General features: G+C 34.8%; 3 protein-coding genes across 4 annotated transcripts in view; 2 read left to right on the top strand and 1 right to left on the bottom strand.

The window, feature by feature from the left end:
- The first annotated feature begins 4135 nt into the window (after positions 1-4135).
- On the top strand, positions 4136-22046 carry LOC143226549 (uncharacterized). 2 transcript variants are annotated; one of them, XM_076457660.1, is made up of 3 exons: positions 4136-4322; positions 12806-13774; positions 21225-22046. In XM_076457660.1, the coding sequence occupies exons 2-3, from the start codon at positions 12833-12835 to the stop codon at positions 21300-21302; spliced, it is 1020 nt and encodes a 339-aa protein (XP_076313775.1). In that variant the 5' UTR covers positions 4136-4322; positions 12806-12832; the 3' UTR covers positions 21303-22046. The 2 variants fall into 2 exon arrangements, with proteins under 2 accessions (XP_076313775.1, XP_076313774.1); XM_076457659.1 differs by having other exon boundaries at positions 12771-13774.
- A 300-nt stretch (positions 22047-22346) lies between these two features.
- Positions 22347-42813, bottom strand: LOC143226550 (protein c-Fos-like). Its single transcript, XM_076457661.1, has 3 exons — positions 41950-42813; positions 28258-28365; positions 22347-23913 (listed from the first exon to the last, which is right to left on the bottom strand). Exons 1-3 carry the CDS (start codon positions 42193-42195, stop codon positions 23461-23463), a joined length of 807 nt encoding a protein of 268 aa, XP_076313776.1. The 5' UTR covers positions 42196-42813; the 3' UTR covers positions 22347-23460.
- A 14657-nt stretch (positions 42814-57470) lies between these two features.
- LOC143226548 (uncharacterized) overlaps positions 57471-60948 on the top strand; it is a 12651-nt gene continuing 9173 nt past the window's right edge. The window contains exon 1 of the mRNA XM_076457658.1: positions 57471-58004. Coding sequence (XP_076313773.1) covers positions 57906-58004 — 99 coding nt within the window. The 5' untranslated portion in view covers positions 57471-57905. The remainder of the gene's footprint in view (positions 58005-60948) is intronic.

Below are 60948 nucleotides of genomic sequence, written 5' to 3'. Positions count from 1 at the left end.
CATTCTTCAATGTGTTCTTATTGTGACGAGCAATTCAATTTAGTAAGTTATTGGAACGATACTACCTGAATACACTATACATAATTGTAAAATCCTGTTTGAGAAAAAGTATATAAACCAACGTTTTCACATAACTTAAGAAGTTAAAATCTGAATCAAACGAATTAACTCAATTTCCTAATAGATTGCTAACTTTTTTCAACCTAATTTAAGTAACATCTACCTTTTGTTGTTTTATAAATTTTCTTCAAACTCAGAAAAACCAGCAGAAAAAAAAGAACTCAAATTCTTTAATTTATTTCAGTTTATTGTTCATATTTTTATTTGTTTGTAGAATATCGAAGGTTCCGAGAAGGCCCGACATAGCCAGGTGGTCAAGGTGGTCTTCGTAATATGAGGATCGCGGGATCGAATTCCCATCACACCGAACATGGTCGCTCTTTCAACCATGGGGGCGTTATTTTGTGATGGTCAATCCCACTATTCGTTGGTAAAAGAGTAGCCCAAGAGTTGACGGTGTGTGGTGATGACTAGCTGCCTTCCTTCTAGTGTTACACTACTAAATTAGGGACGGATAGCGCAGATAGCCCTCGTGTAGTTTTGCGCGAAATTCAAACCAAACCGGAAAACTAAATATTTCAAGAAGAATTGATTAATTTTTGAAATGAAGCACAAAGCTACATAATGGGCTATCTGTGCTCTGGCCACCACGAATATAGAAACCCGGTTTATAGCGGTGTGAGTCTGCAAACATACCGCTGTGTCATTGGGATGGGCGATTTCAAGAAGAAACACATGCCCAGAATTATCATGCATTTTAGTAATACGATTTAACCAATTCAGTCTTAATTTCTACTCACTAGATGACACTATATGTATTCATAATAGTTTCAATAAACATTTATTCCAAAAAGTGTACTGTTTGACTCAATGATGCTTTGATACTTTAAATAGTTAATTAAATTTACAGCATTCATACAATTATAACTATAAAAAATTATTAACCCATTTATAAGGTTGCAATTTTTTATAATTACTACCCTGGTTAGCGATTAGGGTACTCAACTTACAATAATTGAATTGTGGGATCGAAACTATTCACCGAACATTTCACCATTCCGTGTGTATTGGCATAATGATGTTACAGTAAAACCCACTTCTGGTTGGTAAGGAAGTAGCACAAGAGTTGGCGGTGTGTGCTGCCGGCCTATTGCCTTCCCTCTGGACGACAGTTCAAAATTAGGGACGATGGCAAGTAGCCTTACCACAAACAACATAAATTTTTAAAAAATGTTGCCCACTAGTAAATCTAATAGTTTTACAGTATTAGGAAAGGATATAAAACCATGTATACGAATCCAGTGCACAGGACTAAATATACAGTTATTCTCAGTGTAACTTGGCTCAGCGTGGCCAAGCATGTTAAGGCGTTCGACTCGTAATCTGAGGGTAGCGGGTTCGAATCGCGGTCGTACCAAACATGCTCGTTCTTTCAGCCGTGGGGGAGTTATAAGTAACGATGGAGGTCAATCCCACTATTCATGGGTAAAAGAGTAGCCCAAGCGCTGGCGGTGGGTGGTGATGACGAGCTGCCTTCCCTCAAGTTTTACGCTGCTAAATTAGAGACGGCTAACGCAGATAACCCTCGAGTAGCTTTGCACGAAATTCAAAACAAACGAACAAAGCTCAATGTAACTTTTCCAATACGAGGGGCAAACTCGCTGAATACCAAAATTGTCGCGTACCAATAAAGCAAAACAAAATCATTGTGATTAACATATTAATATTCATTATTTTATGTGTGTGTGTAGGGAATCCCACGGACTGGCAAGGTAGTTGTGAAGAACCGACGTTTATCCACAGCAGGGGCGTAGATTTTTTACACCCGATGGGGAGTATGATTTTTGCAACCACCTATGTGGACTGTTCAATTTGCAAATTGGTAATATCTGATTACGTGAATCTGAAAGCTGTAAACATGTAGTCACAGAGTAATCTTGTTGCCACGATACTTGCATGTATACTTAGGCCTAGTGACTGATACTTACGAACTATCGCTTAGATCGAAAAGCTTAAAAGCATGCCCATATTAAAGATGTACATTTCGGCTACTGAAAAAGCCTACATCTAGGCCTAATTATGTAATTCGTTTGGCAAGAACACGAGAATCACAAGAACAAACACACAATTTGTAGGCCTGTTATGCAATAAAACAATTCAACAGACCAAACTGTAGGGGAATGATTGTATCCACCATACCCCTCACCTAAAATGAAGGGGGATGTATACCCCCATCCCCTCAGGATCTACGCCCCTGATCCACAGACTAGTTGTTGATAAACACTGGACTATATAATGTTATGAAACCTAAACAAATAATAAAGTAAAATAAAGTACTTACTTTTAAAACATTTATTTATTCTGATAAATGTGAACGCAAGACCAACACAGGATGGTTGTGTTTTGTGTTTTTCAAGCGGTAGTGACTCTGGATGTAGTTGTTTTATATTTGGTTTGTATACTCTGCCTTTTGGTTTCTGGATCAATATGACGAAACTAAATTTAATCATCAATGTTTGTCAATTGTTTAACCTGTCTACGAGCCGCTCCTGTCTCTCTCCATGTGCTATACAATTTTCTCTATAATGTGCAAACATCTTACACGGTGAATTTTAATTGGTAGAACAGTTTCGGCTTACAAAAATTAAGTTGTATAGGTCTATTCTTCTCTAATACGAGGGTCGCGGGTTTGAATCTCCATCACACCAAATATTCTCGTCCATTCAGCCGTGGGTGCGTTGTAATGTCATGGTCAATCCCACTATTTGTTGGTAAAAGAGTAGCCCAAGAGCTGGCGGTGGGTGGTGATGACTAGCTACCTTCCTTACACTGATAAATTAGGGACAGATAGCGCAGATATTTCTGGTGTAGCTTTGCACGAAATTAAAAGAAACAAACCTGAGGATGCAAACCAAACCAAACTGTTCTTCTTTGATGCCCACTAAAAACTATGCGGCCATGTTTTTCACTTGTTTCTTGTCATCCTATACTCGCAGATTCAAATCTCCGAGGGTAGCGGGTTCGAATCGCGGTCGTACCAAACATTCTTGCCCTTTCGGCCGTGGGAGCGTTATAATATTACAGTCAATCTCACCATTCGTTTGTAAAATAGTAGCCCACGAGTTGGCGGTGGGTGTTTATAACTAGCTGCCTTCCCTCTAGTCTTACACTGCATAATTATGGACGGCTAGCGCAGATAACCCTATTGTAGCTTTGCGCGAAATTCAAAACAAACCAAGGACAGCAGTAAGTATCCGGACTTACAACACTAAATTCAGGGGCTCGATTCCCTTGGTGTACACAGAAGATAGTCCGTTGTGACTTTGTTATAAGAAAAACAACATAGAAACACTTTGATGGTTTTTCTATTTTTTAATTTCATTGAGAGTGTTGTTGCATGAAACATTTTCAACCACTTACATGTAAAGAACTTAACAGTAGTTCTTTACTTTTTTCTTCACTTTATCGATTCACTGTATAGGGTTTTCTTGTAATGACTACAAGGCACACTTACACCAACAATATGTGATACTTTTCTAGTGATATAGGTCCAGTTCATCTTTTTGGTTAACTTGTGTTCAGGGATACTGATGAAGATTAAAATTATTCGATATTAGTATGACCCAATCTCACATGTTGATTAAAGTGTAGACTGATTTGTACCTCCATTGAATTTGGACTTCGATATTAAATAGTTTTTGGAATGCTGTGTTTATTTATTTATTCCCCCACTCCAATGGCACAGCGGTATATCTGCAGACTCATACCGCGAGAAATCGCGTTTCGAAACCCGTGGTGGGCAGAGCACAGGTAGCCCACTATGTAGTTTTGTGCTTATTTGCAAATAATCAGTCAGTCAAATGCGTTAATTATGTTTTGGCAATAACACGTAAATAAAATAATAGTGAAAGTAATTCGAGTAAAATATTAACAAGACGCAAACTCTTAGTATACTTTGCAAATCAAATATTCATCACGAATTGAATAAGAAGACAATGATTGGTGTACAGAAATAAATTAAATGACTATTTTTTCAGTGAATTATTATATCGCATTTGAAGAGTTTGGCGTATTAAACGCAGAATGGCGCTTCAAAAAAGCGGAAACTTTCAAACGTTGTTGCTCTGACGATGCATATTTGTTCTAAAATATGTTTTAAAGAATAGTGATTCTGTGTACATTTAATGCGATACTAAAAGTAATTATTCATATACAGTATACCAGGAAATAAGAACTTGTTAGTCCAACAATTTATAGTGTGGGTAAGAATATGAAATATACAATATCTAATTTCGTTTTTTAAGATAAGTGTAGAATCCTATTCCCGTTAAGCCTAACTTCGAGAAATTAAGATCAGTGTGTAATTGTATTGAGTATTCGTTTTCCATTTTCAGAACATTCTGTGCATGATTACATATTGATAAGGAGTTGTCATGATTTGCAAAACACAGTAACTTTAGAAACGTCTAATTTCTTGAACAAAAGTAAGCAACTAAATTAAATGACTGAAGGTCGTTTTTTATTGGATTTGTTGGAAGTTGGAGGTGTAATACTGATACTACTACTAATAAGTATTATTACTTACTGAAAGTGAGAAGTAGTACTGCTATTCCTACTGTTAGAGCGTTCAACGTCTGACGACAAGCTTTTTTTTATCTTTTCGGTTAATGGCAAGACATAGCATTCTGAAATGTAATTTTTCCCGTGGGTGGGGATGACAAGGATAAAACGTGTTGATGCTGAAAGGCACATTACATTATTTTAGTGGTAATGCTGCTGATATTTTAAGTTTTGGGTATTACACTTTACAGTGCTTTAACAGTAGTATTACCAACCAATATTTGAACAGAAACATTGACATTTTTTGTGCCTAACTATACTTTTTAAATTCATTTTCCATTCTGAAGAATAATCTTAAGAATTTCAGATGCTAGATCTCTTATCATTATGAGTGTTAAGCTAAGAAGATGAGTGTACTATTATTACTTTTTCAATCATGAACATGTAAAGAAAAGAACAAAATATATTTTGAAATGCTGAAAATGCATAACCATATTGTAATCTTGTCTCTTTCAAGTAGTGTTACATTTATGCAAATGCTTATTAGATTGCAGGCCTCTTTGCAGTTATGACAGAAGTTGCATAGGTACAACTGACAACCTTGCATTTAAAATACAGTTTATGATTATATTCAGAAATACAACACCTATTTTTACATAATAATAGTCATTGTTAAGTGACATGGCCAAGGTAAGCTCAGCTTTTAGTTTATTCTAATGTAGTTGTGAATTTTCATAGTTATTGTAACATGCTGCTTACTTTGGGAATGTTCCAACATGTTTTAGATCTTCATTACAGTGAACACTACTATCTTTTATCAAAATAAATACAGTAGTTTATCCACATCGCTTCAAATGTGGTATGATCAGTCAAAAGTTGTATGCGTTAATAAAACAGAATCTCTTTCCAAAAAAAAATATTAATAAAGTTCAAGGCCAAACTTTTAAAAAGAAACTGTCTTAAGTAAATTTGAACAGGCTATTGAATGGAGAAGTCTAAAGTGGAAAACCTCAAGGGACAAATAGCTATTCATACAAAGCTATCATGTTCATTAGAGCTATGCAATTAACTTGCTTAATTGAGTACTTATAAGCATCAGTTGCATTGGTTAGGGTCACAAGATAATTTATTAATCATAATTACAATTAACTCAATTACTGGCATTAAAATATTCATCTAGTGTTACCAGTTATTACTGGTTTTTGTTAGAAAAATTATTATTGTATTGATTGATGTCATGAAAATAACCAACTAATCAAAATTAATGTTTTCAATTAATACAACTACTTGGTGCTGGAAATAATATCATTATCAACTTTTACTTACATTTCAGCTTAATTAGCTAACATGACAACTCACGAAAATAACTAATACATACCTTGAATTTACAGTTATTGCTGTATTTGATTTGTCCATTTATCCAACTAATGCAAATAATGTTTTATTTGTTTGTTAAGCACAAAGCTACACAATAAGCTGTGCATTTCCCACCACTGGCCTCTAAAACCCAAATATGTATATATATATAATGTAAGGACAGTGAGGAATCTTTTGGTTCATCTAGGTCATCCTGTGCAATAAATTAAACTTAGCAATAAAGTCAAATTATTCAAATATTTATCAATCCATTCCAAAGCTCAACACCCTGTTAGAAAATAAAACCCTTAGCTGAAGGTGACATATTTATATTTATTCCTTAGTCTTGTCATCCTCACCATTAAATAAACAAAATATAAAAAAACAAAGTATCAATATTATCAATTCCTTTAAAAATCTTGAACATCTCACTCAGATACCTTTTAACTCTTCTTTTTGAAAGAAAAGCCCTCAGTGTGGATTCCTGTACATGGTGAGGGGACCTCCCAGGGAAGGTTCTGTTCTTTCAGTTTACCTTCTCTGGGATCTAAACATCCACCCACATGTTTGCTGTGCATGGCAACCCGCGAAGGGGAGGAGGGGATACAGTTTAAGGTTAAGGGGTCCAACCCTAACACTCTACTTTGTCCTTGAATTCCAGTAGACGGGTGGCCATGGGGTGGTCCCCGTGGGTCAATTGGCTTTTCCGCTCAGGCTAGGGTCAACCAAGTACCAGTGTTGGATGTGCTCAACAGGTGTTGTAAACATTGTATCTGATGCTGGTGTTTGGGTATAGTGCTCACGAAACCCTTACGTTGCTGCAGTGTCCTCGTTTGGCATTGTAGTGGGATTTCAAGAACATCCCAGAGTCAGAGATTCTTGCTGATTTCTCCACCCAAAGAGTTTCTGCAGTGAGGTGTATATCCACTCGCAAAGATGGAATTGTGATGTCGACCAATTCTCACATTTATGTCACCACGTCCACCTGCCACCGTCAAAGCAGGTTATCTGAATTGCAGAGTACAGCTATACGTTTCAAATCCTCTCCGATGTTTCCAGTGCCAGCGGTTCAGTTACTCAAAAACATCATGTCATGGATCCTTGACGTGTGCTTGTTGTGGTGGCAAGGACCGTGATGCCTATGAGTGTGAAACATTCCCTCACTGCGTCAATTGCAATGGTTCTCGCCCATTATACTTTCATTCTTGCTCTAAATGGTTGGAAGAAAAAGAGGTGCAGCATTTGAAAACAATTCATAACATTACTTGTTCTGAGGCTTGAAAGTTGCTGTTCACCACTTTATCTTGGACATGTGCTGCTGCACTTCATTCCACAACTACAATGTGAATGCAGACTGATCTCTCTGTGCCTCCAAAAGAATCATTCTCTAAACAAATGAAAAGTATTTTGACCTCCATGGTTACAAAAGTTGATGAATCAACTTCAACACCCATCTTTGTCCCTTACTACATTCCAACAAACCCCAAATTCAACATCCTTTTGTTCCAGGTACAAGCATCTCCTTGGATACATCCTCTTTTCCCACCTCAAGATGCAAAACAATCATTTGTTCACGTCCTCAGTCAAAGATCTGCCCAATCAATCCAGGGCAGGATCCATGGAGGTCGATAGACCTCCCTTAAATAAGGACAGTAAGGAAAAAAGACATGGTCCTACACAGAAGGGTTCTCCACCCAATTCATCTACATGTAAATAAAAATGGGTTCCCTGATACAGAGGAACTGTCAAATTTTATGTTATAATCTGGGTGATATCAAAACACTGATTGCTTCCTACCATCCTGTATGTCTTTCCTTACAGGAAACATTTCTGAAACCTGGCAATACAGTCACATTTTGGCAGTTTTCTTTGTACAGAAATGACAGGCTGTGCGATGGACAAGTGCAAGGAATGGCACTGTTGGTTGATCAGCATGTGCCCACCCTGTCTTTGCTGCTCAACACACCCTTGGGGGCCATAATCATCTGTCTCTCCTTGGGTCATTTCATCACTGTTTGTTCTCTTTACCTGTTGCCTGGAGAGACATATGATCAATCAGACCTTGATGTTCTCATTGAACAGTTGCTGTCTCCCTTTTTCATCCTGGGGAACTTTAATGGACATCATCCCCTCTGGGGAAGTGCTGACATTGATAGGAGGGGTTGATTTGTAGAGCATACGCTCTCTGATCACAACCTTTCTCTTTTTAGTAGTGGTTTTTCTACTTATTTCCGTATGCCTAGTCAATCCTTTACTGCTATTGAACTCTCAATTTGCTACCCTTCATTATTCTCCCATTTTTCATGGAGGGTTGACAATAATCCACAAGGCTGTGATCATTTTCCTATAATTTTGAAAGAGACTGGCTGTGGTCAATCCCACCCAATCTGCATGCCCCAGTGGAAGCTGGATCAGGCAAACTGACCCTCTTTCACTGCTCTCACAGAACTTGATCCTGCCATCAATAGATGACTGTGTGGCAGCAGCAACTGACTGTATTATACAAGCAGTTGCTCAATGTATTCCTGAAACTTCTAAATGTTTTCCATTATATCCTTGTCCATGATGGAATCCTGCCTGCCACATGGCACAGAAGGCTCAAAAACGGGCCTGGGATACTTTCCGTAGATATCCCACACTCTTGAACTGCATTGCTTTCCAGCAGGCCCGTGCACATGCTCAGTGGGCAAGACGTCAAAGCCAGAAAGAATCTTGGATTAAGTTCATGACCAGCATATCTTCTACCACCAGTTCCAAAGTCATATGAGACAAGATTCAAAAGGTCAGTGGGCAATATCACTCTGTCCCCTCTCAATCTTGCTATCTGATGGCCAGGAAATAGCTGATACCTGGAGTATCACCAATACTCTAGGTGAAAGCTTTTGCCAGGTATCTAGCTCTTCTGCTTCTTCCTCCACTTTCTTAACCACCAAGACTTGGGCAGGGTGATCACTTCTATCCTTTCAAGCTGATTGTCTCTATAACTATAATCGTCCCTTTACACTGGTGGAACTCAAACTGGCCCTTCGTTGCTCTGGCAGTAGATCAGTTGGACCTGTTGATGTACGCTATGAAATGCTGCACCATCTATGTCCTGCTTCTCTTGCTATTCTTCTGATTGTTTTTAACTGGATTGGGCAGGTAAATGTTTTTTCTGATGCCTGGTGCCATGTTATTGTCATACCTTTCTCTAAGCCTCAGTAGGATCCCAAGATTCCTTCAAACTACCATCCAGTTGCTTTGACAAGCTGTCTCTGTAAGACCTTAGAAAGGATTGTTAATGCTCGTCTTATTTAGTTTCTCAGATCAAACAACCTCCTCTCGCCCATCCAGTGTGGGTTCTGATGACAGTTCTCTATCATGGAGCACCTGATTCAACCTGAAACGTCTAAGAAGGCTTGTGATACAACATGCAGGTATGGCATTTTGCGAGACCTCCATATATATGGGTTATATGGTCATTTGCCCATTTTTATTAAAAATGTTTTAATGGACAGGAGATTTCAAGTTCGTGTGGGTTTGACACTTTCCTGTTCTTTTTTATAGGAACTTGGAGTCCCTCAGGGCTGTGTTTTGAGTGTCATACTTTTCAGTATAAAGATTAATGCCATCACTGAACAACTCCCTCTTACTGTTGCAAACAGGCTCTATGTCGATGACTTTCACATCTCATGTCAGTCCTCAAACATGAGGTATATGGAGTGGCAGCTACAGACTGCCCTCAATCATTTACTGAAGTGGACCACAGCAAACAGTTTTATCTTCTCTCTCCCTAAAACCATTTGCATGCATTTTTGCCACTAACAGGGTATTCACACTGATCCTGAACTCTGTATCGATGAAGTTGTGCTGCCTGTAGTCCCTGAGACTTGACCATAAGCTGACCTTTGTACCACACATCAAGCAGTTATGGGTCAAATGTACAAGAGCACCAAACATCCACAGTGTCCTCTCTTCCACCACTTGGGGAGCAGATTGACGTTCTATCCTGAAGATAAATTGTGCTCTTATTCGATAAAAACTCGACTATGGTTCACAGGTCTATGGCTCTGCCAGACCATCAGCCTTAAAGATGCTGGACCCTATTCATTATAAAGTCTCATGAACCTTCTTGATACCTCTGCCATTTGCAACTGTCTTTACTATATGAATCAAAACTTAGTTCCTTACCAAAGCATCCCATCTGGGATTGTATTTTTCTTCCTTGGTGGGCCATACTTTTTCAGAACAGACAGTCTGCCATTGCTCCTTTTGGTCTTCGTATTTAGGTGCAGTTGGGTGAATTGGGTCTGTCCTTGGATAACATTGGTGTATCCATTGGCCAGCCCATCCCACCATGGCTTCTTACAGTCTCCAGTTGTGACCTATCTGTAAGTCATCTGAGAAACATAGACACTCCTGATTGGAAATACTGTCTGCTATTTGCTGAACATCTTTTGAACCATCCTTCCATTCCTATTGATACAGATGGTTCGAAATCAGGCGACTGTGTGGGCTCTGTCATGGTTTGTTGTAGTTCAGCGGTTGTGCACAGAATCCCCTCTACAGCTTCTGTGTTCACTGCTGAACTGTATGCCATTTCTCTTACCCTGGATCACATAGAAGCTAAGCAGGACTGAAACTGTACAATTTATACTGACTCGCTTAGTTCTATACTGGCCCTGGAATTGCTTCATGTTGGTTCACACCCTGTTCTTGCCAATATTCAAAACTGACTAGCCCATTTCTCTTTAACATCTACTTCTATCCAGTTTTTCTGGATACCAGGCTACTTTGGTATTTGTGGGAACGAGCTCGCCGACACTGCAGTTATCTGCCTCAGGCACTATCATCGCTGTGCCTCTCCCATACATGGACTATGGTCCTGTATTTAAGGCTCGGCTCCATGGCAGCTGGCAGTCGACTTGGAGTGAGCAACATGAAAACATGCTTTTCCAAATAAAACCCTATATTGTATATTGGCTGTCTTACTTCTGTAAGGATCGGAAAGAGAAAGTTCTAACTGGACCACACGTTGATCACAATTTTTTAACTCATTTTTTTTTTTGTCAGGGACTGATGCACTAATGTGTTGTCTGTGAGACACTTAGGTCACAATAAGCCACATTTTACTGTCTTGCCGTCTCACTTGGAATACTGTGTACAGTTTGTTTTTTTAACTAAGAGAAGATATTGATATTAGAATGGGTTCAAAGTAGGGCTGCTAAGATGATACCAGGAATGGAAGTCTTATCTCAGGGGGATACGTTAAGTTCTTTTGTGTGTGTGTGTTATGAAAAAATAAATAAGGGTGAGAGGTGATCTTGTTGAATGACCTAGAGAAGTAACATGGTTCTACTTCATGGAACTCTGTAGATTGGATGGTAACTGTGTTATGGAGACACAAGTGTAGCGGACAACATTTCGAAAGGTGGAAGACTTTCAAAACATCGTCCTCTATCAGAGAAAACAGATTCAAAGTTTACAGTTTGGTAAATACAGATTACACTTCAGTGAAGAGTGTCTTATTCTTCTAACAGGGTGATGACTTGTAGGATGAGGTACTAGCTGTAGCAGTGGCCAGCATTTCTCAAGACTTTAAAATAAAAATTGGTTGTTTCCTGAAATATAAAAGGATAGGTAATATCGTACTTTTTCTCCAGGGGTGGTTTGTAAGAACAGCCTCTAAACACCAAGTGACCACTTATTGTCCATTATTTTTATATTATGAAATTGCAGCTAAATTCTTTTTTTAAACAACAAATCTTTTCAATGTTTTTGCCTTATAATAAGGGATACATTTCATATTGAAATACATAGTGCTAATAGCACTACATTAAGTAACCCTATTCTGTGTAATCAGTTTTTACAGCGGTTGCATATCATCAGAATTAAGGTAATTCAATGGAGGAATGAACTTGATAATTTAACTCTTCAGGAGACTTTGCAAACCTTTTGAGACATCCAAAAAAGTGCCACATTCAAAATAACCATGATCTTGTTTTAAAAAAAAAACTACAGCAAATTAGTCAGGAAAGACTTTGTGAAATCATCATTGATTGTTAACAAAAGAAGTTTCAAGATATATCTTTTAAAACTTACTCTCAATAATTTATAACACCTTGTCAAAAAACAGTCCAACCAACAAGTTCAATTTCTTTGATCTTTCTCAACTTCTCATTTCTGTAATTATATGCAGTTACCAACTTTCAGCAATCATACATTTACTCATTGCTCCAAAATTATTAAAGCCTTTCATGTGATTTTTGAATTTTTCTATATATTTTGTGTTCTCTGGACAAACGAACTATTGATACAAGGTTTTGTGGTGGTGTTCTTTGGAAGAGGCTACTCAATCAGAACCTTATGTCATTGTTTACAAATGAAAATGTTTAAAAGTTTTCAACTGATACAGATGAATATTTTTTTAAACATTTTGTGTTTTCATTAATTATGCTGTTTCACTGTTTGCAAGATATTATACTATCTTTTATTTATTGTTACTGGAATTTGGTAGACCTAAATGTAATACTGGAAAATGTTTTTTTTGTTTTTAGTACACTGAATATTCTTCAATCTAAAATATTTATTTTGTTTCATAAATATCAGATATAGTATTTATAACTTAGAACAAATCTTTTTATGAATATACAAAAATATAATTGATGTGATTCTGTGCTTGTGCCAATGTGCTCTTTTTTTCATATATTTTAAAACATCTTTTTTCTTAATTATAAGTATGTAATGATTTCAACAGCCATAGTTTATCTATGTAAGTGCAGCACTATCATTCTGAAGTGTCTTTCTTTTTCTAGATGTTTTAAATGCAAGGAAACTCATTTTGTTATAGGAGTTTTTGGAAGTTGACATTTACAAAATGGTTGCAGTAACCAGAAATATGTGCAGAAGGTCACTGAGAAGGACTGATAACTTAATAACAACAGTGAAAAATTCTTCTATGATTTTCAAAACTCCCAAAAGTAGGGCTTTGAGGAAGAAAACTAAACAGAAAAGGCCAAAAGAAAATACTGTGAATAATTCTAGAAGTGACGGTTTATTATCTAATTTCCACCAAGTCGGATCCAGTGCGCTGTGTTCAACATCTTGTAATAATGAGAGTGATTTAGAGTTGTCTTTGGGAAACAAAGAAAATGAATGTAAGTGGGAGAAAAAAAGGCTTAGAATCACATGTAATTCAAAAGAAAGCAAAATTTCTTCTTCATTTGATAGTGGTATTTTACTTTCACCTCTTAACAGCACAAACCAAAACTCTGGTCTCAAACCTAATAAGACAAAGCTTAGAACCAACTGCAAGACACTTGCAGGTGTTAGATGTGATGAAATCACAGCATTGAGTACTTCATACAATCATTCTGAAAGGCTTTGTACAACCATCCAGTGTTACACCTCTACACCAAATTATCCTAAAAATGTTACCTCTTCACCAGTCAGGCCATTAGGCAGCAGTGAAGAACCTTTTTTACTTAGCACTGAAGACAAGGAGTGTAATTCATTGTCCACAGTTGAGGATTATGGACTTGTCTCTCTGTTTGAAACACCTCCAGATTTGTCTCCTGTGGCATCTCAAAACTACACAGACATAAAGTCTCCTTCCAATTGTAATACTGAACAGATAAATACTTCATCTCCTGTTATACAATTTGGGGAATCAAAGAAGCCAAGAAAAAGCTATAGTCGCTCTTCTCTTAAAGCCATTAAGAAATGTTTGGTTCTAGACTCTGAAACTCATTATCATGAGGAAAACAAAGACAACCAAAAAAAGTCTTCAGGAAAGAGAAAGAACCAAAAAACCCAGAATGTAAGTCAAACTGTTCTTTATTTATCAGTTATATCACAGTTTCATTATCTGTGCTTGAGTGAGCTCAATGTTAATCATGTTGTAATAAACTAATTCCATGAACTTAGTAGAAATTATTTTGTAATAAAAATTTATAACTAGAGAATTCTGCCATTTAATGTGGTATTTAATGTAATCAGTGGAATATTTATGTTTTAAACTGCCTCTTGATATTTTGCCTGAATATCTGTAATATTCATTTTAACTTGTATGCTTCATCACTGCAGTTATCTAATATAAACTAAACCCAGATAATTTCAGATAATCAAAAAATTTATGTAAAAATAATTGAAAAGTAAATAAGCTCTGACTTGAGTCTTCAGATATTCCTTTCACTGATTTTAAGAAACTTTTCCATGCAGACTGATCTCCAGTATCAGAGTTGATCTGAACTAATTTGTCAACACACAAATCTATTTTCTTCAATTACAGCACACTTAAGCAATGTCAAAAGGTTTATAATATGTCATATATAAGGTTATCAATTTAATAGTTTGAATTGTTTTTTTAACAAAAAGCAGGCTGTTTTCCTGACTGGAGCTTGAACAAAGACCATCAGTTACTGCCAGTTTTATAGGATATTTACCTGGATCACTAAAGATTAAATACATATACCTTCTAAAATGATAAACTTGCCTCTTTTCATGTAGTAGCTATTTTTTGTGCAGATCTACAATTTTGAGTGTACTGCTAGCTTTGAGCTTTTTCAACCTAAGAACTGCACTAATGCATGAGGTAAACATCTTGCGACAATAGCCCTCCATCAGTAGGAAGATGACACATCCTCCAAGTACAGTAGTTCCCCATAAAAACGTGTATCCAAGAGTAATTTCATATTTACTCTTTGCATTGTCTTTAACAGACATGTTTCTTTGAGGTCAGACTTAATCAGTTTTATGAGATTTACAATATTAAATTTCTTTGCTTTCCTTTTAGTGTTTTAACATTAGTTTAAAGCTACATCACCAATAAATAACTTTAAGAAAAAAATTTTGATCTGGTGAATTGGTACAACAACCATTAATTCTCAACTTGTGATGACTATTAACTCCTCCCAAGGTTCTAGCAGTGTTGTTTACTTTATGACCATTGAAGGCTCTTTGTTTAAGATGTTACCACGATAGTTCCTTGCATTTTGTGTTCTCATTATGAACCAAACTATAAGGATAAAGTGTGATCAAATCTTACTTCTTAACTTCAGTAACACTATCTAGTAATTATGTTTTTCCTTTTCCACCTTTTTTTTGACCCACTTCCTTTATTACCTATCTTTTTCTTTTTTTTTAACTCCTGTCTGAAGCCCTACATTCTACATCTTTTTCAATACCTTAGCCAGAGATTTGTTTTCTGTCTTGTCTCTGCTTACTGTTACTGGGACTTTTTGGAATATGATGTTCTTCTATCTCTGCCCTTCATCTTACCCATTCTTTTCTCTATGATCTCCATCTTGTTCCTTTTCTTCACACTGAAGTCTTTAAGGATGCTCCTGACTGGTTTCTTGTCTCTCACAAACTCTTGAGTCCACTTCTATTGTCAACCTCATGAACCTTTCACTTTTTTCACATTTCTTTTTGTCCTTCTTCCACTTCTCACCATTCCTCTCCCATTGGGTTGGCCATTGCAAATCCCATCTGTGAATCCTTTCAACTGAATCAGCTCAGGGCCTGTGGGGACCCATCTATTCTTTTTATTGCAGACCTTTGGACCCTTTTATAGCTCATAATACACAGCTTTTCTCTTCAAATCTAATCTTTCTCCTGTGACCTCTTTTCTCTTTTTTTTTCCTTGTGACAAGAGCCATCAAGAGGGTCATTTGCTTCTCTCCAAAGTTATATTCTTGCTTTTTGTTATCCCAAAACAAAGCAGGGACTGACATTGTCATTAACTTTTCTTCTCTCATTATTTGTTGATTTCTTGGTTCAAAATAGATGGGTTTCTTCAACATTGGTCCTTTACCATAGACTATTGTAACAGATTTGCCATTATATGGTTATTTTAATACATATGCTTGTTTCATAATACTTATCTTTTTTGCATGTAATGTATATTGTTGATTATGTATTGTGTAAGTCCCGGGTGTTCTCAAAATTTGTAGAAGATTTTTGAGTGTAAGAATCAACAATGCAGTAGGTGTGTATGTAATACTATTGATTTGCATGATTGGTACATAGAAACTGATGTACTGAGGGACAAATAAGGTTGTTGTTTGCAGTTACACTCTGTTTTGTAGGCTTGGGAAGTCATAATTGTGAGTTATCAGAAAACTACAGAATTGGACCAGGAACATTTATGGATTTTGAACATTAGAAACTGTTCAACTTTAATGAGCTACTTTGAATATTAAAATTCCTGTAAGGACATTAAATATCATTGCCAGTAAAAGTCAGTGGTGTGAAGCCAGTCAAGCTAGCGAGTTCATGCGAGATGTGTGAAAATATCAACTTAGAATTAATTTGCTCATTGTAGTCCTGGATCATTGATAAACTATTTAGATCTAGATTGGATATATGACTCAGTATTGTTTATAAGATTTGTCTATATAAACCATCATTTGCAATAATTATTACTAATAACTGTTGTCATAATTTGTATATTAAAATACATGTGTTTTAAAAGGAAACTGTGTGTATCAATCTTGTTGGCAAATACCATAAATTTGATACACAGTAACAGTTAATTAACTTTTAAATTCTAATTCATATTTCAGATTCTTTAAAATAGTAATACATAAAATATGTAATATAATAGACTCATCTGATGAAAGTTATAATATGTAACATAATACTCTTGATGACTAAAGATGACATCTTGGATGCTTTTTTCCATATTCCAGTTGCCCTTTCCTTACATCATTTGTTTTGTTTGCTGGGACCATGTATACAAGTTTTAAGCGTGTTGCTTTGACTCCTTGTATTTTCACTTTAATTGTGAGGGTATCTGCTTGCCATGTCTGCAGGCTTGGACTTCATTTCCATTATTACATGGATGTCTGGATTATTATTTCAGAAAGCCTATTTCTTGTGGACATCTTTTTTCCAAGAGACTCTGACTTAATATTTGGTCCACATTGAAGTCTTTTTCAATTCTAAACTTAGATTTATCCTTCACCCATTTATGTGTGGAAAAAGGAGGATCTAGTTACCTAAACTCTTGTTTCTCCTGTATTTTCTGTGCAACAGGTTCTGTTTCTTTTGGCAACTGTTGCATCTCTGGGAACATCTTGTTTCTGTAGGCTGGGCTTACATGGGGCTTCTTCAATGTACTTTGAGCAATTAAAGGAAAATATTTTGTGATTTTCTGTCCTTTCTTGTAATGCTACCATCCTTTCTTTTCAAGGAACTATTGTGGTAGCTGTGGTTGGCATCACTCATTCAGATTTTTATCTTTTTGCTGCCTTATATCTCATGAATTGAGGTGAGTTTCTTGATGACACCACATCTTCAGAGATTCAATCTCCTATAGGGTGTATATTCCATGTTAGTGTTCTGAAACTTTTAGCTGATTTTTGGTTATAGTGCAATAATAGGAAAATATTTTGTGATTTTCTGTCCTTTCTTGTAATGCTACCATCCTTTCTTTTCAAGGAACTATTGTGGTAGCTACATCATGTCAACACTGTGGTTGGCATCCTACTTTTGCTCTCATTCAGATTTTTATCTTTTTGCTGCCTTATATCTCATGAATTGAGGTGAGTTTCTTGATGACACCACATCTTCAGAGATTCAATCTCCTATAGGGTGTATATTCCATGTTAGTGTTCTGAAACTTTTAGCTGATTTTTGGTTATAGTGCATTGACAACTCTACAGCTGTTTCCCACATCAGTCATCAGGGTGGGATGTGCTCTAGGGATCTTTGCTGTCACACATTGGATTATTTTGTTTTAGACCTATTCCTTTAAAGTTTGTTTGACAGCTTGTCATATCTCAGAATCTTAGAAATTAGTGGCAGATTGGTTATTTCATCTAAACAAGATTCTCCTAAGTTGTCATTCTGTCATCAGGTATTTTTTGAAATTTTTTCCTAGTTGATTGATGCCTTTCCTATTTCTCTCAATACCAAACTCCTCTTCTTTTAGTTCCTGTGGATGACCAAAATTAGGATTGGCCACATCTTTTTCTCTCTAGTGTACTACTCTCTTTGTCTTCTGCCATGTGTCTTGGTGTTGATTTGCAACACTCCACTTTGAGTCACATTTGTACCATCTTTTTGGCTGGATCTGTCTAATTTTTCTCTTATTCATTGCTAGTATCCAGAGCACCTCTGCCTCTATCTTACTCTTTCTACAACCTCATATGTCTCTTTCACCTGGGTGTGTTGTACCTTTGTCTTCATTTTTGGGATCTGTCCAGTCAGGTTTCTCTGACAATGTAGCCATTCTGTTTTTTTTTTTTTCTTCTCTTCTGCTCTGTCTGTAAACAAAGTGGCATTTTATGTTGCTAGTCCACCTGCTGCAACCAGTTAAAACATCTCAAAAGGTGAACAACAGTTAGATGACCTGGTTGTTTTACCAAGGATTATTGGTTTCCATCATCATGGGCCATTAGGTGGTCTTTTCAACTACTTTTCACCCTTATCACCATGATTCTGCATTTTCCTCTCCTATTCTATTCACTTGACTTCAGAATTTCTTAATTCAGTGTCTCCCACTTCTTTTGCCTGGCTAAAAGCAGACTGTGATTCTGCACATTCTCTTCTAGTCCTCATCTGGATCCTTGGCCACTAGCTTCTTATACCATTTTTTTTCAAGAAACATATTTCATTCTCTTTCTTGCTCTTGGTCATTGCAGATCTGATATTTATGAATTTGATGCCTTCCTTGATCTTATTCTTTGGCTACTTGTTTCTTCTTAAGACTTGAGCAGCTCTAGAGATTATACTTTTTCATTTGTATCTCTTCTGTTGTTCTCTTCCCTTTATGATCAAACTGACCATGCTTGTATTTTGTGCCCAGTTTACGTTGTTGGGTATTACTCATCACATACAATCTACACTTTTTAGATTAATTTGTCTGCTTATCCAGATTGTCTATTCCTTCTACAATGGAGATACTCAGAGGCTATATCACACTCCATCACATCAGCTCTGCCATTTAACTGAGTTTCTGGCCATACAGTTTCAGTGACCTTTGGATGAAATTTTCTAGTCTGGAATGTGTACTTCACCAAAACCTTTATCTCCACTATTTGGCAATTTCATCTCCATCAGGATATCATCATTCTCAAATCTGTTTACTGTCTTTAATGGGTGAATGCCTCTTTTATTTTCTTACCTGATTATAATGTACTCCAATTCACTTTTCAGAACCCACTCAGTGGCTGGTGTTGCCTCACAGAGCATATTTATTTCTCTAAATGTACATTGAACTACTAGTAACAGAAGGTTTTAAACTTGTCCACTCTGGACCCTAAAATGCCCACTTGAGATGGAGTTTTCCATAAGACCGCTACTGTAGTGTATGTGTGTATACATGTATTTCATTGTCGATTCCAGACTGTACCTTTCATGAACTAGCATTAAAAAACCAGTGGAAGTGTCTGCCCACTTCCCTGGCATGCCAAATTTTCTGATTTGGTTTCTTGTTTCTTGGTAACTCATTGCACTTTCTTCAGTAAAAGATTCATCCATACAAATAGCATACCCTGCATGAGATGGATGTAGTATCTTGCAGATGTTACCCCTCTAGTAAGCCCTCACTATGTGGTGTCACACTCTGTAGGCTTTCCTCTTCAAGAGAACTCATGGGTATTTTGCAATTGCACTGGCCCCTCTATCACATATTTGTGGGGTTCTCGCAACTAGATTATTCTTGATTCATCTGAGAATTAAGTTAAGTTTTAGTGTAAACATCTATGGGTATCAACTGTGCGTAAAAGACATCATCCTGCTGCTAGTGAAGAGCTATTGTTCCATGATTATTACATCATTCAATAGTGTAGTTCACATATATTGTGTCTTAGGTGAGAAATATCTCAAGACATGCTTGAAAAGGTAAAAATGCAAAGAAAGCTTCTGTGTACAGAAAGGTGTCTATCAGAAATACATTTTCAGGTAAGAAAGATGTTAATTGTCATAAATATCAGTGATGTCGAGAAAACCCACTTGTAGAGAAAAATATATATGTAAAATGGCTTGTTTGGGTTGAGAAAATTTTTTACGTAGATGAGAGAACAACGTTTCAACCTTCTTCGGTGAACCTGATGATGACAGAAGAAAGTCAAAACGTTCGTTTCCTTTAAGTAAAAAGTTTTCTCAAACCAAATGAGCCATTTTTACATATATATTAATTGTCATACAGCTTGTTTTTTTATTAGTAATAAAAAAAACTAGTGAGAAAGAAAGTATCTTATTTATGTTATTGTATTTGGTATTCTGTAACCAACCTTTATATCTAGAAAATGTCTCAAAGACTTCCTACTGTACAGTTATAATTGAAATGGAAAAATAGGAATATTTTGTTTTAATTAATATTAAGTTTACACCTATTTTTTAAACAAAAATTAATAACTTATAAGAGTTTGTACAAAGTTACATAGAGATATATTGTTAGGACTGTTCCTAATATATCTGTTGAACATTAAAAACATCAAAGGATATTTGAGATATTTTCTAGTGAATTCAGTGCTTTCTTGTCTGAATTAAAATAAAAAAGACAAACAATATTTTCACTGCACAAGTGTAGCAAAAGCCAGTTTCTATATATATATCAATATCTTTCAAAATCTTGATAAAATCCAAGCTTTCAACAAATATTATTCTGTAAGATGTTAATTTAAAAGTCAGATTTGATATAGATGAATAATGCCTTCAAAACAAGTCTGCATCTTTTACTGCTAAATATTCTGACTTCTAATCTTCAAGTTCATATTTTTCAAGTTTTATTAGTTTTTAAATTGTCATCCTTAAACAGTTGTATCCACTGTTGTTGTCTGTATAAATTTTAATGTTTTTATTTTATAGCTCAGGCTTCTTCAACCAGCTGTTTCTCAGATAACCTGGTTGGAACTTCATGTCAGGTTAAGATTCTTTGTAATATCAAACATGGTATAATACCACATGTAAAAAAAACAAATGTATGTTTCATTCAAAGTATTATAAACAGTCGGTTTATATTAAGTAGCATCACAAACAGTTGGTTTATATTAAGTTTATTAAATTCCTTTCAGTTTACTTCTCTATTCATCCAAGATCAAATCAGAGTTTATCTGCTTACTATATTTACACAGTATAACTCACAAAACTCTAGTATTCTAGTAGATGTTAGTGTTGGAAAAGTATATTTAGTACTTTTGATAATTAGTTTGGAATGATTTTAAGAGATTTTTAATTAAAACTAAATATGAATACTGTGGTATAAGGTAACTTTATTATGAAAGTTTGAATTACTATTTTGAGGATTTCTTTATTGTTAGGATGAATATGAGAATTGGGCATCACAAGTCAACCAAGATTTGATGGATGCTGAAAACTTTGAGCTGGTTTGTGAATGAAAAAAAAATAACTGAACATTTGAAATAACTGTTTTCTGAATTGCACTTGGATTCTTTCTGTGTACTCAAGACTTTCATATTTATGAAAATTGTATTTGAACTTTTAAGACATTTGTTCTCAGTTGTAATATTTTATTTCACAATGTGTTTAAAAACCAAAATATGACAGATTTCATTTGCTTGTATATGTTGGTTATTTTTCCTCACATCAGAAGTAGACACAAATTTGTTCAAGATTTGTATCAGAATTCAAGAAAGTGAGCAAACACTTCGAGAAGGTTGAACTTCCTTAGAACATTTGGGTTTCATGAGCTGCAATTTAAACTATCTGATCTTATGTATTCTTAAGTATTACAAATGAAATAGAAATTTTTGCTCTAACAAGGTTTGCTTCACATCAATCCATAGAACTGTATTCAGTTTCACTGTTATGTTCTTGTTTGTTTTACATACCACATTTTATTGGATAACCTTACATTTGTAATAGAAATGAAGTATATAATATGACTGTTCTTACATTGCATATTCTGTAAACAAGGGTTCTTTATAGCTTATTATACATACTTCTATATCCAAGTTACTATGGGAGTTATAGGAGTATAGTAATCTACCAGATCTTATTTTACACAAAGGTACAGATTTGTCAACGTTTTTACTCTTGTCTGTAAGAAAGGTTTAATTTTATTATTCAGTTGATGTCAGTGTTAAAGTAATAATAATAAAGGAATGGTATGAAAAACTGCTCTTGACGTTTTCTCTGTTTTATATATTTCATTTTTATTGCATTTATTGGGACAGTTTTTATGGATATAAAAGCACTATTTTTTTTTATCATATTGTTGTTTATTTTCAAAAGAAACGACTGCAGTATGAGCAATATTTGATCATCTGATTCTTGTTTAGATAATAAACTTTACAATTTTGAGTTTGTAGGTACTGAAATAGACTTCGAAACTTTGTAATAAATGTGATAATAAAAAATGTTTTTTTATTCTGTGGAAAATAATTTGGGCAACTCCCAAAAATTGAGTTAGTAGTTCTAAATTTCTGGAAGTCAAATAATATTTTATTGACATCAAACAATAAAGCTTAGAAGTTAACATATTGTTAATGTCACAAATAAATAAATGTTGCATACACCTCTGACATGAACAGTCTTTTAGCATAAAAATTTGAAAAAGTTTATTCCACTTGACCATGATTGTTTTAAACATTTGAAACTGTAGTCCAAGTGTTGTATGAAAGCAATACATTTAATTAACATCTCCCAATTTTGGATTATAAAATAGAATTTTATAAAATCTATTACACTTTTGTCATTTCATTGTTATCCTGAATTTTGAAAATGTGTGGTGTATTTCCTGCATACATATTTATTATATAAGGTCAAAGGTTAAAACTAGGTGATAGCCAGTTTCATCTACAGTGAAGAGGAAAAATACATAGATTATGGCGTATTAAGTTAAATAGTTTAGTTTTATTTTCTTATAAATTTACAACTCATTTTTTTGTCTTTTTGTATTTCACAAAACTTATAGCTTTGAATGCCAAATATGAAAATAAGATTATCAAATTGAGTTTCATCTCTGCATGTGTCTGATGATTAAAACCACAGGTGTGAAGTATATATTGTTGCACCTCAAATATCTTCGTAAAGGATTCACTGAGAAATGGGTGTAACTGGATATTCCCCAACAGGATGTTAAGAACTTATCACAGAGACCTATTTTTAACGTGAAGAGACAAAAAATGTATCAATAAAAAAAATTTGTGAACGTTATGTATAACTTGTCAGTTACTAAGGGCAGTAGTAAGTACAATAAGGAAACTTCTGGAAGATTTGAATGTATGGAATTGGGATAAAAAGGTCTACAGATAGAAAAGTTATGCAGAGTAAAATTTCAGTTGCAGAAGAATATTTGGGACTGAAAAAAACTTGTAACACAAGTACAGAACTGTTTGTAACACATTCAAAGTCCTAGGTTTGGATAAGCAATATTTAAGAAATATCTGTTGTAGAATTTGTTATGGAGAAAAGTAAAAAAGTCATTGAGGCTATTTTCTTTTAAACTGCTTCAAAGTTTTTGAAAAATAAGAAAGAAATGTGCAATTTAAAGATCAGTTCTTCTCACTAGAATGAAAAACTGTAGGTACTGTGTCACAGAGACACCAGTTTAGGAGGATTCACACTGTCTGGACTGGACAATTCACTACCGGAGTTCCTCTGTTGTCCTGAACATGAAATCATGGCTGTAGCTCCAGAAGATACTGGTGTCAGTCCAGTTCCCCCTTCCATTAGAGAATCCATATTCAACATCCCCATGGTTGAAAAACCTGAAGAGCACAGATATGTGGATGATACTGGAAGAGATGTTGGCCTAGAAACTGGCTCTGATCTGATAGAGATTCCATCTCCATATGAAGGGTTAGACCCATTCCTTAATTCTAGACTGTCTAACCCTTTCTGATTCTCAGCAGCTCTGTGTGTGGTGAGCAGCTTGCATGTGGCTTTGTGGGCTGTCAATAGAAAGTCAAGCTCCTCCTTCTGGGACTTGAGTATTTGAAGCTCATTTTGTAAAGCCAAACGCTTGGTTTCCAGATATTCTGTCTCCTAAAAATACAAAGAAAAATCTGTAAGATACAAATAAGCAGAGTAAAAACTTGTACAAGTTATATTAAAGTGATTCCAGATTAAACTGGAGAGAGTATTAGGTTTTTCACCAGGGTTTTTGAATTCAAAACAGCTTTACTCATTCATGTAGAAATCTAGGTAACATCTAGCAACTATACGTGGTCATTACAAAACAAAACATGTAAAGTTTAACTGTGACATCTCTTTAAATCCCTTAAATTATGTGTTTGTAGTTAAGCACAAAGCTACATAATGGGCTATGTTTTGCCCACCACCGGGCAAAACTATACGTGGTTATTACAAAACAAAACATGTAAAGTTTAACTATGACATCTGTTTAAATCTTTTAAATTATGTGTTTGTAGTTAAGCACAAAGCTACATAATGGACTATGTTTTGCCCACCACCGGTAATGAAATGTGGTTTCAAGTGTGGTAAGTCCATAGATATGCCACTGGGTGAAGGTGAGGGGTTTAAATTGTTACCAAGAAATGTTTCCACTGAGGAGTTTTGAACCTAATTTTGTGTGATATTCCTTGGGCAGATGGTTTTGAATTGAAAAACTATATTTTTAGAATAAACTTTGATAAATGGTTTTCTGACTGAATTATGTTGTGTAAAATATTTTTTAATATAGTTTTCTATGTTTATGTAAAAACATAATGCGAATGTTTATTCCGAATTGAAATGCTGGGTAACTGAGTCGCAATGAGAAAGACAGAAAATCAATTTTGAGAACCAGTCAGTTTAAAAATATATAATAATAATAGTTACGTGAATAACAAGGGTAGAATGCTGCTTTATAGTGGACAGCATTTAAAATAACCTGAAGTACTTAAGAAATAAAACATTAGATGTCTAAATTATTAGAATGATTGATCAGTTTCTGAGTTTCTACAGTTTAATGAAACTATGGCTTGTAACTGTTGAACATATATCTTCGGTTACGTGTGTTAAACAGTTGTGGTGGTTTATTTAAAACGGTATGTAGAGTCAGAACTCAAAAACAGTTCTATAACTGAGTAACTATAGTTTATCAGAGCGCCTAAGATATAAAAAATGTAAGATTCATTTCTCGGAAGAAAACGTTTTTGCAAACTTGCATCAACTACGTAAAAAAAGGCATTTATGTTGAATGAGATGTTTTGTTTTTTAAGGGGAGGAGTGTACTAGGGAGCTAGTAACTATCCTCACAGCACAGGAGGGTTCATACATTCTGTGTTGCTCTTCTGGGTGTATTTATTTAAATGCATTAAAATGTTTATTTGTTTAAGTCAAGAAATGTAGTTTATTTTAAGAAGCTAGCACATAATGAAATTATTTCGTACTAGAGTTATCCCAGGAAGTATATTATGTAACATATTAGAACAGTACTTCAAATTACCCTAAAATAAAGTCTTTCTTTTCTTTTTTTAAATCTTTAGTCCTAACAAAATGACACGTAACTATACCAATGGGCATTAATTTCTGAATAGGCTTGCCAAACGTAGCACAAGAATACAGACCTTGATTTAAACATGTTAAATGAACTTTGTGTAACCCATTGAAATTTTTGTGAACCAGTTACGAAATAGCCTTGGCTGATTAGATTCGCATCAAAGAAAAAATTCTCGCCGTTTATAAGACATTTAATTTAAACTTATGATTTATAGCTGTTAAAGTAAGAAAGATTTGTATTTAGAGCAGGTACGAAGGGTCTGTTCGTGGAGTCTCCTGATGAAACAGCGGTAAGTTTGAGGCCTTACAACGCTTAAATCCGCGGTTCGACTCCTCACAGTGGATACAGTAAATTGCCAATTATGGTTTAACTCTAAGACAACCAGCCAACTAATCGGTCTCAAATCCGCAGGTTTACCGTTTTAGTACTTACATCAACAATGTATTGACAGTGTATTACTCGTGTGTGTGCATTTCACTTCGTATTAATATTATGTATTTATCTGTGATTGAATAAAACAAGCCAATGATGAATAGATATAAAAACTATGGAATATTTGCATAAGTTTAGGAATATGGAGGGGGAGAAAAATCAGATATATATACAGTTGTACTCGGATATTTATTAACTCTGGAATTGTTTGATTTTATTAATACAGCTTCGAAAAACAAATCTCATTCACTGTAAAAGATATAAACTGTAATAGAATATACTTAATAGGTAAGTAAACTCAAAACGAAACGATTTAGTTTAAGTACTTTTTACTTGTGTTATATAAAATTTGAACAAAGTTACTATTATTTAACCTGACTATAGACTACTATAACTTTCGAAGTATATATTACACAGAAATATAACTAATTTCGTGAAATGTGAATGAAAACTGTATGTTGTTATGTTCAGATTATCACATTTTTTAAAAATATATTTAGATGTTTAATACGTGTTTACTGCAACGTTCTTTAAGGATCTGAAGAATAAAAACAACCTCATTTACTAAATATTATTTTTTTGAAAAACGCCATCTTACGTGAAGTGGTCGAACTTGAGCACATTTTTGAACAAGAAATTGTATTTTCGTGTCTAAAGATACTTTCAGTAGCACAATCAACTATAATGTTTATATATTTTCAGTAAGGACAATAATTCAGAATAAAATTAACTATGCTTGTGCACATCCACATATATATGAATAATAACAAGTAAGTCATAATTGATGAAGGAAGGAAATGTAAAGAATTTCATAATTCAAATGTAATTTCGTCCTTTCGGTGACCCCACTGTCTGTTAGAGTAATAAAGAAAGAGAGGAAGAGTACTGAAAATTATGCTGCAATATTGATATATATATATATATATATATGTGTGTGTGTGGTTTGCACACGATAAAAAAGTATTTCAATATCAGGAGAGGAAAGGTTCGGCTCTATTATAGATTTCTCTGGATTTCGCAACTAGTGAACAGGTTTAGAATATATACGACACCATTAAGTATTCCCCAGTACTTTAATTAAACTGTGGGTGTATTATAAGGGGAATGTTCGTTTCTTTAACATGGATTGTAGAGCATAGTTGACTTACTGTCCTCTCTCTCGGGTCAGTAGTTCATTCTCAAATTAGAAAATGCCAAATAGCATTTCCTAAGCCATAATTACAAATAAGAACAAAATATTTGTTATATATTGTTTGTTTTTAATTTCGCGCAAAGCTACACGAGGGCTATCTGCGCTAGCCATCCCTAACTCAGCAGTATAAGACGAGAGAGAAGGCAGCTAGTCATCACCACCCACCGCCAACTCGTGGGCTATTCTTTTACCAAGAAATAGTGGGATTGATTGTGCATTACAACGTCCCCACGGCTGAAAGGGCGAGCATGTTTGGTGTGGCGGAGATAAGAACCCGCGATCCTCGGAATACGAGTTGAGTGTCTTAAGAACCTGGCCATGCCGGGCCTTGTTATATATAGTGTGTAGATTTTATTTCAAAGTTCTCAATTTTGTAATTTTAATTGATTGACTGGAAAATTCCAAAAACTACGGCCAGGTGGGTTAAGGCGTTCGACGAGTAATCTGAGGGTCGCGGGTTCGAATCCCGGTCCACCAAACATGCTCGTTCTTTCAGCCATGGGGACGTTGTAATGCACGATCAATCCCACTATTTCTTGGTAAAAGAATAGCCCACGAGTTGGCGGTGGGTGGTGATGACTAGCTGCCTTCTCTCTCGTCTTATACTGCTGAGTTAGGGACGGCTAGCGCAGATAGCCCTCGTGTGGCTTTGCGCAAAATTTAAAAACTACTATGTTCAGTATGCTTTGCTTTGGATATTAATGACACAAAACGTTGTTTCGTTTTTTCTCAAGGTGGTTATTCCTATATTTTCTTTCGTACTTCTTTACAAATTTAATATGTGGCCTAAAACTATCGTCAAATTATAATGGTAAAATAGGCATGTGTAATATGTAATCTTTCAAATATCATCTGCGATCTAATTCAAACATTAATTAGTAAAATAATATAAAAAGCAACACCAGCGGCATGGCCAAAGGGGATCCGGACTCCCTGAGAAATCTAAGCATATTGATCACATTATTTTTCAGCTTTTATATGTAATAAATTCGTTTTGTTTCGTGTAATAACAAAAATAAAACTTCTATAAAAAGTTGTTTTAGTGACTAATTTATTAAAAATTTAGATCAATTTCAGCTTTTTTAATTTATTACTACCCCCCTTAAATTACTTCAATATTTTCTTTAAATTAAGACATTTATACATGTGTCTCAGAAGCTGCGCGTGTTTTCCAATACTTCAATGGAAGACTTAGGTGCAAATCAATATTGATCAAGACGTAATTATGAATACGAAAACTTTAGATTTTTTTTTTTTTCACCTTCACAAGATTGTTTGTATGATCTAGTCTTCGTTTACGGCACCTGGCAGCAGCTAACTTATTCCTTTCACGGCGAATTTTCCTACGTTCTTCTTCTTCTGGCGACACCTGGTGTAAAGGACAATAAAATAAATTATTTTTAATTTTTTTTTAAAAAAAGGTTGCATTATTCGAAATAAATATAACATATAAGGCGTGGCAGGTATATATTTTGAGGCTAAGTATATGAAAAAAATTACATCACAAAAGAAAGGAAATAAAGCAGACCAACCATTTTAGGCCATATCGGATGCATTACGTAAGTGAGACGATGACGTATTGACGCACTTCCGTCTTAAAATACAGACGGAAGTGTAATCGGAAGAAAGCAAAACCCTATCGCTCAAGCAGTTCAGTGTATATAATACTCTAAACAAACAACCAAAAAAGATGGGTTACGTTTTTTCACTAAATAATACGAAGGAAAATTAATTACCAAACTACAATTATTACATAGAATTTTATAAAAATCATAGCAATAAAACTTTAATAGTTATAGGCTTACATTTTTATTTTTGTTATTGAAGCCTCTTACACATTAATATGCTGATAATTTAAAACTTACCAATATAGTTTACAGTTATAAAAACATTCGTTAACTTCGTGATTTAATTGCGATAATGTAAAAAAAATGTTCTCTATTTATTGTGAGATTTCACACTTTTTTTAAATCGAGTATTAAAATCGTAATTTTCAACAATTTTGTTGTTATTTGTTTGTAGTTAAGCACAAAGCTACAAGATTATCTTTTTGTGCTGGGTCAACCAAAGTTATCAAAGTGAGGTTTTATTATTATAAGCCTTCAAAGTTACCGCTGAGCCAATGGGAAGCAATTTCACCCTGAACACCATTACATGCCAAAGCAGACTAAACGGCCAGGTCGGATTCCCCCTAGTGTTCGGGCCAGGTTCTTTAAAACAAAAACACGAAATTGTCTGCCACTTTTGTAACGCACCCAAAGCTGAGAGTTTGGAAATCGCTGAAACTTCATATCTCGAACCCCAAATCCTTGATACACGACCCGACAAACTAACCACTAAGGCAACGCCAGGCTTACATTTTTACAAGAACAATAATGATACAAATTTATAAAAAAAACAACTTTTTTTTCGTATGCTGTTCTAAAATAAACGTCATTAAGCTGAGATAAGTATCTTTAAGATACCAATTACATCTGAATATTTGGGATTGTTATTACTGTTTCGTATTTTGAGAAAACCTGATATCAGTAATTCACTGTAATGTGATGTATATCTCCTCTGGGAGAATATGTAGGTTAGTTAAGGAACCTCGACTCGTAATCCGAGGGTCGCGGGTTCGAATCACCGTCACACCAAACATTCTCGCCCTTTCAGCCGTGGGGCGTTATAATGTCAATCCCACTATTCGTTGGTAAAAGAGTAGCCCAAGAGTCGGCGGTGGGTGGTGATGACTAGCTGCCTTCCCTCTAGTTTTACACTGCTAAATTAGAGACGGCTAGCGCAGATAACCTTCATGTAGCTTTACGCGAAATTCAAAAACAAAACAATACAACCTATATACAATGAAGTAACTTAATATAATAGTTTATAATAAGCAATTTATTTTTGTAATCTAAATTTGTTTATCTTTTATTATATTATTTTAGTTATTTATATTTTAGGCCTAAGAAATCCCATAAAGATTTAAACTTTCACTTCTAAAGTGCAAGGGAAAGATTTAACTAAATCTGCTGATATTAACAAACGAACTGATTTTGAAGTAGGAAAGATTATCGTTGATAAACTATATATTCTTTGAGCTCTTTGTTCTACAAATCAGTTCCTGTCTTTGAGGGTGCAGGTTTAATTTAAATTAACCAAACTAATATCACACGCTTGAAACTTCAACAATAAATAAATACGTTTAAAACACAAAATATATTTATTGAAAATGTTTATAATAAAAAAATTGTTTAAATACAAATTGTTGATCCATTAATTAAACCTGGAGAAGTATTATGAAAATATTTTATCTATTAATGCATTTATCTTTCAATAGTCTTAGGTTTTTCAACAGACATAAAATCTTAACTTATATTCACCAGTAGAATATTGTTTCGGACGTTTCTGTTTAATAAAAGTAAGTTCCTTGACTTCTTGTTTGTTGGTCTAAAATTAAGCACAAGCCTACACACTGGGCTATCACGGGTATCGAAACCCAATGTTAGCTTGATATTCCTGATTAATGTTAAAACATTAATATTCATTACGCAGAGCACACAACAATACCAATATTATTTCACTGAAATATACTTTATGACATAAAAAGAAAAATATTTAACCGTGAAGATTTCTCATGGAATACCGTTGAATGCTAACTGTGGTTTCTTTACGTTTAACGATTTAGCAAAACGGCAATTTTTCCATTAAACTATAAAAACATAGTTCCTTTTAGTTTGACTTTATGCTCAGAGAAATTGTTTGTACATCATCACCATGGTTGTGATTCAACCAAAATCAGCGAAAGAGAACGGAAAAAATTGCGCAGAGTTATGAGTTTTGTAAAACGTTATACCAAAGGGCTCAGTGGACGAGCTTCATCTGAATAGCCAAGACAGAAGTAGGTTTTACTTTCGAATACAAATCTTTCTTCTTCTTGCGGCCAGCCTTGGTTTTTGTTTTCAAATTCTTTTCCCATAATTCTTTATAATTTTCTTTTGATGAATATGGTTTAGTTTTGAACTTCGCGCAAAGCTACACTAGGGCTATCTGCGCTAGCCGTCAATAATTTAGCAGTATAAAACGAGAGAGAAGGCAGCTAGTCATCAACACCTAATTTAGCAGTGTACGACTAAAGGGAAGGCAACTAGCTAGTCATTACAACCTATCGCTAATCTTGGGCTATTATTTTATCAACGAATAGTGGATTTGACTGAACATTATAACGCCCCCACGGCTGAAAGGGCAAGCATGTTTGGTGTGACGGGAATTCGAACTCGCGACCCTCAGATTAGGAGTTGAGCGCCCTAGCTACCTGGCCATGGGATCATTTACTGACTTTTCCGTGTTCGACGCTCCTTTCTTTTACTTTTAAACAACTAAAACATGGAAAATAACGGGCAATGGACAAAATGTTTTGGGAAATAGATTGTAGGAAAACTTGCAGCAGTTTTACTATCAAACAGTACTGTTCAAAGGAGGATCAGCGACATGGCCATTGACATCACGGATAGAGTTGTGCAGGAGATCAAGTCTGCAGCATTTGGCTTATTTTCAATTCGACTTGGTGAATCAACTGATGTGGCATCGTGTTCTCAGTTGCTGGTATTTGCAAGGTATATTCACTCAGATTCATTTAAAGAGGAGTTTCTTTTTTGTTTTACTCTTGAAACAACTATCAAGACCTCAGATATTTTGAAAAAGGTTTCATCTTTCTCTGAATCAGGAAATCTTTTGTTAGATAATGTCTGTGGGTGTTGTACAGATGGAGCACCAGCTATGTTAGGGACAAAATCTGGATTTCAAGTTTGTGTGAAAATGCGAACTCCAAAAGTAAGAAGCATTCATTGTATGATCCCTCATCAGGCACTGGCCTCAAAAACACTTCCAGCTCTATTGGAAAATGTTTTGGATCAAACAGTTCAAATTGTGAATTTTATCAAACAAGGAGCTCTCAACTCACGACTTTTCAAGCAGTTATGTGCTGACATGGATGCATGCCATCATTTGTTTCTTTTCCACACAAATTTTCGATGACTTTCAAGAGGAAATGCAATTGAACGAGTATTTGAACTTAGAGATGAGCTCAAATTATTATTGTTTAATTCAGGGTAAGATGGAATTTTTTGCTTGGCTGGATGATGAGGAATGGATCATGCACATTGCCTGTTTGTTTGACATTTTTGAGCAGCTGAATAAACTGAACCTTCAGATACAAGGAAGGAATACAAACATCATAAAATCCATGGATTCCTTGAAAGCTTTCATGAGCAAGCTGGGAAATTGAAAGAGAAAGATCAAGATAAAAAATGTTGCAATGTTTGAAGAAACTGTCATCAATTCTTGTTACTGGTAGTAAAGAGCAAGTGCTTCCAGAGTTTGCAAAAATGGAAATTTTGCAGCATTTTACAGCACTGGAAAATGAATTCAGCCAATATTTTCCTGACCTCAGTGATGAGGAGTTGGATTTAGTGCGAAATCCATTTAAATTGTCAGTTGAAAAAGTTCCTGATGATTGTCAAGATGAATTTCTGGAGCTGAAGACTGATTCTGGAGCAAGAGATACGTTGGCCTTTGAGTGCGACTCCTATCCAAAAGTGGCAGAAAGAGCTATCCATGCATTGCTTCCGTTTGTGTCGACGTATCTTTCTGACTCAGGCTTTTCAACTCTATTTCAAATAAAAACAAAGCAACGAAGTAGATTAGAGATTGAAAATAACTTGCGTTGTGTCCTTTCAAGTACTCCTCCACGCATCCAAGAATTGGTGAAGAAAAAACAATCACAGGTTTCTCATTGACTGTGATCTTCATCAGAATAAAATGAATTACAATACCCTGGTATTCTACTGAACCTTTTGTTTACTAAAGTATGTTTCAGTAACTTTAGTCTGTTAAATTATAAGTTACGAATATAAAAAAAAACTACTTGTATTCAAGTTTTAAATCCATCAACATTTTCTATTGCTATTAAATTTGTAACTCTAAATTATAAAAATAATCCAAGTAAATATATATATATATATGCACAAATATGGAAAAAAATAAAAGATTTTCAATATCATAGGCACATTATTTGGAATACACCTATTGAGTCAGACAATCTTGGAAAGGGGGAGTGACATTCTGATAAATGGTGAAAAGGGTGCATGGGGTGAAACAGGTTGAGAACCACTGTTCTACAGTATTTGTTAGCAGATGTTAAAAACTGTTGAACGTTCCACATTCTAGGCTACTTACCAATCTAGATTGGTTAAGTCACGAACTTATAGATGATAAAAATTGTGTCATAAAATTTTCATTATATGTACTTTACCATTTTCACAGTTACTATAAGGTGTTTGTAGTATTTTGTTAGACTACTGAGGAAATAAGGTATTAATTAATACAAAGCCTGATCTGAAACTGAATAACTGGTTCTGGAGTATTTACAGATAAAATATAAATCATACAACTAAATATCAAACTAATCATTTGAACTACTAGTTTTAATTATTAGTTTGATATTTAATATTTCCAAAGCATACAAAGTACTCAATACTAAGAACGGGCTATCAGTGCTACGATCCGTGGTTCGATGCACCATGGTTTACGGAGTGCAAATATAGAACAATTGGGCTTTTTCTTAAAACAAACAGATCTAATGTAATATTAGTTTTACATCTCTCTACAAGAAATGCTGCAGGCCTTATTACTCCCAGGCTAATTTTAACCTTCTAAACTTAAATGTATGGTTACCTGAAATTACTTTTTATCACATTTTTCCCCACATTTATACCTAGTAAAAATGTGATTTTTTTTTACAAGACACAAATAATCAGTTGCAAAACAGTTTCGATGTTAGTGTTAGTAAATTAATCGTAAAAGACAGATGTATCATACTCACAGTAAGATTGAAATTCTTACATTTCAGTACAGTAGAACAATATTGTAAAGGGAAGGCAGCTAGTCAATAGTGCCCTCTGCCAACTTTATTTCTGATCGAATAACAGGATTTGTTAGTCATCCATATAATATACCCATAGCCACTAAATGCGAACCGCGAAGTTTTCTTTACTTATTTGTATTTCATTATTATTGTCTTATTTATTTCGGAAAACGGGCATGAACGAGCGACCCCTACATCCACAGATCGACACTATAACCTCTGAGACACATTACTGTAAGTAGGAGATGGACATTAATTAATAGACCATGAACGTACAGTGTTCTAAGCACGTACAAAAAAAACAAAAAACTAAATTAAGTTCATAATTTATATGATTATTTAATATCACTTAATTACATCCTAAAAAGAGAACAATTGTTGAAATTCCTTAATGCAAACGTTTATGCCATTAAATTTTTACAACTTTGTAGGTTGGTGAGGTGTTAAAAGATGGACATAAAAGTCTCGATTTACTTTGTTTCGGTTGTAAAGGAAGACTAGATGAAATACACGTGAAAATACTTAGGGCCGAAATGAATAGAGAGCAGTAACGAATTGGTGTTTTGTTGTGTTAGAGAAAGGTCTGTCATTGCCAGGTAGTTAAGGTGCTCGACTAACTGTGGGAGTCGCGGGTTCGACTCCCCGTCACACCAAACATGCTCGCCCTTCCAGCCGTAAGGGAGTTATAATGTGCAAAATCCCACTATTCGTTGGTAAAAAGTAGCCCAAGAGTTGGCGATAGGTTATAATGACTAGCTAGTTGCCTTCTCTTTAGTCGTACACTGCTAAATTAGAGACGGCTAGCGCAGATAGCCCTCGTGTAGCTTTGCGCGAAATTAAAAACAAACTAAACACGTAACAGAGAAACATTGTGACTACACACACATACACAAACGCTAAATAACTTTTTCATATAGGACTAATACTGCTGTTTTACTTACATCTCTAAGGCATATTTCTTGAATCAGCTTTCTCCTGGTCTGACATACATACACACATTTTACGCATTTAAAAATTTTAATTACTTAATGGCAAATGGTGTTGAACGATTTTAAACATTAAATGATCAAACTGTTGATTAGTATCTATGTATGTTGAATTACAAACCTATCTGCGAGCTATTTAGCTTAGGAAAATAAAAGAAAACTTTCTAAAAGAAAAATAATCTATTTAAATAACTATTCAAAATAGGATTGTTTAAAGGATACATTTTGAGAACACTTTATTTTAAATGCGCCGGTTAAAACATTTTTATACTCTCTTCTAGCCCTAGGGCCACATTCCATACTAGAGTTTGTAACGTGATGTCTTACTATATATAGCGCTCGTTTTGGGCTCTCTATGGGGAAAAAATACAAATTCGGCTAACGAGACTTCGATGATGATAAATTATATATTTATATATATATATATATTTTGATATATTTATCAAAATATCTCTAAAATTCGAGCCATATTTTTATTTTCTCACTAAAACTATTTGCATATGCATTTACATGACGAAAAGTATTGTATATTTTAGCATAGAGGAAAAACACACTTACTAAAAAAAAAATCACTGTTGATAAAACTGAAGAAACAAACCGAAGAGTTGTTGCCTGATATAGCAGGAACGAATTATTTATTCCGTTTCTTTTGATTCTACAATTACCGATGAGGTTTCCTAAGGACTCCGTTGACTTTTTAAACACTTTTCTGTTTGCTGTTTGCGGATTCATAATTTTGCTTATTACAGGATCCTTCAGAGCATAATGTCACACAAGATTTCAATGTTGCAATTGAAATCACTAATTCCTGTTAGAGATCCTCCTGTACTCCTACATTTCAACGGAACAATTTCACCTTTTTTATTTCTTTTTTTAATACTGGAAACTGTAATATGCAACTGTGGCTATAGTTATCGGTAAGGCCAATTAGGCCATAACCTGACCACATTTTCAGGGCGTGTTTAGCTACAACCTATGTATTAATCCTTGCGTATTTTAATTCAACACATTACGTCGTATGTATGTAGTATGTGTAGTTACAATGGCTGAATATACAATTTTATAGTATTAAAGTTCTAAAATTTTCTGGTGGGGACATGCTCCCAGACGTTCCCTAGAAATGACAATATGGCAATGGCCTGACCGCTCCAAAACAACTTTGTATGACAAAGACAACAATATACAAATTAATAAATGCGATCATGCTGGTATTGAAACGTATTTAAACAAACTCATAATTTGACGGTTTCCTCAAATTAATATATATGTAAGAAACGTTGATTGTAACACAACATTTCATCAATATAAGATTTATATATATGAATTTTAAATACTTATTTCTATTTAGTGTAATAGAAAACTAAATGGTAAATATAGAACGGCGTGATCGAAAGGAAAAGTGAACCGATTTCCTTTTTTTGACAAGTAAAATGTTAGTGCATTTTTGGCAGGCGCAGCATGGACCTCTTATCACAGTGTAATGTAGTTCGGTTTAGTTACACCACAACCGGAGAAGATGTTTATTTACACCAAAACTAGAGAAGATGCCAAACTACCGGGTCTCTGTCCTTTAATGATTAAAAGTACTGACAGAAACCAAACTGTCCTGGTGGAGACAGATGAAAAAGGGAAATAGTGTTATTGCCTTTCTCGATGCATGTTTAGACTAGAAACTCTAAAATATCTTATGGTAACTTGGCATTGAACCAAGACACGAAAATAGGCATAAATAGAGTTGATTGGAAGGAGATTGATTCATACACTAACAATTTAACATATCACAATAAGCAGGTGGTTTTTATAAATGCAGGGTCTCGTCACGACTTATAATTCTATCACTTTCACAGAAAAAACAGCTGTAAATTTCTCGCATCTTTGGTATACTAACATGCGAAAGTATCATATAAAACGACTTGTGACAGTGAACTGAAATTTTGAATGTAAGTATAAAAACTCATGGGACCTTATAGCTACTTTTGTACAATTTAAATTATCATATATTTATACCATATGGAATATTAGGTCACAAGCCTAAACCCAGTAACTAGAAATTCAGACAAAAATTACTATTGGCATAGTCTCGTGAAAAACTAACTGTGTTTTTGAAACATATATTTTATAATCAAATCTAAATAGACTTGCGAAACCTACTTTTATCAGTTTATTGCGAAATATTGCTTAAAACCATCACTAAGAAAATATTTATAAACATAAGTTCTATGTTAACTTACATAAAACTTAATAATAAGCACTTTTTTCTAATGTTAATTTTATTAACTTTTAGGTTACATTTTTTTTTAGTTCTTCATGTCTGGTTTTAAGCCTAGAAACTCTCATACACTGCCTTTGTGACGTATTCTTTCGTTGGGCAGGTTATTTTAAATGATTTAGTTTGAATAAGGATAAGCTCAGTACATTAAGGTGGAAATAAAATTATCTGTACAATTCACGGCTGATCGATCGAATGGCTGAACCAAATACTTCACTCAAAGGTAGCTCACATGAAGTTACCCGAATCCTACCTATAATAATTTCAATTTGAGGGTAGGCTAGTAGATATCTTGATGAGTAATACAACTGAATGTGGTTATAGACGCGCCCCACGTTTTGCAACGCTGGCGCACAAAAATATATATATAATAAAAAGGTCTCACACATAATTTTACTCTAATCGTGCCTAAAAAAAATTCAAGTGCCGCAGCTATTGATGATTCGTTCTTCTTTATGCGAGTAAAACACCTTAGGAGCACATTATTTAACAACTGGCACGATATACCGTCTGTCATTGTCAAGACAGATCAAAGCAAACACGAGACACCTATCACCTAGGCTTTGGTTCTTAAAAAATATGTGTGGACCGTTTTATCTACGTCATTCATAAGTTCTTTACCTGTACGTACCTTTATATGTAATTCTCATTTCGCACCTGTCAATAACTGGGTCAAAACGAAAATAATGTCAAACTGAATTTATGCATGTCTTAGGTCATTCTTACGTTTCATTTGCATTTTCTCTGGTTTCGGGAATAAAAGTGACAAGTCCTATAAATTGGTAAAAGGACTAGAATCTTGTTTAATGTTGTTCTACTTAACACGTTGAGAGAATTATCACTAATACTGAAAACATTATTAAAACTTTGCACTTTCAACGAATCTTTCAACGTCTTAATTATTCTCAGAAATACGAATTACGTTTTAGTACTTTTTTACGGTTTTCAACGGCGAAGGTTGACAATAGAATTTATTCAAAAGGTCAAGCGTTACATGAAACCCATTGTGTATAGATGTGGTTATTAAATGAACTGCCGGTACACGATCTATATATTTATAACTAGGTGTATGGGCCCAGTATGGCCAAGCGTGTTAAGGCGTGCGACTCGTAATCTGAGGGTCGCGGGTTCGCATCCCGTCGCGCCAAACATGCTCGCCCTCCCAGCCGTGGGGGCGTTATAAAGTGACGGTCAATCCCACTATTCGTTGGTAAAAGAGTAGCCCAAGAGTTGGCGGTGGGTGGTGATGACTAGCTGCCTTCCCTCTAGTCTTACACTACTAAATTAGGGACGACCAGCGCAGATAGCTCTCGAGTAGCTTTGTGCGAAATTAACAAAAACAAACAAAAACTAGGTGTATATTCAACTTCTGAAATTATCTTTTCATGTTAGTGAATAAAATATAAAGGATAATTAAAACTATTATTTTTTCTATGTTAACAAAGCAGTGTAAGTTTTTGCAGGAAAACTATAAAACGTCTGTAAGTGATTTATCTGTTGTCTGACTGTTTAAAAAAAACTACAAATAGTTGAGAATATATTAAAACGTAAACGACAGTAATGCGTTCGTGTTTTTTGTTGTTGTTGGTTGTTTTTTTTCGGATTTATTGTTAACAACCAGGATACACAAGAGGCGATCTGTGTTCTTCCCTCTACGGATATCGGCAACATAGTTTTATAGAGATAAATATTCAATCTTGTCGCTAAGCCACAGGAGTCTGCCATGCGTTAGCTTATAATTGCGTAGAACTATCTTTAAACACCCACTTGTATTTATTCAACCTCACAGCATCATGAATAATAAATAACAACACGTTAACAGTTCTTAAAACAGTTATTGCTAATAATTAGTCATAAATTTAACCTCTTTTGAAGTTAAGAAAAACAAAAACAGTAGTTTTGTTTTGTTTTGAATTTAAAAGCTACTCAAGGGCTATCTGTGAAATTTAGCAGTGTAAGACTAGAGGGAAGGCAGCAAAACCCAGTCTTGGGCTACTCTTTTACCAACGAATAGTGGGATTGACCGTTATACACCCCACGTATTATGCGCGACGCGGGCGCGAACGAGTCGCACGCCTTACCCGCTATAGCGTATATTATGGAAATATATATACAATATATTAATTACAAATTCAAATACAGTCCAGATCTCAAATATACGAGAATCCATACCAAGTTTTTGTTGCTTAAATCACTTGGTGGGACAGCGGTAATTCTAATGATTTATAAAGTTAAAATCCATGGTTCGATTTCTCTCGGTGGATACAGCAGATAAGCTGAGCTGGCTTTGTTATGAAAACACACACAGGTACAAGAATTATTCTTTCACACTGCAAAAAAAATCTTTAACTGTACATTTTAAATAGAAAACTACTATGTTTACTTATACATATTTACATGTGGTATAAACACATATATCTAGATATTTATATGAAATGAGTATAAGTCGGGCCACAGCAAAGCCACACCGAACTATCGGTCTGTTGTATCAACAGAAAAGAATAGAACCTCTGATTTTAGCGTCGTAATCCGAAGTCTTGTCGCCGTCCCACCAGGGAAGCTGTATAAAATAGTAAAAGAAAAAATAATAATTTACTATAAATCGGAATTAGTCTACGTGTTTATAATTAAGCACAACGCTGCACAATGAGCTATCTGTGCTCTGCCCACCACGAATATCGAAATCCGGTTTCTAGCAGTGTAAGTCCGCGGACATAACGCTGTTCCACTGCGAGACGCGTGTTGATATATGTATTTATTACATTATATTGCAACACAATCCCAAGTTAGGTTAGCAGTATGTAAGATTTAAAATTCTTAAGAACGTATTTCAGGTGACTGTACGTAACCGCTGGATAACAAGAAAAGAGTTGGTTATGAGGTGTGAAACACCTGTAAAAAGAGAGGAAACTGAGGCGATCAGTTACGTTTTTTTTATTTAATATTTGTTTGTTTGTGTTTCTTAGTTCAAAGCCACATCGGGCTATCTGCTTTGTCCAGCGAGGGAAATCGAGCCCCTGATTTTAGTGTTGTAAATCCGAAGACTTACCGCTGTCCCAACGGAGAATTTTGTTTAATGTAAATAATAAAAATTTGACACTGTCTACAAATTATATAAAAATATTCAAATAAAAAAAATAAATTCGCCAAAACTTTCTTGATGACGAGAAACCCACTTGAAATAAAAAATGTAACTCAGAACGGCTGGTGTGGGTATTAACACTTTTATTGATAAGGAGAGAACAGCGTTTTGACCTTCCTAGATCATCTTCAGTTAACAAAGAGAGTTTGAATGTGACCATTGTTAGACACATGTCTTACGGACGATAGTATAAATGGGAATATCTTTATACCTATACTTATAATCTCGTCCTTAAGACACGTGTCCGGCAATGGTCACATTCAAACTCTCTCTTTCTTAACCAGAAGATGACCTAAGAAGGTCGAAATGTTATTCTTTCCTTATCAATAAAAGTGTTAATACCCATACCAGTCACTAAAACTTTGATCACTGAATGCATTTTGTAATTACCAGAAAATTATATCTGTCAAACTCTGGAAATTGGAAAGTGGGCATAATCTACTGGTTAACATACCTTTCGGCCTGCGAATCGTGAGGTCTAAGGTTTGCGCTGAAATCCTGAGGAACATGCGCCATATTTTTAGATGTGGTTGTGTTATAAGGATGACAGTTAACCCCATCTATTCTGATTAAAGCTGAAAAAAAAGTCACTGTAAAGGCCGGTTTGTCATACCATTGGTCAATATCAATCACAATTAGGGCAAGCTGTTCCTAGACTTAAGAAAGTCCCGATTAAGCCCTTCAGCCTGTGTGAAATATAAAGGAACGTTCAATGAAAAAATATAAATATTCAGAATTAAGAAAAGGGGTGGAAATTTTTATTTATTTGTTTGTTATATTTTTTGCAAAGCTACAAGAGACTGGCTTACGTCAGCCGTCCCTAATTTGAAATGATAGACTTCTTTACTAGTAAGTAACTAGTAAACATTGCTCAACTCTTGTCTAACCGAATAGTGGCATTTAACCATCACCTTACGACGCACTCACGGTCCCATAAACGGGGAAGGTGATTATTTTACTCGCGTTCACGGATCACGCACCGAGGAACTTTTCTCTACGGTCCTGTACATTAACCCATAGTTAGCACTCGGACAAGGAAGGAGGTAATGGTACGTTTAAATGTATAAATAAGTATTAATTAGACGAGTACAAAAACAAGCAAATAATGACAACATCTTTACGATAGTTAAGAAGTAACAGGTTGGCTCTGCGGTGGAGCTTTGAATTTCGGAGCTGATGAGCCGAATTCGAATCTATTTAACAATACAAAATACTACTCGCACTTTAAACTGTGAATGCATTACAAGGGCAACAGTTCAACCTCTTAGTATGGGTGGTAGGGTGCTGGGTGCTGCTGATGAATTACCTTCCCTTTGGTCAATAGTTCAAATCAGAGTCGGTGTCAAATTGTCTTAGTAGCTTAGCAACTACAAATACTAAACAGCTAGGATATGTCCTACGAAATAGCTTAAATTACATTATACTTAAATTAAATCATCTTCTACTTAAAATAACCTTATCAGCTCACTCCAAGTATACCTTCCAAAGTCTGAGTTCTATTGTCTACCTGGAAAGATACGACATTCACACGTAACCCTAACGTTAGAATAATATCATTGGGGTTTTAAAACAATAATAACAATTATACTGCTCATTGCTTTAATGAACAACTAAGATTCGACGACAATGAACCGTCTGTCATATAAACTTACTTCTTCGTTTGTCGGTTTCCTACCCCCTGTGCCACGAGGTTTCGTGATTGAAAAACTTGTTACTACAGATAACGGGGACATGGTCAGTGAATCTTCCGATAAGAAGCTGTTACAGGTGGACTGGCTATGACCAGAGGTCATCCATTCGGAATCGTCTTCCTGCTTGATCATGGAAATTGGATGGTAAGATGCTGGAACGTTGACCAACGGAAGGAGAAACTCCTGCTGATACTGGCGAGACTGCATAGTTATCAGAACGAAACGAAGTGAAGAAACAGCTTTGTAAAAAGTGACTCAATAATTTATTAATTGTAACGTTCCTCACGCAACGTTGTATTCTGTTTGCCCTCTAAGAAGCGTCTTCCTTTTTTTTATTTAATAAAGACTCGATATTTCAGTTTGTTTCTAATCTACAACCAACCAATATTAACTCACACTGACACGTACAGTTGCAGGAGGGGGGGAGGGCTGTATGAGGTAATTCACAATAGATTATATCCTCGAACGAAATCCAACAACGGAATAAATAGGCCGGTATGAGTGTTTATAATATTAAAGTACCAAAACACTTCAGCGTTTCAGTGGCCAAAATAATCGGTAAAACGTCGGTATTTTAAACAAGCGATTCTGAAAGTTTTGACCTTTAGAATATTTCCAAAAACATTCGGAGGGTTGCAGAAGCTTCCGTGAGTCTTGTAAAGCTGATACCTTCTGGATTTCGAGCTTTACGGTACCACTTTGGCAACTTACTGGGTACGACACATCTCGCCCGCGCGCGCGAGCTCGTGAGTCACTCCCTATACATGAAATTCTCGAGCTCAACCACATCCTGTGCTAGACTATAGTTCCTTAAGGTTGCGTAAGTAACTGAAGACCTGTGGCAGAAGTAATATTATTATTACTACAAGGAAACGAACACTGGAAACCGCCAAGCAACTGTTTTTTTTGTTTTTTTTTACTATGGTCATCTGTGTACTCGACTTTTATGAGCGAAGCTTACAGCCTAACAGATTAAAGTCTTGAACACATATTCGTAACTAAGGGACCACAATGTTTTATAAATGTAACAATATGATCATACACGTGTGTGCGTGTGTTTATTGTTTTAAAACAATGTTTTGGTTTAATTTGTTTCGAATACTCACTACACAAGTGCTCACCATTTCTAATTTTCAACCGAGAGACAGGAGATAAGGCAACTACTCAGCATTGCCCATCGCCAACTTTTGGGATACTCTAACCGTATATTGGGATTTGACCGTTACTTTTTTAACGCATCCATGGTCCCGAAGAAACGAGACGCTAGCCATGGACCCTCAGATTTGTAGACTACTGCGTTACCATTAGACCATCCATATCCGCTCAACGTATTTTGGAACGAACGTTGTAAAAAGTCTGACTTTACTTTTCCTTTTAATACTGTTTAAGATTCTTTAATATTGCTTCAAAAGTGAGTTAGGATTATTACGACAAACCGAAAAATGAGACAAAAATTTAAAATGTGGACTGCTGTTGCACTTAAAGTATTTAAATATATTTAGTTGAAAATATCGATTTAAAAAAAAAACACATTATTTCTTCTTCTCAGAGTTGCTTCGAAACTGTTAGTTCTTTCGTAACTCATTTCGCAGCTTTTTACGCTGTACCGTTTATTATTTGCATAAAAGTGATATTTTGTTATTAAAATTTTAAACGAAATTAGGATAATTTTAAAACGATCACATGGAAAAACGAATACAAACAAGAGAGAGGTCAACCTGATGTAAAACAGATTTGATAGTTGCATCAGAAAATTGTTATACAAATAGTTTACACACACACGTTATACAACTTGTTTTCAATATCTTATTGGCGTTGGCCTAAAGTTTCGAACTTCCTATTTATTCCTCAAACCCGCCACCTCTGTAAAATGTGGTTATGGCGGGAAAGTAATTTCGTGTGGGATGACAACGGACGTGTTTAAAAAGCGGTATATTAATTTATTGCGAATCATAATGTAGGTTTAAGTTTAATCAGAGAGAGTAAAACCTAAGTGAATAAAGTACAAAAAACTATTTTACGTTAATATAAGTAACAACAATAATTTCTCCGAAGGAGAGAAAATGTATAATCATTTAATAGCGATGAAAATAAACCAAAGGGTAATCTGTATTTCTGTATTTGAAAAACATTACTTGCAGAATGTGCCTAAGTAATATTTGACTAACTTTAGGCTATTGACCCTTTTTTCTTTTTTTTTAAATTTCAAACGATAGACTCTAATACACAAAGTATACATTCCAATTTGTACAAGAATGGGTGTTTAGATTACGAATATATACTGACAAAAAAACAAACCGTTTGCATTCTACATTTTACGAGTGATAACCCCTCAGTGGCACATTGGTAAGTCTGAAGGTTTATAACACGAAAAATAAAGTTTCGACACCCGTGATGGGCACAACGCAGATAGCTTATTGCATAGCTTTGCTCTTAAATTCGTACAAACAACACACGTAATAGAAGGAAAAATCAAATAAAAACGTTATTGGTAGTTCTAAGCACTGTCAATAGATGACAGGAGTTTATGTCAAATCATCAAAGTAATGCAATAAAAATTAATAGTTTTTAAATATCATAAACTGATTTCTCCTTGTTAAAAAGAATTATATTAGATCAATTTAATTAATTATCATGGATTCTACTCTGTGCTTAAAACATTTGTCAAGCCACACAACTTTGCATTAATTTTGATTATGTTAGTATTTTTCTTTATCAACAAAATCTTCTTCAGCGGCTATCAGTATTGCCACGAAGAGTACAGACAGGGGCTGTCTATGCCATTCTGAAGCCCAGAGCAGAATTTAGTAAATGGGGCCCCATAATGATAAGAAAACTCGGAAGTAGATTAAAAGGCAAAACATCGGGAGACCGGATAATTGCCCAGTTTGCCTAGTAGGTAAGATCGCCAAATCTGCTAAAAGATGCCCCGAAAAAAGAAAGTACTATTCTTATCGTGAGGATGGAAACCCGAGTTTCAAAATTATAAACCTTAAGACTTACCGCTGGCCACCAGGTGTGGGAGTATGGAATGTATATTATAATATTATGTTAATATTTTCTCTAGAAGGAATTTCAACTGATATTTCTATAAAACATGTGGACGTATATATAATATAATCTCATTTGCGTTTACGTGTAAAGACTGGTAAAAAATAGTTTACCATTTTTAAGTTTTGAATATAATTCAAGTGAAACAGAATACCAAACATATACATTTATTCATACAAGTTCGGACACAGCCTAATCGATAGGCCTAATGTGATATGTAACATATCATTCGTTTTTTACCTGCTTTAAATATTTTACACATTTTAAAGGTTCTTCATTTGTCTAGTTTTAGTGCAGTTTCAGCACAAATCGTGCTACAGAAAACCGTTACCTTGTTCTAGATGCCAGTGTTGGCCATGTTACTAGAAAAAAACAAACAAAAATTTGTAACTTTGGCCTCTACACGCTAAAAATAGTTATGTCGTTACTCAAATCTTTACTTTCATTATTTTTAAATAAGTGACAAGTGAAGACTCATTATTTTTCAAATAGATATCTGTATTCTGTAGATAAAACATGCACTGTGTACATTTTGTAACGGATTTACTATAATATAATTATTTTAATATCGATGTTTCTTTCAGTTAAATATATATTTAGAAATACATGTACCTTATATTGTTAAATCTGTATTGCAAAATTCGTGCCTATTCACTAAAATTGTAGAAGATTCTCGAGTGTAAGAATCAATAATGTACTACGTATGTACGTAAATACTAGTGATTGCCAGTATTGTTGCCTTAGCTGAAATTTCTAGAAACTCGTGTATGTGTGTGTGTGTGTTTTTTCTTATAGCAAAGGCATATCGAGATATCTGCTGTGTCCACCGAGGGTATCAAGCCCCTGATCTTGGCGTTGTAAATCCATAGACTTATGGCTCTCCCAGCGAGAACTTTGAGAAAGTCTTCTCTGGAGCTTATAAAAGGTAACCATCGTAACGCAAAGATACAATATATATTGTAGGTTTGCTACGGTTGATGCACTATGAATCTAAGATTTCATAACTGTGATTAACGCTTATTAATTGGGAAACTACACATATTTAGCCAGGAACGTTTATGGACTTCTAACATTATAAACTGTTTACCTTAAGCTGATTAATTTCGAATGTTAGTATTTCAACAAAGACATTAGATAACTTCAGCAGCAAAAAACACACATGGCATCAGTAAAAAGCTAGCTTGTTACCCATTAAGGTAATTCCATCTCTATCAAATCGAAATTAATTCACTCATCGTGAATCCTCGATAAGATATCAAGGAGGTTTCGGATCAGATACAAAACTCAATATTGTTCGTAAGTTTGCAACTCTTTTGTACATAAATCATTATTTGTAATAACTGTTATTATAAATTGTATTATTGCTTGTATATTAAAATATATTTGTATTAAGATAGAAGATTGTGTGTATTTATCTTGTTGGCAAACATCATAAATTTGATACATGTCGAGATTTAATTAACTTATAAATCCAAATTACAATGTAATTCCATTTTAGACTACTTGAATTTATAATAGGTAACACAATAGATTGGAGGCTCGTCCAGGATAAATTATAATACGTAACAATCAGGAAATACGCCATTGAGAACAGACTTTACAAGAGATTTATCTAGAAATGTACCAACTTCTGGATCACTTTTGTGCCCAGTACCCCCCCCCTCTTTGTTTGCAGGCATCAGAAATAATTGTCTTCATCTTTTGTTTATGGCCTGTTATGTTGATTAGACGATTCTATACATAATGTGTTACTTGTTGTTTTATTTTTGCGATAATTTTTTGTGGAAATTGTTCCTCCCGATTTTCAAGAAGCCAGGATATATTTAAGATAAAATGAAAACAAGACAAAAGATTTGAATCATTATAGTTAAACACATTGTCAAACCTAGTTTGTATGCTTTAAATTAATACTTCATTTAGGAGTTTATAAATCTGAAAGGCCCGGCATGGCCAGGTGGGTTTAGACGTTCGACTCGTAATCTGAGGGTTCAAATCCCCATTGCACCAAACATGCTCACTCTTTCAGCTGTGGGGGCGTTATAATGTGACGGTCAATCCCATTATTTTTTGGTGAAAGATTAACCCAAGAGTTGGCAGTGGGTGGTGATGACTAGCTGTCTTTCCTCTAGTCTTACACTGCTAAATTAGGGACGGCTAGTGCAGATAGCTCTTGTGTAGCTTTGCGCGAAATTCAAAAAACAAACAAACAAATCTGAAACCGTTTATTGTTCAAAACGCCCAATTTGGTTAGACAAGCATGTAGGTAAGAACCAATAGTTCCGTAAATACTTCTTTCTCACACAGGAAGGTATAAAGTGTTCCAGCAATAAGATCTCATGACTTGAACGTATTTCTAAATAAAAATTTTCTCAGCTGTATTCACCCACATAATGTCTAGTTGATCAAAAACTCGGTCCGGTGGTTGGTCACCTGACTCACTTCTAAGTATTAACTTATCCATGCAATTTATGGCATCAAACACTGAATTCCAACAAAAAATTGGGCAAGAAACAACCAAGCATCTCCCTGTTTCTCTCTCAATTATGTGAACAGTTACAATACTTCTTTTCTGTTTATTTCATTAATATTGCTGATGGAGACACTTTTTTAATTTTAGTGTTACTGAAATCTTTATCTACATCACTAGTAACAACGAGATTCAACGCATGAGAGGAACATTTTTGACGGTCTGGTAGCAAAATGCATATAGACGATGCCTCATCGTCAACAGATAATATATTATCTAGAGAGTGAATTTATACAGCACATTAACCTGAGTCATTATCGTAATTTATGACTGCATCATCACTGTTGGATATACAATACTGTTTAATGTAGTGTTATTATTTAATTTATTAGGTGATTTAATATTTAATAATTGTTTAGTTTTTCATAATACAATAAGTAAAAGTAATCATTTTAAAGGCAATTGTTTTAAAATTTTGTTTTGGAATTTCGCACAAAGCTACTCGAGGGCTATCTGTGCTAGCCGTCCCTAATTTACCAGTGTAAGGCTAGAGGGAAGGCAGCTAGTCATCACCACCCACCGCCAACTCTTGGGCTACTCTTTTACCAACGAAATAGTGGGATTGACCGTCACATTATAACGCCCCCACGAGTGAAAGGCGAGCATATTTGGTGCGACGGGGATTCGAACCCGCAACCATCAGATTACGAGTCGAACGCCTTAACCACCTGGGCATGCCGTGCCTTGTTTTGCCGTGACAGAAAGGTATAAATTACATTGCACAACAATTTTTTGGAAAGTTTTTGCTGATTGTAACAGGTACCTGGTGGGTATACACAAATATAGTTTTGGTTTTGCTTCATCCCGTAGGAACTCTAAGAAATAGACAGTTAACTTTTTACCACAATAACGTGTTTAATTGCGTTTATGTTTCTAATACGCTATTAAGTTCAACATAATTAAAAGGAATACTCTAGAAACTATTTCACTGTTGCAGTAAAAACCCTTCACCATTTTAGAAAAACAAAATGAAGGTGTGACTCCACTAGAGAGCGTTAGTACTTCAATTTATTTCAACTGACGACTTGATTGCTCACATTATTTTCTACCCAGAAGTAGAATATAAAATAATACGATTGTTTGTTTTTGAATTTCGCACAAAGCTACTCGAGGGCTATCTGTGCTAGCCGTCCCTAATTTTGTAGTGTAAGACTAGAGGGAAGGCAGCTAGTCATCACCACCCACCTCCAACTCTTGGGCTACTCTTTTACCAACGAAATAGTGGGCTTGACCGTCACATTATAACGCCCCCCACGGCTGAAAGGGCGAGCATGTTTAGCGCGACAGGGATGCGAACCCGCCCTCAGATTACGAGTCGCACGCATTAACACGCTTGGCCATGCCGGGCCACAAAGCTACACAATGGGCTATCTGTTCTCTGCCCACCACGGGTATCGAAACCAGGTTTTTAGCGTTGTAAGTCCGCAGACATATCGCTGAGTCACTGGGGGCTGTTAAAGAAGTTATTACTCTATTATTTAAACTTACAATATAAGCACAATACTCTTTCTGGAATTTAAGCACTCAGCTGTGGTAGCAACAGTCTGGGATTGACTATCACATTATAACCCCCCACAGCTAAAAGGGTGAGCATATTTGATGTAACGGGGATTCGAACCCGCGACCTTTAGATTAGTACTCGAGTACCTAACCACCAAGCCATGCCGAGCTTAGCTTTAACTTCTAACTCCTTTTGGTTATTTTACATTTTAAGTATAACTTTAATGAATTTAAAAAATAATGAGTAACGAATAATACATTAGTTTTTTGTTCTCACAGCTACATAATATCTAGCCTGCCAGAGAAGGTTATTGCAGTGACATAATACGTCCATATTAAAAGAGTCACTAACTTCAATTATCCTTTGCTGGCCGAATGGATGATGTCTGTATGTTACAGCCAGCAAATAGGAAACCAAAACGAGAGTAATGGCAATTTCTAAATAAATAACAACAATCGGATTAAAACTGGAATTATAGAAATTATTTTAATTACATATATCTCTCTATTTACATACAAAAATTAAATAAAATTGTGTTTGTTTTTGAATTTCGCACAAAGCTACTCGAGGGCTATCTGTGCTAGCCGTCCCTAATTTTGCAGTGTAAGACTAGAGGGAAGGCAGCTAGTCATCACCACCCACCGCCAACTCTTGGGCTACTCTTTTGCCAACGAATAGTGGGATTGACCGTCACTTTATAACGCCCCCACGGCTGGGAGGGCGAGCATGTTTGGCGCAACGGGTATGCGAACCCGCGACCCTCAGATTACGAGTCGCACGCCTTAACACGCTTGGCCATGCCAGGCCATAAAATCGTGAAAATTCAAGTTCAAAAATTGTGCTGAGAATGGACGGCTTCGACAATAAATATACGAGGCCAACTTGCACAGAATGGCTGGGTCTGTAATAAAATGTAAAGTTTGTTGTTATAACAGAATGAAGAACAAGATGATACACTTGTAATAGAAATCATGTAAACTGTAAATTTTTTCTCACATTTTTCTTAACTTATCCACAACCTATTCAAAATAAGAGAATATAAAAATAGTATTTTAGATCTATCTTTTGTCTCACACAAGATGCCCCTAAGAAATATTTCGTTTACTACTAAAACTCATATATTTGGTTGGATGATAAGAACAAAATATTATCTGAAATACTATTCATATATGTGTATAATACTATAAATGTTACGAACCAAATATTTCATTTTTCACAGTGGAAGAATTCCTTTTGTGGCAATTATTTTTTTTTAGAAATATAACAAACGGGTGTCCAATATCTTTGTCATCTGATTGGAGTAAAATGGCACCAGCACCACGATTTCTGGGATCAATAGCCAATGAAAAAAGCTTATAAAATCAGGTTTCATGAACACAGAGTAAGTGGATAGTAAAGAGTCGACCTTTTCAAAAGCAGATTGACATGGTTCACACCATTTGAAATTTTGATTTTTTCGTCAGTAGGTTTGTTAATGGTACAGTGATGTCAACAACATTGTTACAAACTTCCTGTACTTACATGCACTGAATGGCCAAACACTAAATGAAACGAGCTAAATTCTAACGATTCATGAACAGACTCACGAAAGACAAATAATAATAAAGTATCTTCTTTATCCCAATCTTTCAAATTATCGAGACGGTACGAATGCATCATATTTTTCACAGTAGAATGGGACTTTTCAAGAGCACTTTGCAATTCTGGATAATATACAAAGTTTTGCACCAAATTGATAAACAACTTGTTGAAACAACCCAGATATAGAATTTGATGATTTGCACTAAATTTGATCTGTTTAGCACCGAGCTGGTAAACGACCTATTGGAACAACCCAGATAAAAAAAAATTGATCCCTGATGAGATTAAATTTCTTTGGACCAACCAACAAATATAAATAAATTAATCAAAGCTTTAAAAAATTTTGGAGCTGAAATGTTTCTAAAAGGAATGGCTTCAGGAAATCAAGTGGATGTGCACATGATAGTCAATAAATACTGGCTTCCTAATTGAATTTTTGATAATAAAGTACAACAAAATCCGCAATCATCCGACTGAGTAGTTCTTCGAAAGCTGAGACAGGTTTCAAAGGAACAACTGGAATTTCTGGTAAGGTTTTCTGACCAACAGACAGGTATGACAAGATTTAGAAAACTGAGAAACATTTTTCCTAATTTTTAGACAAAAGAAATTATTCATAATTTTGTCACATATCTTGTAAACACTTTAATGACTTCTAATTGGACGTTTATGGACAACTCTCAATATTTCATCACAAAATACTTTAAAAACAACAATTTTATAAATAATCCAATCCTCTGTAGCTGACTCATTGAGAGACTTCATTTCCTCATAACTACACCATTTTTTAAAAACAACCAGTTGGACCTTTCTTCAGTTCGTCTTTCAAAAGTGTTTATTTAAATAGTAAAGATATCTGCAAATCCTTTTCTTGATCAGCAGTTAGTTTACTTTTAGCAAAAGGAACATCACCAAGTGAACTAGATCCCATACGTCCATTAATGTCACTCACAGAGCAAGACCATTACTTACAAAATCCCCAGCAGATCCAAAACTTTTCTAAGAAAAACCTATAATATCATCTTCTGAATAAGCGTCTATCATTTGTTTTGAGTTCATTTTTTAACTTCAGTTCAAGTCACAGTGCACGACGGAAAACATTTGGATTCTCATCAACTACATCATCCTTAGATGAAAAATTGATCTGCTCACTAACTGCTTTGGATTTGACAACAATCGTTTCCTAAAATAATGATACACTCTTAACTGGCAGAATAGATCTTACTCCAGCCCCAGCTGGCCCCGAGAGTAGGTCTGATGCTAAATAAATCTTAAGAAGTGGAACATTAACAAAGCCACCCTCAACACCCTGAATAATAACAGACTCACCATTAGCAGAACTAGAATACAAGAGCTATATACTTTCTAACAACAATGAACGATTTGCCCCCAGTATTACGTAGAATACGTGTGGGTATGAAGTTAACAGTGTCATTTGTCAAAGACATAGAACCAACAGACAAAAAATGTCTAAATTCCTTCCTGACTACATGAGATTCTCCCAGTGATACAATGGTACGTCTGTGGAAGTTACAACGCGAAAACCGGGTTTCGATACTCGTGGCGGGCAGAGCACAGATAGCCCATTGTGTAACTTTCTGCTTAATTACAAACAAACAGACAGACTACAGTGGCTGAATGAACAACAACGAGTCGTCTGGTGATACTATGTTCATACGTAGACATGAACACATTGGGTGCTACTTCCATTTCTTTTTCAAACTCTATCAATCAAACATAACATGAACAGGTTTTTACAAAAATGGCAGACAGGCCTTGATGGGTTTGATGAAGTTTTATCCTAATAGTGAAAGGAATTTGAACCACAGGAACTGGAACTTAAAATAGGAATCTTCAGCTTAAGTGAATAGAACAGATACAGGCTTTTGTTCTGAGATGGAAGTAATTTCTTTTCATGAAAAGTTGTTTTATGTGTTAAAGTGTAATTATAGGAAAGAGAAGCTGCTCCCTCTAGCGTTTTAACTTTCTTTTCATCCAAGTGAGTTTTGAGGTCTTCACTTGTGTAGCATTTAAATTTCTCAATTAGACATAATTTGTTAGTTTATCCGTGATCTTAGAAAAACACGTAGGTTCAAGAAGTCTTGATAGAATGAAAACCCTAAAGCCCGAGCACTTTCGAAAGGTTCCCTTCTGCCCTTGAAGAAGACGGGTCCACCTTTCGAAAGCATCTCTGTTATAGTGTTTTTATTTCATCTCTTTGTTTATCGAAACTGTTGCCAATATGCACGGAATCAAACCTTCAGTCAAAGTAAACCAACCTCTTTTTTTATGAACAAATTCCATACAAGTTTGATTATCTCGCTTACGATAACCTTGAACATTTTAACGATGAGCTACTTGTGCTAATAGTATGTTTTGAGAATAGTTGCTTTAACCTTGTCTTAATTCTTACAAGTGTTTTATAAGTTAAAACACTTTGCAACACTAATGGCCACTTTTCGGTGGGCCATTCCATTGTTTGGGCAACTTTTTAAAATATTTATCAACTTCATTTTCATTGATGATGGTACTTTAACATATTGATTAAGTTGGACGTTGTCATTTTGCCCTGGATTATCTAATTTCCATTTCTTTCAACTTAATTGTTTAAGCTTTGATACGAGCTTGTTCTTTCTTGGCTTTGAAACAAGTTTCTTCAAGCTCGATTTGTTTGCATTTTAACTGGATTTCCAACTCATCTTTATCACTCAAACACAAATAATCATCGACTAGTATTTGAATACTACGTTTTCATTTCATTTTTTTCTCATTATTTTTAGCCTCTAGTTCTAAAACTTTGACAATTTCGAGCAATTCACTTTTGTTATATTTGTTTTGTTGTTCGAGAAATGGTAATTCAAAAAAAAATCATCCAGAAAGTATGATATAGATCTTGGACATTAGTCCCCAATTTATCATGTTAGATATTACAATTTCCAATAGCTTTAAACTGAGTTAAATTATAATTTAGATTTAGAAGTTAAATAAATGTCGATATGTATCCAATTTAATTTGCTATCAAGAACGATACGCACAGTTTCTTTTTTTTATACAAGTATATTTTAATACACATACAATAACAGCTATTACAAATAATAATTTATGTACAAGAGCTTTACAAGTTTACTAACAATAAAGTCCTATATCTTGTCTGGAGTCTGGAACTTCCTTGATATCTTATCGAGGGTTCACGACTAGAAAAGTAAAATTGAATTTATGTAGGTACATTCATTTAACATGGAGTTAGCTTGCTATGCATTTTTCTTTCTTCGCCTATCACACGTCAAATTTTTCGCCACTGAAGTTTATTAATGTCTTCGTAAAAATACTTATGTCTGCTGTGAATACACTTTGTACTGTAATCTAAATGAGATATTATCAGTCGTTTAAATACAAGGCAGCATACAATCTGCGAATTAGAGCACATTCCAACATTTTTGTCGTGTAGAAGCATTTTCTGTATCACTGAATGATCACATTAAAAACGGTTCAACATTCTTCTCAGACATGATGTATATTGAATTTGTTGTTAAAACCATATTTAAAATTTTGTTTGTTTAGAATTAAGTACAAAGCTACTGTCCACCACGAGTGTCGAAACACGATTTCTCGCCGTGCAAGACTGAAGACATACCGCTGTGCAATTGGAGGGTAATGTGCGCTACATCACACTTAAACAGTATAAACAAAATACACTTAGTTAAAATAGACTCTCCAACCTGAATAATATATGACGAATCAATTTTATTAACCGCTATCGTCTCGTACCCATCAATACCCATAAAAAAGACACAGACAGTATAATTAATTAAAGAATACATTTTTCTAGCAAACACAACCTTTAAAAATGTCAGCACAATGATTGTTTCCTGTTTAATAGCTATTATAAAGATAGAAGATACTTTGTACAAACAAAAGAAAGAAGTAGCAATAGGTAACAGACCATTGTTGTTGTTTTGTTTTGAATTTCGCGCAAAGCTACTCGAGCGCTATCTGCGCTAGCCGTCCCTAATTTAGTAGTGTAAGACTAGAGGGAAGGCAGCTAGTCATCACCACCCACCGCCAACTCTTGTGCTACTCTTTTACCAACGAATAGTGGGATTGACCGTCACATGATAACGCTCCCACGGCTGAAAGGACGAGCATGTTTGGTGCGACCGGGATTTGATTCCGCGATTCTCGGATTACGAGTCAAACACCTTAACACGCTTGGCCATGGCGGGCTCTGGTAACAGACCAGCAGTCACATTTGTAGAAATATTCATGTATACACTTGATTCGTATAGAAACAAAATAGGTTTAACTCCAGAAGTGTGGTACAGATACATCGATAACACATTTGGTATATGGAATCATGGAAAAAAAAAATGCATTACAACTGCTTTACCAATTCCTAAACAATTTCCACCCATCAAACATGTTCATACCATGACCAGACATTACAGCCATAAAAGTTCAAGACAGAACGAATACGGAGTTCTATTTCTAACAAAATATGTAAGAATCTGGTATTTCTCTATTACATATCTCATCAATCAAACAGGGTACAATAAAATAAATGAAGAATATATATCGAAATTGTTCCACGCCTAATGCCATTCAAACAGTACAGAAACGAGCACTTATGACGAAATGATTACCCCGAAAATTACATTGATAAAATAAGAAAAACAGACATCAAATAACCACCACAACAACAAACCCCCAAAATAAAACAATCTTACAGCAAACATTTCTTTCACAAACATCACAATCACAACTAAAATTCGTAAAGTCATTAAACAATGCTAACTGACGATCAACAAAACACAATAATCGAGTAAAACACTGAAAGAAAAAATAGCTCGTTCCATATACTGAAAAACAAAATGTAACATAAAATAATGTTATGCTAAAAAGCAAAACAAAAATGGTGTTGGATAAAAATGCCTTATGAAACATGTAGTCTATAAAATATGCACCCTCTTTCCATTTCCTGCAGGCACCCATGAAAATATACAAATTATAGTCACTCATCTCTAGCTTTAATGTTTCTAAAAACGCCAAGAACTTCTATATGTCTACGTCAAGCTAAGTATTATATATGCGTAAACTAAAAGATGTGAAAAAGTACAATCCAAACCAGTTTCTGTGAACGTTTGAAGTATCATGTAAACACAAGCTCGTCAAAAATAAAAATAACGCGGTAAGTACACCCCATACTATACCATAACGTTACATTTCATAGTTAATTAAAATAAATAAATTTTACGTTTTTTGTTGTTTTTGAATTTCGCACAAAGCTACTCGAGGGCTATCTGTGCTAGCCGTCCCTAATTTAGCAGTGTAAGACTAGAGGGAAGGCAGCTAGTCATCACCACCAACTCTTGGGCTACTCTTTTACCAACGAATAGTGGGATTGACCGTAACATTATACACCCCCACGGCTGGGAGGGCGAGCATGTTTAGCGCGACGCGGGCGCGAACCCGCGACCCTCGGATTACGAGTCGCACGCCTTACGCGCTTGGCCATGCCAGGCCTTAAATTATACGAAATCAAGTTTCACCAACAAAGAGGCAGAAAAGTGCAGATGAGGGAATCAAACGTCGGTAAGTTCCATTGTGAGCCAATAACATTGTCAATTCATAAAATAATTATTGGTAAAAATCAGTTAGATTTACAACTTATAATATATTCAAAAGCCAATGCTTTTTGCATCACTTCGTTTCAACAATGACTTTTATGCCATGTTGTTAGAAAACATATATGACTTCTTAACATACAATTTCTGTTGATTAAAGAGGTTTGTTTTATTGAAAACATTAGTGATATAAGATCAAATATATTAATTAGCAAATCATTTAAGTTTCAAATTTAATCGATATTTTTATTTTTATTTTAAATGTTATGCACTTGGTTCTAAGCTAGGTGATCCCAATGCTACGTCTTAACTTTAGACTTATTACACCAATGCTCACTACACTTATAAGGTTTCATGGCACCCCTTCCTCACAGCCATAACGCAACCCCGTCACTAAAAATTGTAATGAGCAGATAGTGTTCGTATTATTCTATCTGAATAAATGCATTTTAACTCTTATGACTCCTATTTTGAGAAATCAAGCGTAACGTGACACACACTGGCTTTTATATAGGTTAGATTTAAGATAATGATTTTGGGTTATAGTTTTGTTGCTAAGCGACACAGACAAATGAAGTGTTACTAAATAACAACTGACTTATATGTTAGTTATTAGAACACTTGTGAAACAACTATAACATTCTAGACTGTTACTAACACGTTACGAGCGTCTCAAATAGTAGAACACCAAAAGCAGTTTAAATATGTTTTCACATAAAAGAGTTATTATATTACTAACCATTTTGAAGCCTCAAGGCAAAACGTTGGCTGGAATAAAAAATATTTTAATTATAGTTTAGATAGTAAAGGTTGTTTTTACTGCCAAGATTTATCTTACACAACAAACAAATTTTATCAGGTTGCTTTAGGATTGGATCATTTTCAAAGCACGTACAGTGAATATTGAGCTTTCCATATATGGAAGTCATGCACATACCGATAATTTCCGAACTTTGTATGTAATGAAAATAATATACCGTTTTGCTTCAGGTTACTTCAGTTTTTACATTTTGGAAGAAACATTTAGTAGCTTAAGTACAAGTATAATTTATAGTTCAATGTTAAATTTAAAAACAAAAAAAAATGTTTGGTTAGAAAATCAGAAACAGACGTCACACTCATTCGTAGTAATTTAGTCATGTGACAGTGGGTGGCGTCAAACTTCTTCCTGGTATTCTGCCATTATGGTATGATGTCATCCATTGTAAAACCGAACTACCGTTGAAAACCGAAAGGGCTTCCCTCGAGTTTCGTGTATGTGAGATGACTCATGGGACGTTTGTGGGTCTAAATAAAATAGTTCGGGTAGTTAAAGGACAAATATCTAAAGTTACGAATTTCTAAGAAGATACAGGTAGAATCTATTATACAGTATAAGAAACACGCACTCGTGAATGTAAGATAAAGTAAAATTTGTCACAGCTGATAATCGTTGATTTCACTTAAGCCTCTGGAGCCCTGTTTTTGTTGGTTGATTCGAGTGTGTAAAACTTTATGTTATCTGTGTAACAGTTTGTTATTAACTTCACTCCAGAGATTTGGATTTCTTCATTGTTTTTCTGTCATCGTAGCAAAAAGCTCAATATCAGTATCAGCACGGTAGTGTTTAAGAAACCGAATATAAGTATTCTCAAATATGTATACGAATGAAAGTGCCCCAGAATCAATACAGTATACAGGAGCCAGCAATATCTTATCTGTAGGAAATGGAACAGAAGGTTCAACAACAACGACGGTAAGTATATACGAATTTTAAAAATAAAACACTCAAAAGTCAGCCCGCTTCATCCAAATATTGCTCAGTTTTTGTTTAAATTAACTACATTCACAATATCTGAAGGTAAACTAGTACTACCCTGTTAGAAAAATAAAGTTGTCTTTGTTGAAGATTACTTGTAGTCGTACCCTGCCAAAATTAATGTTTGTGACCCCTAGTTTTATCATTCTCACCATTTAGTACGAGAAAAAGATGATGTATTAACATTATCAATTCACTTAACGATCTTACACACCTCCATCAAATCCCCTCTACATCTTTTTTTGTTTAATAGAAAGCCACTTCAGAAATCTTAATATGACATTGTGTGACAGTCTTTCTATCTAGTAGCTTCCTCTGAATCCTTTCTCTCAATTCAGTGCACTTTTTAACATACCAAGCTGAAAATTGAACACAGTACTCCAAATGTGACCTGACAAACAATCTATACATAATACAGTGAAATTATAACCTCTTTAGACTTCAGTATTTTTGTAGATACAACCTAAAATCCTATTTGCTCTACCACTAGCAATTATACATTGCTTGGATGACTTAGGAGGCGAATCAACCATTTCAACAACATCATTTTTTTTTTTCCATCACAACATTACTGTTATTTCCATCTAGAGTATACTCATAATCATTTAAGTTTACTTATATTGAATTCAAAACTTGGTATTTTATCTAAAGAAAAATGTGAAAAATGGTTTAGTAGTAATAATCATAATAATATATATGTGTAAACACTAAGGACAGCACTGAATTTTATTATATATATAAATAGTTTTGTTTTTCTGTACTTTACAAGACTTGAATGGTTTTTTTATAATTCAGAATAAAAAATAGATTTATCATTAGTAAATAGAACTTTGAGTTTTTGACATGGCAACATTCTTTTTTATTTAAATTTATCCTTATTAATTTCTCTGACCCTTTCTTCTTCTATAGAAATTATTGCTAGACTTCTTAATCTCTCCTCCTATTCCAAAGTACAGAAATGTTTGTCAGCTGTAGTCTTAAAAACTGTCTTTAGTCACTTGTTATCCAAAGTAACTAGGTTACACAATTTTTTAAATCAATAAAAATATATCGGTAAAAATTTCTTTGACTTTTACATATATGAAACAAGACCTTGTGTGGAGTTAAATATTGTGGTACTTAATTTTATATTAAGCACTGAACACAAGCTTTTGCACAAATATCACTTTTATCTTTACTGGTGAGTATTTTTTTAAGTAGTGATGTCTTATGTCCAATTTCACCTGTACAGAAATCAGTTGTACTGTATTTTGTATGTGATTCTTTGTTATAGAGGTTTATGATACAGTTTTTATGAGTATTTGTTTTATTTTTGTTTCTGGGATAACATAAATCTTGTATGGATATTTATATTATATTTATGTGTTAATCTTTACTCTATTCCTGTAAGTCCTCCTTTTAAGTTATCCATGAATGAAATTTTTTCAGTGATTATTTTGTTATGCTATTTTTTGTGTATTGTTTTCAGTGATATTGAGTTGATCAGGGTTATAATCCACTATAATAAAAATGACTTTTTATTTTGTGAACTTTTGTAACAGGGAACTAGTTAGGGCCTGTAAAACATTTGGTTAAGTATGTAATTATCACTGGTGTAAACTGTGTAAGTTAAAAGCATTAGACCTTGTAACATCTCTAGATTTTTAGTATTTTATATGACTGGAAAGCCTCATTAACATAGTTTTCACTATGTGTATGGCCAGGTGGCTTAAGGCATCGATTCGTAATCTGAGGGTTGCGGGTTCAAATTCCTGTCACAAAACATGCTCACCCTTTCAGCCATAGGGGCATTATTATGTGACAGTCAATCCCACTGTTTGTAAAAGAGCAGCCCAAGAATTGGTGGTGGGTGGTGATGACTAGCTGCCTTCCCTTTAGTCTTACGCTGCTAAATTAGGGATAACTAGCGCAAATAGCCCTCAAGTAGCTTTTCGCAAAATTTAAAAACAAACGCTGTGTATCTTTGTTTTACCTTTACTGAAATTATGAAATGGTTGGGTGTTGGCAATATTCAGAAAGTTAATTGTGTAATTACTTTTATTTTCACCAGGAAATTTTAATGTCCTCGGATGTTCTGTAGGTATATATAGAAATTGTTTATTCTTGGAATTGAACCCGAAGTATGTTAGTTAGGGTAAAAATGTATTACTTGTTGTTACTTAGAGAGAGAGTATGGCTAGGTCCTGGGATAGAGGATTTCCCAGGCTAAGTCTGTGTGGGTGAATAGATTATGTTGTGTGATGTTGGAAATATACTTTTGTGGAAAGCTGTAAAAGCTGAATCAACATTTCAGCTTCTCTTTAATTGTAATCAATAACTGGAGACTTTCACTACAAAGCCTAAGTTTTGATGACATTTTCTTTGAAAAATTGCAGTAAATGTAATTAAGACACATATACTGCTCATTAGTAAGTTTTTCTGTGTAACCTATTGATAAATATCTAATTTTATTGTACTGTTTTTGTTTGCAGTTTTTACCAATAACATTTATTATGTTAATAATCATGACGAAGATATCCTTTTTATAATTGTTTTATTTTTCTCATGTACTAGTTTTTCTTTATTGTTCATAAAAACTGGCTTAAATTGATATGGAGGATAGGAAAATTGTATTCCTCTTTTAAGATTTGTAGAATTGTGTACTTGGGTTAAAAACACAACTGAGAAAAGACTTATTGTTAAATGGAAAATTTGATAACATGGAAAAGAATAGGTTATGGAAACTAAGATCTAATTGTTTTTTAACAACTATTTTAAAGAATTGTTAATTTGGACACTAAAAGTGAAGGAAATACTTGTAGGAGTTGTAAACTTTAAGTTATACAGTATAGAGGGGTTAAGTACTTTGAAATATTTAATTTTGTACTTGAATGAGGGTGGA

This window comes from Tachypleus tridentatus, chromosome 9, assembly GCF_004210375.1.
Source record: "Tachypleus tridentatus isolate NWPU-2018 chromosome 9, ASM421037v1, whole genome shotgun sequence".
Classification (NCBI taxonomy): Eukaryota; Metazoa; Arthropoda; class Merostomata; order Xiphosura; family Limulidae; genus Tachypleus; species Tachypleus tridentatus.
Note: the sequence above shows the minus strand (reverse complement) of the source record. Positions and strands in the feature narration are given on the sequence as shown.

Excerpts from the sequence above, each read along its gene's own strand:
- LOC143226549 (XM_076457660.1), top strand. The coding sequence starts at position 12,833 with ATGGTTGCAGTAACCAGAAATATGTGCAGAAGGTCACTGAGAAGGACT. Across the intron at positions 13,775-21,224 it reads AGAACCAAAAAACCCAGAAT|GATGAATATGAGAATTGGGC; the intron begins GTAAGTCAAACT and ends CTTTATTGTTAG.
- LOC143226550 (XM_076457661.1), bottom strand. The coding sequence starts at position 42,195 with ATGCAGTCTCGCCAGTATCAGCAGGAGTTTCTCCTTCCGTTGGTCAAC. Across the intron at positions 28,366-41,949 it reads GGAAACCGACAAACGAAGAA|GTGTCGCCAGAAGAAGAAGA; the intron begins GTAAGTTTATAT and ends CCTTTACACCAG. Across the intron at positions 23,914-28,257 it reads ATACAAACAATCTTGTGAAG|GAGACAGAATATCTGGAAAC; the intron begins GTGAAAAAAAAA and ends TTGTATTTTTAG.